Consider the following 72,089-nt stretch of genomic DNA (forward strand, 5'->3'; position numbering starts at 1 on the left):
GAGCCATCAGAACTTCCACAGAGACCAAATGCCAAGGGCTAAAGTGAAGTGAAAAATCTATGAACACACTCTCAGTCGGAAGGAACAGATGATAAAGAAATTGGCATTCAAGTCAGGAAAAGGATGTTGAAGAAGGACTCCATGTTGAAAAGAAGCTTTGGCTGTAGTCCTGTCTTCCAAATTAGTCCAAGGATTCTGGCCAACTCCAGTCTAATTACCTATGAGAACCACGAAGACTAATTATGAGAACTAACTAGAAGATCTAAGAATAACAAAACTGAAGAGAATATGTTGTATGTAGTTGTAGTAACTAATAGATTTTTGAACAGCTATCAATTGATAATCTATCCTGAACTTTGCTCCTGGGACCCCACAGTCCAAAAAAAAATAGCACTTATTTTTATTGGCCTCTGATTTCAATCAGTATTTCTCAGAAGTGTTAAAAAGATGAGAATATATCAAAAGGACATAGGAGCCAGTTTAAAGGGGCTCTTACTGGCCAAATCTAGAATAATCCCAGTATCAAAATGAATAAGAAAAGTAATAGATTATTTACCCCTTGAATAAAATAAAAATCTATGAGTACAATAATGGAGGGAGAATGAGATTGAGGGTTCTGGCTTACAGGTGATAACTGTCATCAACTGATAAATGTGGAAGGGGTGGTAGCATTGGAAACAGCCATTTTCCAAGCATCATAGTAAAGACTGGTTCAGTCAAGAATCATCAATGGGGCTTCCCTGGTGGCGCAGTGGTTGAGAGTCCACCTGCCAATGCAGGGAACACGGGTTCGTGCCCCGGTCCGGGAAGATCCCATATGCCACGGAGCGGCTGGGCCCGTGAGCCATGGCCACTGAGCCTGCGCGTCCGGAGCCTGTGCTCCACGGGCAGGAGAGGCCACAGCAGTGAGAGGCCCGCATGCCGCGAGAAAAAGAATCATCAATGGATGCTAAGTATGAGGGGAAATTTGTATGATGAGGAGGATCATTGCATGGTCTCAAAGTATCTCTCCACAGATTGCTTAATAGTTGCAAGGGGGAAATTGAAACTATACAGTGGGGAAACTGGACAAATCCTTGATCTGGTCATCAAGATGAACCTCACCAATGAAGGACACTGAGACATCATGGGCCTCCTAATGTGATTCCTTCAAAAGGACACAACTTGGTACTTACATAGTGGTCCAGCCAGAGATGCATAACCTGAATCTAGTCATGAAGCAACATTAAACAAATCACAAAATAAAGGCTTTCTAGTAAATGACTGTCCTGTATTCTTCAAAACTATTAAGGTCATGAAAGCAATGAAGAGCTGGGCCACTGTTGCAGGTGGAAGGAGTCTACAGAGACATGACAACTGAGAGTAATATGTGTTCCTGGACTGGTTTCTATTCGGGAGGGGAAATGTTTTAAGGGATACTATTAGGACAATTAAAGAAATTGGAACATGGCCTGTAGATTACATAAAAGTGTCATATCAGCGTTAAATTCCCTGCAGTTGGCAACCGTAGTTAGAAAATATCCTTGTTTTAAGAAATACATACCGAAGTATTCAGGGATAAAGAGATATCATATCTGTAAGTTACCTTCAAATGGTTCAGAAAAATAAAATAATAATATGTGTGCAAATAAACACAGAGAGAAACAGACACACACAGAGAGGATACGGAAATGTAAATGGGGGAAAATATAAAAGTTGATGAATCTGGGTAAAACATACTTGGGACTTGTCTGTACCATTCTGTAACTTTTATGAAAATTGGAAACTTAGAATTAAAATTTTTTTTAAGTTTGCTGCTCTTCTGGGACCAGACAAATTCAGTTCGAATCCTAGTAGTGCTAGATATGGAAGAGAACATGGGGTTTATTTTGCCTGATCCACAAATTTTACATGTCAGGAAACTGAGGCCTAGAGATGCTATAAGCAACTTGCTTAAGGTTACTGTCTTAGTTGGCTCGGGCTGCCATAGCAAAGTACCATAGACATTGCGAGGGTGGGGTGAGGCACGTTAACAACAGAAATCTATTTTCTCAAAGTTTGGAGGCTGGAAAGTCCAAGATCAAGGTGCCTGCAGATTAGGTTCCTCGTGAGAGTTCTCTTCCTGGCTTGCAGATGGCTGTCTTCTCACTGTGTGCTCACACGGACTTTCCTTGGTGCACACGCTTGGAGATCTTTCTCTCTTTATCCTCCTCTTCTTATAAAAATTTTTTGGTGGATTCTTTATAAAGCCACCAATCCTATCTGGTTAGATCTCTACCCTTATGACCTCCTGAACCTTAAGCTTTACCCCCTAAAAGCCCTCTCTCCAAATTCAGTCACAATGGCAGCTAGGGCTTCAACATGAAGTGGAGGAAGAACGCAATTCCATCCACACCAGTTACACAATTAATCTGGTGCAGAACGGACTACTGATCCATAAAGCATATTCTGTAACTTCCACCAAATGCTCTTAATTTTTTTAAAAGAAAGACCCCATTTCAATGAAAAATTGGCATGAGTCTAAATCTGAACCTGGAATCTGGGGTTAGGGCTCAGCTTTTCTTGTACATGCTTGCTTTTTTTTTTTTTGCGGTACGCAGGCCTCTCACTGTTGTGGCCTCTCCCGTTGCGGAGCACAGGCTCAGCGGCCATGGCTCACAGGCCTAGCCGCTCTGTGGCATATGGGCTCTTCCCGGACCGGGGCACGAACCCGTGTCCCCTGCACTGGCAGGCGGACTCTCAACCACTGTGCCACCAGGGAAGCTCTGTACATGCTTTTTTATGGGCATGTTTATGCCTTTTGAAGTTCTCTGCGTATAGAAATAATTTCTTTCTTGGCGGATAGATAGTGATTTCTCCAAAACATATATATTAAAGTTATAACTTAGGGGAGAAGTGTAAAAAAGGTAATAGATTGTAAATATCATCCGTATGCTGAATTGATCGAAAAGGAGTTAATTTATTTAAAGCCATTAAACCACAAGTCGATAAAGACTTTATTGGTTTTTGTTTTTGCTGAATCACAGACATCAATATTAAGCCTCCGGGTATACTTACAAGGCCAGAAACAATTAAGTAAATTATACTCAAGAACAACCTACAGAGCTTTTCCTATGTGCTAATCCAATCCTCCCACATCCATCATGCAAACGCCTAACCATGTGGATTTTGAACAATGCCCTAAAGGCCAGAAAACTTGAACTCTAGAGCTTGAGTTTCAGAGGCTTGGGCGTTCTTTAAATACCTGTCGGCTTAATTGCTTGTCTCTCATTTTTTGTTTTGTTTGTTTGTTTTGCGGTATGCGGGCCCCTCACCGTTGTGGCCTCTCCCGTTGTGGAGCACAGGCTCCGGATGCGCAGGCTCAGCAGCCATGGCTCACGGGCCCAGCCACTCTGTGGCACGTGGGATCTTCCCGGACCGGGGCACGAACCCATCTCCCCTGCATCGGCAGGCGGACTCTCAACCACTGAGCCACCAGGGAAGCCGTAGTTTCCCCCTCTTTGTCTTGCTGGCTTCTTATTCTACTGTCTATTCCCTTGGTTGTAGAGCTGTCCTGTGCACTGAAGGTTTAACCACTTCCTGGCCTCTCCCCTCTCCCCCAGTTATGACAACCAAAAGTGTCTCCAGACTTTGCCAGATGTCCCTTAGGGACCAAAAACACCCCCAGTTGAGCAGCACTGCCCGTGTGATGATGCTCCCATACTCCTCGGCCTCCTCGCACACGTGCCCTCTCAGTCATTCCTCTTTCCTCATCCTCGTGATGACCACGAGTGCCACGTTTCATTTCCCAGCACCTCCCTTTTTTGCCTGGGTTCTAGGATGCAGCTGCATCCCTCCTACCCACAAACGTCCTCCAGAGAAACTCCGGCCTGTGTGTGCAAGGAAGACAGGGAAGAAGGGTAGAGAAGAGCTGACTTGTCGCCAAGGGTCCCGAGTGAGGTGCGTCAGGAAGTGGCCAGTGCTGGGACACGGAGTTGGGGGTGTAAGGATACAACAAACAGGACTAGAGAAGTGGATGGAAGCAGGGGAGAGTCAAGAGTGCGAGGCACCTGGGAGGTTGGAGGGCCATAGGACCAAATAGCACAGGTGCCTCTGTGGCCTCCTTTTCTGTGGCCTCCTTTTCTGTGGCCTCCTTTTCTGGTCACTTAACACCATCTTGTGCATCTTCAGTGGGGCAGAGGAAGAGACTGATTTATTTCTTGGTTCTGGCTTTTTTTTTTAATTAACAAGGGATTTTGGGGCTTCCCTGGTGGCGCAGTGGTTGAGAGTCTGCCTGCCGATGCAGGGGACACGGGTTCATGCCCCGGTCCAGGAAGATCCCACATGCCGCGGAGTGGCTGGGCCCGTGAGCCAAGGCCACTGAGCCTGCGCGTCCGGAGCCTGTGCTCCGCAACGGGAGAGGCCACAGCAGTGAGAGGCCCGCAAAAAAAAAAAAAAAAAAAAAAAAAAACCTTGGTATTTCTCATGGCTTGCCTATGAATCATACGGCCCACCATCAACTTTGTCATTTTGTACGTTCTCTTTTGGGGGGTTTAAACCACTCTTAGGGTTCTAATTGCCATTTAACTCCAAATATGTATCTGTAGATCTCAAACCCTGCCCACCAATTTGAACATCAGATTCCTGGGTTTGTTTGCTAAATACTTCCATTTGGATATCCCACAGATCCCCAAAGCTCACCATCCCCCAAATATGACTTACCATTCTCCACTCTTTCCAATTCGATATTCAAAACCTTAAAATACCCCCCAAGAAAGTGCACCTCCCACGTATCATCAATCAACGAGTTTTTTTAATCTAGAGTTCCCACGTCTGTCGCCGATGCTACCTGTTTGCAGTGTTGTGCTTCAGGCCTTATCATCACCAGCCTGATTTACTGCAATAACTTCATAACTTGGATCCCTGCAGGAGTTCAATCTTGCCTTCCTTTAAATTTATCTTTCATACTGTTGCCAGAATGAACTATCAAACATGTAAAATTCTGCAGTCAAAAAAAATGGCAAAAGATCTCATAACATGTAAAAATGTTCCTGATATACTGCTTAGCGAAAAAGAGCAGGCTCTCAAATAGTACGTCCATTAAGATCCCATTTTGGTTATTTATTTATTTATTTGGTTGTGCCAGGTCTTAGTTGTGGCAGGCAGGCTCCTTAGTTGTGGCTCGCCAGCTCCTTAGTTGTGGCATGCAAACTCAGTTGCGGCATGCATGTGGGATCTAGTTTCCTGACCAGGGATCGAACCCGGGCCCCCTGCGTTGGGAGTACGGAGTCTTAACCACTGCACCACTAGGGAAGTCCCCCCATTTCGGTTTTTTAAAATGTTTATATATGTTTCAAGAAATGAAATGAAGAACATACATCTGAACATTAGCAGGGGTTATCTTCCAGTGGTAGACAACGGCTGGTGTGCGTTTTTTATTGATTTAATTTTCCAAGTGTTCTGTAATGAGCACGTTATTAGTTTTGAAAATAGGAATTAGATAAATCTCACAAATCTAACGATGTCGATTTCTTCCTTAAAATCCCGAGTTAACTCTTTGCTGGCAGAATGAGATCGAAGCACTTTTTTCATGGCAGACAAGGCCATCCAGGACTGGGCCACCACATTTCTCTCTGGCTTCAGCTCCCCATATTATAGAGCAGGGTTCTCAAACACTAGTGTGCATCAGAATCACTGGGCCTCTCCCCAAAGTTTCTGATTCTGTAAGTCTGGGATGGAGTCCAGGAATTTGCAGGTCTAACAACTGATAAAAATGCTGTTGGTCTAGGTACACATTTTTAAAATTATTATTATGCTAAAATATACATTAAAAAATTTACCAGGTTAACTATTTTTTTTGTTAACTATTTTTAAGTGTATAATTCTGTGGCATTAAGTGCATTCAGTGTTGTGCAACCATCACCATTATCCACTTTCAGAACGTTTTCATCATCCCAAACAGAAAGTCTGTACCCAGTAAACAATAACCCCCCACTTTCCCCCTCTCCCCCAGGCCCTGGTAAACCTCTATTATCCTTCCTGTGTCTATGAATTGGCCTACTCTAGGTACTTCATACAAGTGGAATCATACCATTCCACCGTTTGTATAGACCACATCTTATTTATCCATTCATCTGTAGATGTACATACGGGTACTTTCCACCTTCTGGCGATTGTGAATAATGCTGCAATGAACATTGGTGTACAAGTATACCTGTTTGAGATCTGGCTTTCAATTCTTTGGGATATATACTTAGGAGTAGAATTGCTGGCTTATATGGTAATTCTATGTTTAAATTTTTGAGGCCCTATCAAACTGATTTCAAACAAGATCAGCAGCTCAGAAAAGAGATCCTGGCATAGAGATAAGGAATTGAAATTGGAAAAAAAAAAAAAGATGGTAATTAAAGCGATGAGAGTAGATGACACTTCTTAGGAGGGTTTCTGAGGCTGGCAACTACAGGGATAATTCTTGCAGCGGAGGCAGAATGGAAACAGATGGCGGCAAGTTGAGTATAGAGCAGGGAGGAAAGGGCAGCTTTCAGAGGGCTCTTGGAGACCAAAAGCTTTCAACTTAGCCGATTTCTTTTCTAAGGTTGTTCTTTTTTTTTTTTTTTAAGACAATTTTTTTAGAGTTTTATCACAAAATTGAGAGGGAGGTACAGAGATTTCTCATATACTCCCTTGTCCCTACATATGCATAGTCTCCCTCATTATCAACATCATTCACCAGAATGGTGCTTTTTTTTGTTGTTGTTGTTTTTACCAAGGATGAATCCAAATTGACATACCATAATCACCCCAAGGACATAGTTTATCTTAGGGTTCACTCTTGGTGTTATATATACATTCTGTGGGTTTGGATAAATGTAAATTGACATATGGACATCATCATATTATCATACAGGGTATTTTCACTGCCTGAAAGATCACAAAAATATGTGCAAGAACAAATGACACAGAACAAGTGTTTTTATTTTGTCAGCTACCCTCAATGACCAAACTCCATCACAGACTATTTGCTCTCAGTTGGTCCCATTTTCTGCCTGTAACTTCCTACAGTTGCCTCCCTGAGATCTTACCCCTGCTCCCTTCGGCCCTCTCCCCTCTCCATTTTCTCTAGAGCTACAGGCTACCTCCAAGAAGCATTTCTTCCCTACACACCTAAGACCAGGGGACCATCATTTCAGTCGATCTCACTCAACTCTAGTCCCTGGGCCTCACACTGAGCCCAGCTCTGGCTCAACCTATTTCGACACAGCAGAATTCTGCAATTACAGTGTTCGGCCTCAGTTTGTGTTTCACTCCTGTTTGGCAAATCCCCTTACTAATTTTCAATCTGCTTACTACACTTTTCCCAGTCTCCACATGCCCCAGGCCCTTATGCTACTCCTATAGCCCTCCTTCAACCACCTCGGAGTTAATAACCTTGCTTCCTACTCCACAGAGAAAACAAGGCACCAGTCACACACTGAGGCCAGGAAGCTGGGCATAGTCTTTGACCCTTTTCCTTTCCTGAATGTAATATCCAATCAGTTACCTTTTCAAATCATCTTAAAGTCTTTAGGGAAGAGAGGAACTAAAAATACATGATAATCAAGAATTTAAAAAAATTTTTTACAGCAAAACAAAAATATACATTACTTTTAAAAAAGCCACATTATACATTAATAAAGTACTGATAAGTTTATAAATAAAATCATTTTAAACAGTAAATACATGATAAAATTTCTCTGATACAAGATTACTTACATAGTTCAATGACCAATTTTGAAAATATAAAAACTACATCCTTCTTTTAAAAAATATTTAACTTAATTGTACAAAATTATCAAATAAAAAGTGCTAGATATCCTTCCATTTGTTCCATTTTTAAAGCAATTATAGCACATCAGACCTTAAAAAGATAAATTAGGGCAAAAGGCTCATCCTACACTGCCTAAAAAACTTCAGACTGTCTAGGCAGTGGGAAAGGATGGGAAGCTGAGTTCAATGCCAGTGAAGGCTGTCATCTGCCCAGAGCTATTACCTGTCCTTGTTCTCAGAACCAGGAGATTCCTCCTTCCTGGCCCACACCTACAGAAGAGTCTTTCTATGCTTACTGGTTCCTAATTTTTAGGAGAAAAGGTTTCTGAAAGAATTCTGGTATTTAAATCCTATGCTAATACTGAACCTCTTCTAAAGACTGAGGCATTTTACATTTGACTTTTATACAAACAAGTATACAAAAGTACACAAATGGACATCGCTTGATTTCATATCATTTGTTGAGGTAGGATACGTTTCTTCTTTCTCTGCAAACTGTCCCAATTACACAAATGGTGTCTGTACTGGAAAGGGTTCTAATGCCTTTTCTGCATCCTTCCAGTTGTGAAAATTCTCTCTGTACCACTCAACTGATCAAACAAAAAGGCAAAAATAAACAACTAAACATCAGTTAGCCAATGTTTACTGAGTTCCTGCTCAGTAAGAAAAGCCTTGCCCGTCAGCTAATGTGTAGGCAAGGATTGCCTGATGATGAAAACAATTTGATTTTGAACGAACCAATGATGTTAATCAGAAGACATTTCATCACCTGAAAACGTAGATGTACAAATCAACAATTTTTTTTCTTTTTAACTTCAAAAGTCCTTCAATACTGAATTTGCTGGTACAAGTATTAAAACATTCTAATTTTAGGGAATTCAGGGGGGAAAGGGAGATAAGTCACTTGTACTGGTTTTAAAGTCATAGGAAAAAAAGTGTAGTATTTTGTTCATGTAAACATCACAAGGCTGCATGATAGGCACAGTGAGATGATGTCAACTTCCTTTTGTTAATATGTAAAATTACTTTATGTTGCTATCCTATTAATAAAGTTTTTTTAGTTGAAAAATAATAAATTATCTTTGAATTTGCTTTTTTTTTGGCTGCACTATGTGCGCAGCTTACCAAATCTTAGTTTCCTGACCGGGGCCCACAGCAGTGAAAGCATGGAGTCCTAACCACTGGACCACCAGGGAAGTCCCTGAATTTGCTTTTCAAAATTCGATACAAATATTTTGTATGTCAAGCTCTGAACTGAGACTTTTTCCTACACTTGGGTATCTTTTCTCTTGAGTACATTTCTAAACAGAATTTAACATATGCACAGACTATATACACACTTATTTTAATGACTATTTCTGCACATACTAAATTTGCTTCCTATTTGTTTGTTTCAGTATAAAAAGACTCAAGATGCTCAAAGACGGCAACTGTCTCTATTTCACCAAATCTCAGATGCCTGATCTTAAGATGGACCATTACTTTACATATTAGTAAGAAAGAAAAAGAAAGAAAAAAAGTTGAAATAGTAATTATAAGACACTAGTGATTGTAAAACACATACCTCTCAAGGATGTGAAAAAATGTGCGTCTGAGAATCAATGAAATAGGTATCTGATAAATGCTAGTAAGACAAAGGAAGCCTAATCAGAAGTTAGTCTATGAAATTCAGGATACTGAATTACTAACGTTAGAAATACATTAAATGTAAAAGTTTGAAAAGTGAAAGTGATTCACCACGACACTGTTTGTAGTGTCCTAAAATAAATTCCTGTGCCTTAAAATTTTTCTGATTCTCCCCCTCCCCCAAAGGATCAATTCATAACATACTTGTTTTCTTTATTCCTTCTTTCCAAGGCACTTTAGGTCTCCATCCTAAGCCATGTATTTTTTCTGATTTCATTGGATATCTCATGTCATTGGTAGGTCTTGGAAAACAAAACAGATTTACAATGATACTGTGGATATATATTTACAAATGTATTTATTTATTTATTTTTGGCCCTGCTGCACAGCTTGAGGGATCTTCGTTCCCAGACTAGGGATTGAACTCAGGCCCTCGGCAGTGAAAGCATGGAGTCCTAACCACTGGACCACCAGGAAATTCCCTATTTACAAATTTAAATACTAAGAGAAATCATGTGTGTCCATAATTCAAATTTTCTCTCAAAAAATTCTCCCTGATGACACACTTATATATTTGTAAAATAAAGTATATGTTAAACATCATTTATAATCCAGAAGCCTAGCCCTCACTGTGGCTTATCTTTTTCTCATTTCAACCACAATCTAGGTATGAATGCAATGTCTCATACCTAAATGTTTGATGAATGAATGAATAAATACACATAAACTTGTTAGGACTCATGTTCCATGCCCTGGGTCTGGTAGTTTATATACATTATAAATTAAATTTTAAAATACTTCCATAAGCAAGATATTATTATCCCTATTTCACACTCAAGGAAATCTCAGACTTGGAAAGGGTCAATAACTTTCTTTAAGTCACACAGCTAATAATAATGCTACAGTTTGTTGTTATGACATTTATAATCAGGAAAAAACATTTTAGCAGAAAACTCAAAAAAGATAAACTTTTCTGGGTAAGTCCATACATTTTATAATCTTATAAGTACCTAAGATTTCACAACATTTCCCCAATGTTTTAACTTGTTACTCACCTATCATTAACATAATCAACCCAGTTTTCCATTTCAGACTCTGAATTGGTCTCTTTGATCTGTCAAAATGGAGAAGACCTTCAAGTCAAATTATAAAGTGAGACCAGAGAATAAAATGGTATTCAACAACTGATTCAAAAGACAAGAAAAACAACCTCCTCCAAGTGGGGAAGACAGCTAAGATGAATAGCATTTTATTAACACTTTCCATACTTTATAACCTGAATTCCATCTGAAGCTCAGAGAGAATACACATTATATAAACTATAGGAGAAAATGATTTTTTTTGGCTTTTGGTTATTACTGTGTGATATTGCGATTTAAAATAAGAAATATATATTTGGTGTTCATCCCTGCTCCTGGCACAGAGTTCCTAAAACCTTTGGAATTTCCTGGTGATGAGAGATAAAGGTGTCTTTTGCTGTTCATAAGTTCCTTTCAACCACACCAGAGTTCAGGTTAATACGCGATTTTTGGAAAGCGCCTAAGGATGAAGACTGCTTGCCAAGGGAACCAACCATGTGATTGGAGAGATGGAGCTCAGCCTCCCTGCCCCCACCCCCAGGGAGGGGAAAGGGACCAGAAGTGGGACTAATCATCAGTGGCCATGATTCAATCAATCATGCCTACTTAATGAAGCCTCCATAAAAACCCAAGAGGAGAGCTTCCAGGCTGCTGAACACATGGAGGTGCTGGGAAGGTGGCACACCCAGAGAGGGCAGGAAGCTCCACACCCTTTCCCTCATATCTTGCCCTATGCATCTCCTCCATCCTTTGTAATAAACTGGTAATCTAGAGGGTAAACTGTTTTCCTGAGTTCTGTGAGCCCCTGTAGCAAATAACCTCAGACTTATACCTCGTTGATCAAAAGCACAGGTGACAGCCAGGTCTCGGGGTTGACATGTGAAGTGAGGGCAGTCTTGTGAGACTGAGCCCTTAACCTGTGGGATCTGACACCATCTCCAGACAGATAATGTCAGAATTGAGTTAAATTGTAGGACACCGAGCTGGTGTCTGAGAATTGCTGGGCGTGGAAAACTCACATGTTTGGAGGACAGAGTGTTCTGTGAGTAGTGTAAAAGGAAAACAAGTTTTTTCCATTCGTTCAGTCGCTCTTTTTACTGAATCCTGAGATTTATAGTCGATGCTCACTAGTAAATAAAAACACTCATAACTATTATCTATATATCAATGTTCCTTGATTCCAGGACACACAATTTAACATTCGATGTTCTGAAATTGAATATGTCTTATAATGGGTATGCACATTTAACGTTGTGGAATTTTCTTCCTGAAAAGCTGTGACTAAATGAGTGATGCAGTTTCAAATAATGACACATCTCAGCATACATATGGAATTATAAAGTTCCTTTTTTTACTGGTTCACTTTTCAAATGAGTAAACTGTAAATTGTTGATTTTGACAAAATTAGTGATTACTGTCACTAATGTAGTGCCAATTTTGAAAATACTACCCTTTAATAATATATACATACCAGTTGTATTAGTTCTTTGGCAAGCTGGAGAACTGACATTTCAAAATTGGTTCCAATGTTATAAATTTCACCTGGTTTTCCCTTTTTGAGGACAGTGAGAAATGCTTCTACTACATCAGTAGCATAAAGGAAGTTTCTTGTTTGAAGCCCTGATCCATGAATGCAGCTAAAAAGATGAAATGAAAGGGAATCATAAAGTGTAAAAAAAAAGTAAGCTCTCCCAAACCAGGGTAAGGCAATGATTGGGTACAATTCCAGAGAAGGCAATTCCCATGAAGATCCTAGACATCTCTTACTGAAAATACAAATTCTCACGACTTCCAGATTTTATCCATAATTCTTAACTGACCTCCAAACCCACTGTGGGTGCTCACTAGGAAGTGGCAAACATGTAAGTGACCCCTGCAGAAATATTTATTCATCAATTTTGTACCTTAAGTTCACTTTGAAGACTATGTACAGTTCAGTCAAATCTTTTGAAAAAGTAAAATTATATAAAGATAGATGACAAATTTTAATGCTATAACTCAAAGTTTTAGGATGGATTATTTAAGAATTAAAATTATCTTAGTAATCAAATTATAAAGATGAATTATACATTATAATTATTTTTAAGACTATTACACTGACTGTAGAAGGAATTCTTAAATTTGTTGGGACATTAAATCCTAAGGCCTCCAACTCTAACACTTTATGATTTTCAAGAAAGACTGACACTAAATACTCTAGCATACAAGAAAAACATGGGTACAAAGGTAAATAACATACCATTTCCTGTTGTGTTGAAGTAAAGATATAAATTTTGGAATAACCTAAAAGAATATTTAAATCATCATTTCAGACTTTGGAAATTCATTCATTAATATAAACCTGGACTCATCATAAGATTAAAAGATTATTATTGTTAAGAAATACACTTATGGGCAAATTCTAATTCTTATCAGGAGTTCAAGAAACACTTATTATAATTTTGATAAGTAAAAGAACTGTAAGAATCGTTTCCTATTTCACAAATACCAGTTATTTGCTAGATAAAAATGAAGATAAAATGATATAAATAGTGAAAAAGTTCAGAAAAAATCTTCCTGAACAGTTTGCTCTCACTGCAAGCTCACTTTTGTGTTGATTTCATACGAGCAGGAATCATATACTTTTTACTTTACATACAGCACCTATTCAATAAGTGCTTGTGAAATTAATAAAAAGTAATTCCAGTGCCACTGGATTCAAAGAAAATTTATGCTAAACGTGGTGAGATAAGAAATTATTAAATTTATAATAAGTGTTAAAAAATTAAGCCAAATATATATTAATATCAGCAGATCATGATATGGCCCTTTCCTTTGGGCAGAGAGATCAAGGCAACCAGCGGCTAAGAAGTGAGAAAACCCAGCTCTAAATTTCGGCAGTGAGATATACGTGTAACTGATTCACTCTGCTGTACACCTGCAACTAACACAACACTGTAAATCAACGATACTCCAATAAAAATTTTAATAAGTAAATTTAGGCAGTGAGACTAGTAGTTACTTAACGTTGGGCTTAATGATACAGAATCAACCACACACATTTTCAGCCTTTTAACTACATTTCTTTATTTGCTAAACTACTTTCTGGACGACATTCAGGCCTGCAACAATACGGAGGAGCTGGGGAACAGCTAATCGGCTGCCTTTAAGACAAGTTTATGTACAAGCTTCCTGCATCACTCTCTAGCGTCTACGTTTCTGTACAGCCTGACATATGGTCTGACTGCATACTAGGAAGGAGTCTTCACTGGTGTGACAGTAATGATGGGAGCACTCTATAGTGTTTTAGCATCCTGCAAAGTACAAGGCATTTTCACATACATCATCTCACTGGACTCTTCAAAATCCTCCCTAAGTATTATCATTACCCGTCAATTTAAAGACAATGCTCAAAGGACCTAAGGTCATCCCAGCTGGTGAGTATCAAGTTGAGACTTAGACTCAAGTTTTCAAACTCTAAACATGATGAGATTTGTATGTGGCCTATAAAGTATTTATAATTACGGTTAATTGCAACATAAATTCTTTGGACAAATAACTGAAGAGAGATTATTTTAAATAATGAGAAGTTACAATCACTAAAACACATCAGGAATTCAAAAGTAAAATGTACCTTTTCTGGATATTGATGTGGTCCATAAACATTACTGCTTCGTGTGATGACAACTGGAAACTTAAGAGAGAGTTCAACATGAAGGTAATGGAAGCGTCCAATAATAATGATTATCTAAAGATAAGCAGTTTTAACATATGGGCACTTTTGACTGCATAATTCCACACACCTTAAGGACAGAAGCAAAGGGATTTTTTTTTTCTAATGTAAGGTTCCTGAAAAGACAGGAGAGGACGGGATTCAGATAAAGGCAGAGGTTCCAAAAGGAAGAAGAGGAATAGTCTCTTCACTGGGACAAGGGAAGGATGAATACAGATGGAGGCGGGTTTCCAGGTCTGACAGCAGGAAATTAAGGACGTTTCTACCTGATTATTTCAGAGACCACCTGAGATGTTAAACTTCAAGTTGGCTTTCTCTGTTGGACCAACCCTTACAAATAAAAAGAGCGTCCGTGGAGGGAAAAGACCAATGTTACTGGAACACAAAAGGCTAGAGAAGCTGAAGCAATTCCTTGGCTTGCCTTTCTGACCCAGTCCCTAATAACTCTGGAAGATCGGTGGGAAGCCAAGTGCAGGGGTTCCAGCTGATGATTCATAGTGGGCAAGGCTCCTGCATGGACACTGACACAGCCACTGGGGTAAACCTATCTCCCTTTCACGAGGGGCCGAGAGGAGCAGCGGCTGGTAAGGGAATCTGCCCTCCCTCTCCCTTCCTTCACTCAGAGGACTCCTGGGAATCAGGACATTCCAACAGGGCTTTTCACTCTGGCTGTAACACTCTACCTATTAGTGAAGCAGAAGAAAACATATACATAAATTATTCCTTTAAATGATGAACTGGAATAGAAGAAGTAGTTCCCTGCTTTGTCCACACAATATTGGAAATCAGTTTTTAAAATTCCTTAATATATAACTTTCCTTAATCTATGTCTGCCATCCTAAAAATGAAACGTTGCTAATGCTAACTTGGAGTTTTAACACCGAAGTCCAAAGAAAAATGATTCTAGAGTTTCTGAGGTCAGTTCTTACCCTGTATCGTTCCCAGTAAGACTGTACAAAACACTCAGCAGCTGCTTTAGATGATGCGTAAGGATTTGTAGGTTGCTTGGGAGAAGATTCATCAAATTCCTAATTTTAAAAAGATATATTAAAAAAATAAGTATTATGTATACTTTCTAAGTAGAAAAATTGGAGAACATATTACAAACTTGAAATGTAAATCAGCACATTTAAAAAACATTTATCGAGGACGTCCCTGGTGGTGCAGTGGTTAAGAAACGCAGGGGACACAGGTTTGATCCCTGGTCCAGGAAGATCCCACATGTCGTGGAGCAACTAAGTCAGTGCGCCATGACTACTGGGCCTGCGCTCTAGATCCCGCAAGCCACAACTACTGATCCCACGTGCCGCAACTACTGAGACGCGCGCACCTAGAGCCCACGCTCCGCAACAAGAGAAGCCATCGCAGTGAGAAGCCCGTGTACCGCAAGGAAGAGTAGCTCCCACTCGCCGCAACTACAGAAAGCCCGCAGAGCAACAAAGACCCAATGCAGCCCCCTCACAAAAGAAAAATTTATTGAAACCCAACTATGTGCCTGGCATTTTTCAAAGCACTTTACATGTAGTGACTTCTTTAAAGTTCACAACAACCCTGTAAGGCAGGCAGACAGCACAGCAAGTGCAAAGGCCCTGAGACAGACTGTGTCCAATGGAACTACAAGGAGGCTAGTGTGAGGGAAGAGAAATATGAGATGAGGTCTGAAAGCCAGAGGCCAGAGCATGTGGAACCTTGAAGGCCACTGTCAAAACACTGATGGGTTTTGATGAGAGTAATATCATGGTCTGACTTATATTTTAAAAAGCATTCTGGCTACTGTGTCAGATCTGATGTAGGCTGACAGGAGTACAAGAAGGAAGAAGCTTACCTGATAAAAATTGCAAAGAGAGTTTGCGAATGGCTGTTCCTCAGAAGTGGGATTGGGCACTGAGGAGAAGTGGTCAGGGTCTGCTTTTTCTCATTATAAGTCTTTTCAAACTACTTGGCTTTTTTTCCACTACGTACGTGTTTTGGTAAATAAATGCATTTAAAAAATAAAACAAAACAAAATGAGGTCATTGTAAACACTGACTATGAAAAATACAGACTGGAGAATGGAGCCTCTCTTTGCATAAAAAGTATAATGTTTACAAATGATTAACAAAGGAGAACAGATTCCAGTTTCTACAACAATTTCACACTCACTCCTTGACAGTACAATATGCTTTGCTGAGCAGAAGAGAAGGGAGACAGGCCTTATGCTGCAGCGTAACTTACACATGCTTTGGCCCATGGGAATGACATTCATGATGTAAGACCGGGTGATCAGGGAAAAGCTGCTGCTCGCTTGCAAAATATGTCGGTCAAATTACATATATAAATCTGTACCAGACTAGGTTGTGGTTCCCCATCTGGGGTGGTATTATTTGATTTGAACAGAAGACACAATGGAATAATATTCTGGGGAGTCCCATAAGTGTGTATAATCAGAAGGTAAAAGAGTAGGTTTTCATAAGGCAGGTTTGTATGGTGGTGCAGGGTAAGTAGGTGAAACAGTCATTTTCTTTTTATAACATCTGTTTTATTTATTTATTTATTTTTGGCTGCGTTGGGTCTTTGTTGCTGCACGCGGGCTTTCTCTAGTTGCGGTAAGCGGGGGCTACTCTTTGTTGCGGTGCGCAGGCATCTCATTGCAGTGGCTTCTCTTGTTGTGGAGCAAGGGCTCTAGGTGCGCAGGCTTCAGTAGTTGTGGCGCAGGGTTTCCCTAGTGGCTCAGTGGTTAAGAATCCTCCTGCCAATGCAGGGGACATGGGTTCGAGCCCTGGTCTGGGAAGACCCCACATGCTGCGGAGCAACTAAGTCCATGCTCCACAGTTACTGAGCCTGTGCTCTAGAGCCCATGAGCCACAACTACTGAGCCCACGTGCTGCAACTACTGAAGCCCACGCGCCTAGAGCCCGTGCTCTGCAATGAGAAGCCACCGCAATGAGAAGCCCGCGCACTACAACAAAGAGTAGCCCCCGCTCGCCACAACTAGAGAAAGCCCGTGTGCAGCAACGAAGACCCAATGCAGCCAAAAATAAATAAATAAATATTAAAAATTATTTTTTAAAAAAAGTAGTTGTGGCGCATGGGCTCAGTAGTTGTGGCACACGGGCTTAGCTGCTCTGCAGCATGTGGGATCTTGCCAGACCAGGGCTCGAACCCGTGTCCTCTACATTGGCAGGCGGACTCCTAACCACTGCACCACCAGGGAAGTCTGAAACAGTCATTTTCTAAGCTCACCTTATCAAGACTGCCTCCATAGACCTCATCTGTGCTGACATAAATAAATTTCTCCACTCTGGCTTCATGAGCAGCACTTACCAAAACGTGAGTGCCATAAACATTAACATACGTAAACTCAAAGGCACGGACAAATGAAAGATCTAAAAAAAAGAAGAAAAAGCTAGAATTCCGCTCAAGGGACAAAGCAAATACTAAACAGTAGACTCAGGCTTAAGGAAAGCTCTATTCACTTTTCTTCATTCACCACAACTGCAACGGTGTTAAACATAACATAAGGTGCGTTGCTATTTATGATTTCTTTAAGCCCAAATTACACAGTACATGTGAATTCTTAGAACCTAGAAAATTATCAGTGCTATATTTGCAGGAAACTTTTGTTTTTAATTCAAAAAAGAAATGATACATCTAAAATTCAAAATGCTCTTAAATTTAAAAAAATTTTGGAACTAAAAGGTAGGAGGGTTTGCTTTGCTGGTATCAAGAATTATTATAAAGTTACAGTAATTACAGTGTGGTAATGGCATAAGGATAGACAAAGACCAATGGAACGGAACAGGAGCCCAGAAACAGAACCACGCATATATGGGTACTTGATCTCCAACAAAGGTGGCAATGGGGAAAGGTTGATTCTTTCAATAAATGGTGCTGGGTCAAACTGATATTCACATGGGGAAAATATCTGAATGTAGAAGGCAAAACAATAACTTTTATGAAAAGAATATAAGAGAATATCTCCACGACCTTGGAGGTAGGAAAAGAGTTCTTACACAGAACACAAAGAGCACTAACCATAAATGAAAAAGCTGATAAACTGGACTACACTGAAAGGAAGAATTTCAAATCATCAAAAGATATCATTAAGAAAGTGAAAAGGCAGGGAAATTCCTGGCAGTCTGGTGGTTAGGACTTAGCACTCTCACTGCCAAGGGCCTGGGTTCAATCCCTGGTTGGGGAACTCAGATCGCACAACATAGCTGAGGTGTGGTAAGGTGAGGTGACGTGAGTTGAGGTGGGGTGAGATGAGATGAGATAAAATAAAATAGAAAGGAAGTGAAAAGGCAAATCACAGATTGGAAAAAAGGTAGTGGAAAAGGTTTGAATTCAGAATATATAAAGGACTTATAAAAATCTGTAAGGAAAAAACTGACAACCCACTTGAAAATGGTAAACAGACTTACACAGGAACTTTCTAAAGAGATATACAAATAGGAAAGGGAGGAGGATATCCAGTAAACAAATGCAAAGGTTTTTAACATCATTAGTAATCAGGGAAAATATAATAAAACCACCAAAGATTGACAACAGGAAGTACTGGTAAGCATCTGATAAACTGTAGGAAGGAAAACCACTTTATCATTAACCAAGGGGAAGGATTTGTTCTACCAGATATGAAAACACTACATTAGTCAATATACTGTGTGATCAGCACAGGCAGAGACAGATAGACAAATGGGGAGTTGAGAAACAGATACTCATATAGATGCTTGATACATGACAGCGCAGTGGAAACTGGTGAACTTTCCCATAAGTGGTAGAGGTCCAACTGGTATTCAAATAGAAAAAAATGAAATTGGATTCTTATCTCATACTGCATATAAAAATGAGTTTCAGATGGATTACAAATATAAATGTGAAAGGCAAAACTATAAAGCTTTTCAAAGATAACACAGAAGAATATCTTCATGACCTTGGGGTAAAAGAGAATTTCTTAAGACCTAAAAAGCATTAACCATACCATAAAAGATATATAAATTCACTGAGAATTTATATAAGAACATCTGTTCATCAACACACACTAGCAAAAAGATGAAAAAATAAGCCACAGAGTGGGAGAAGATATATATAATACACATAACAAAGGACTAGTATCCAGTATGTGTGTGTGTGTGTGTGTGTGTGTATACACACACACACACACACACACATATATATATACACACACATATATATATTCCAACAAATCAATGAGAATTTATTTAAAATTTTTAAAATGGGCAAAAGAGGGGCCTCCCTGGTGGCGCAGTGGTTGAGAGTCCGCCTGCCGATGCAGGGGACACGGGTTCGTGCCCCGGTCTGGGAGGATCCCATATGCCGCGGAGCGGCTGGGCCCGTGAGCCATGGCCGCTGAGCCTGCGCATCCGGAGCCTGTGCTCCGCAACGGGAGAGGCCACAACAGTGAGAGGCCCGCGTACGGAAAAAAAAAAAAAAAATGGGCAAAAGATTTCAACAGCATTTCACAAAAGAAGAAACTGAAATTATTAATAAACATATAAAAAGTACACAGCTTCATCAGTAATCAGGGAAATACAAATTAAAACCACAATCAGATGCCACTCTACACACTACTCAGATTGACAAAAATGGAAAAGACTGACAAAACTAAGCTTTGGTGAGATCTAGAGTAACGAAGGTCTCATATACTCCTGCAGGAGAAGAAACTGGTATAACTGCTTTGGAATACAGTTGGAAATTATCTCCATGTTGAAGTGTGCAGATCTTACAATTCCAGTTATATATTGAGAGAAATGTGTATTTATGTGTACCAAGATGCATGTGTAAGAATGCTCATGGTAGTATTGTTCAAAATTGCTCCAACGTGCAAACAATCCAAATGTCCATCGACAGTAAAACAGACACAGGAATTGTGGTATATACTTAGAATGGAATAGTGTATGTCACTGACAAGGAACAAATTATACCTACACCCAACTGCATGGATGAATCTACAAGGATGAAAAAGCAAGACCAAAAACCCTCCATGTTATTTTATATACGCATTTTTATAAAATCTAAAAACAGGCAAAACTAACCTATACTGTTTAGAGATAAATACAGAGACAGTAAAACTGCAGAGAACACCAAGGGAAATTATAACTTAAAAGTCAGGTAATAAGGCAGTAGTAATACTCCTACTAAAGAGGGTTCAGCAACATTCTTTTGTTTAGGTGATGGCTACATGAGTATTCACATTATCATTATTCATTTAACCTTACTTCTAAATTCTTCTGAATATATATTACATTTCACAATATAAAATGTTAGACAAATTATTAGAAGGTATCTTAGGACAAAACAGTACAGATAATAATATAATGTTCAACTGGGTATCTACCACCCACCTTAAGAAAAACAACATAAAAATACAGCTGAAGGCCCATTTCCCCAGAAGTCATCACTATTCTGGATTTGGCTAAACTCAGTTTTAAGATAACATTCAAGGTTGCATTTTACCCTACGCTAACACAAGGGATCTGAATGGTGCCAAGTATCTAGATGACAGAGTGACTACGGGCTTTTCTGGTAAAACATGGTCTATGTTCTTTCACATACATTAAGTACCTACTTGTTCAACCCCGTTATTGGACCTTGATTTTGGCTAGTTAGCCACTGGAAAAAAACATTTGCCCATCATTAAACAACGCTTACCTACATGTGTTTGTGCAGCAAAATGTAGTACTATGTCTATTTTCTCTGTTTCAAAAAGTAGTTTCACAAAGTGAGAATCACATATGTCACCCTATATAAAAAAACAAACATGAAAAAACTAAGTTTCATTGAGCACTCCCAACCATAATAACCATTTTACTTCATGAACAAAGACATGATAAGAAAAAAAATTAATCCCCCCCCCAGGTATAAAAGAGAATATCTTGAAAATTCAACTGAGGGGTCGAATACAGTAATGAGGTATTTCTTCAGCATCCTAGGATACCAGACATTCAATTCAATTATGTTTTTGCAAATAAGTGTCTAAAACAGTATTTTTTTGAGCACCAACTACTTCTGTGGACTGTGCTAGCTTTTTTTCTTAACATTCTTGCCAACCTAAGGCAACTATGTTAGCAGGAAAAAATTTAAACATACTTTTAAAAGTTTGAGATAACCACTGTTGAAATATATTCAAAGTAAGTATAACAACTGAAATGATGGATTTCACCACAACTAAGTAAACTTATGAGTATTTTTAATGTTATATGTACATTTAGTTCTAAAAACACGTATTCTCAACAATTCTTCAGTGACTAAAGGAGACACTTTCAGATAAAAGAAAAAAATTATGAAATGTTTGCTTAGTATATTCTTTAAGATTTGTGGTTAAAAAGAGAGTTTATAGAATCACTTAAAAAACATAAATCATAAGGTAGTTTCATTTGACATTAAAATTTCCCTTTCTGAATGAGTGACCTGGCTGCTCGGTTTATACTTTGAACTACCATGGGCTTGTATCGTGGGGTTTTTGACTACTGACTGGCCTGAGTAATACCCTACTTTATACCAATCTCTTTAAATACCAGCAAGGCCTTATGAAAAAGGCTAGTGAGGACCTAAAAATCACACATCATGGAATTTCAGTCAGCTACTCACAGATCTGCCAAGGCACCAAAAATAACATGTAGCGTTATATGCAGTATCAATCTACAAGTAGTATTCTCTATAGCACATGGTACTTCTGGAAATTAAAAAGGTCTTTAATAAGCGTGCTTCCAAGCCCATATTACACAAGTTTACAAAGTAGAAAGATATAATGTCTAAATGACTAAAGAGGCACAGTATAAAATAATTATATAACTATAAGAATACTTCCATACCTGTATAAATTTGTAATTTTGTTTATTAGAAATGGTTTCAAGATTCTTCAGGCTTGCACAGTAATCCAGCTTAAAATAAGTAAGGATGGGGGAAAAACAACACAAAAAGTGATAATAGCTTTTCCTATAAAATATCAATTTACTTAAAATACTATAGATTTCTGATAACACAAAAACCCATCTTCTTAAAGTGTTTGCTCTCAGTGTTTCTAGAAGTTACTGATATCTTAAAAGTAAAAAACAAAAAATATGTAGTTTTGTTACCTTTTCAAAATACAAAAAAATTAAATTTTATAAGACCCCCCCCTTTAAAAAATTTTCCTGCCCAGATTTGCCTTCAGCCACTGGGGGCTGTAAGAGTTCACCATTCCTTACTGAAAAGGAATTAGTGATTGAATACAATTACACCTGTGTTACACATATTGTAACTCATTATGCTTTTCCCTGAGTTAACTGTTGGTAAATCAGTGTATACAGATGGAGGAAAAAATTACTGCCCATGATATTATGGCAAGCAAAAATTATTAAGACTTACAGATTATTTTTTGTCTCTATATATTTTTTACTATTATGTTTCATAAAATTAAGGTAACTATTGTATCTTGTGTTTAAAGTCAACAACACAGTGATTACCAATCATGGCTTTCAGAATCTCCAGGGAACTTCCAATTATTACAGAAAAATTCTCAAAACTAAATTAATTTATGTGCACTTTAGTTTTTAAAATAAATATATAATTTTCAGGAGGTGGCAGTTATAAAATCATATAATAAAATAATCAGAGTATCTCAATGCCAATAAAGGTTAATAATCACAAGATTACACTAAATACTGAATTCAGAGTGAAGATTTTCTTTTAGTAAAATTACTGCACTTAAAACCTTTATGTTATGGGCTATCATAACAAATTTAAAAGTTTCAAGACTTTATGTAAGATTTAAAACTGTATGAATACATGACTATATAGGCTCTTAAGCTGCTAAAATGACTAAATAAAAAACTAAAATATCAGCAGGACAGGACTCTAATACTTTTAAAAAATATAAATAAGTTTCAGCACACAGGGGTCTTTTTTTTTTAAAAAACACAGAGCTCATTTTTATAAAACTTACCTTGTCTAGATTTATGATCATATAGTTTGGATAATCTTCTACTAAGGAGACAATCACATGTGATGCACTATAGAGAAAAGCGTATCTTGTTAGCAGAAAATTTAACCTTTTCCTTAAATTCTCAAACATTATCCTAAATTGTTGAATATTAGGAAACTATTCAAAGATACCTTCAAATTGTTGCAAGATAACAGAAATGATATAATTACGCTGAATATACACACATCCACACTTTTCATTAATCTTCTCAACAGTATTGATATACAAAGTCTTACACTCCCTTTACACTATGGTGAAGAGGGAATTTACTGGTCTTGGGTATAAGAAAATAATTAACCAAATGATGCTGTCCATGCATACTTTGAGCGTGGGAGTAAAGCAGTATCATAAATACAATGGGTGGTATTCACTGCAGATGGACTTCAACGACAATGTGCCTTTTCAGAGACTGCAGGTATAACTAAAAAATTAAGCTGTTATGAGCATAGGAGTTGTCCATGTTCACAGTAGCCTACTGCAATTGCTATTTCTTAGTATAAGAATTTGGTGGTGTAAAGTGGTAAACCTAGGTTTCCAAGGCTAAGAACTGCTGAAACCATCCTGAGGTTAGTGGCACAGTGGGTTTTAAAGGACCCTGAAATGGAGCCAGAGGCATCTCTCAGTGAGATGATGCACCAGATTTTTATCATATACACCAAAACGTTGGGCTCCTAGGAACAAATCATGAATTCAGAGTTTGTACTTGACAGCCCTTTCACAGAACTTTCTAGGACGTACCTTTCCTGGGCCAGCACTGTACCACCCTTTTACGCCCATGCTCCCCTTTTCATTAAATGAAACTTGCCTGGTACCCTCCTCCAAGTCACTGTCAGATTGTTACAGGTGATCTCATATACTAATGCGGGGGGGGGGGAGCATTCTTCCAGGTGTTGAGAAAACCACAGTCTCTGCCCTCACTTGGTTTACATACTAGGGTTGGGATGCAGGCAATAAGCAAGTAAACACAAATATGCAAAACAGTTTCAGGTAGTGATAAGTGTGTTAGTTGGGAGAGGGGCTATTTTAGATAGGGTGGTCAGCTAAGGCCGGGAGGAGGTGACCTCTGCGTAAACATCTGAACTGAGTGATGCACACAGCCTAAGCAAAGGGGAAGCAAGTGCAAAGGCCTCAAAATAGGGGAAACTAGCCTCCAGGGTTCCAGGAACTGCAAGAGGCCCAGAAAAGCAAGAGGTGGAACGACAGGAGATCTGGTTTGAGCTTTGACACCTGAGAGTCTTCTAGACATGGTAAAGAGTTTGCATTTTATTCTAAGTCCAACAGGAATCTTTGGAGTGAAATTACGCACTTATTTACTTAATAAACACTGACTTGTGCGTGAGAACAGGCTTTAAGGGAACAAGAGTAGAAGCAGTGTGACCATCAGGAGGCTACAGTAGCAGTCTAGGCAAAAGCAGACATTAACAGGGGAGGAGGGTGAGAAGTGGTCTCTTTGGAAGGAGTGAGAGAAGACTTGCTGATTAAATATGGGTGTGAGAGGGAAAGAGGCTTCAAACGACTAGTGCAGGTCAAAACACCGACAGAGGATTTTTTAAAGTCTGCTGAATAAATGAAACCCTTATCATAATCCCAAAACCGGTTCATGGAGCCTATACGTCCAAGGCCTGTGTATCGTGGGCCCTGGGCTCGGGTTGGGGCAGTTGGTGCGAAGCTTACTGCAAAGGGGGCGCACTCAGAAGAGTGACAGGTACCTCTCGGGCCAGGTAGAAAGGTGGACAGTACCACAGCACTTTTGCTTCGTTTGGGAGGCGTTTAAAAGAAGTCGTTTCAAAGGAGCCACGGCACGTCTTCGCAGGCCGGGAAGTGGAGAGAAGGTGGGATGATCCTAGTCGTGCGTTAAGACCCTCCCCCTGTCAATCAGATCCCCAAAGCTGATCCCAAGTTGCCAAGGGCAAGCAGAGGCGCAGGGAAAGGTTGGGGTTTCTGGGGAGCCACTACTCTGCCAGCGGCGCCGTTACCTACATGAAACCAGCACCCCCGGTCACCAGGACCCGCTTCGCAAAGCCGTCGGGAGGACGCGAGGGCTCGGGCCGTCCCGCAGCCGACATCTCCCAGCTCAGCAGGGACTGGAACCGTAAAACGCCAGGTTTGTAGATCGTAGGGAAGTACCACCGCGACTTTTTGCGACGCGTGTCCCTCCCCCGACACGTTAACGGGGCAGGCAGCGGTCGCTTCCGGAGCTCGGGCTGACTTGTCCCCGCCCACTGACGGCTGGGCGGGGCCCCCGGGTGTGCGGGCCGCGTAGCGCCACTGAGCAGGCGCAGCTCTTCTCTGCCAACACCTCGGAGGATTGGAGTGACTAGGGTAGTTGGGAAAGCAGAGTCTTAAAGGTTCCGGGGCAAATGACACCACCGTGGATTAGGCTTTACTTAGCTACACATGTGGTCGGAGTTAGGAATGATTACCTTCTTTTCATTCTTGAACTACAGCGATCTCCACAGATTACTCACCGGTTGAGCTGAGAACTCCAGTTCTCTTAGTTCTGTTCTTGCAAACTGTGGAGATAGAAGGTTGGAATTGCAAAATGGCCTTTTACTTTCTCGTCGGCACCATTTACAGACAGTGCGGGCCGCTTGCAGTCGTGGTAAAGATGTTCCCTGGATCCTATCCTTAGATGTTTTCCTACTGTTCTCCCTCTTGCTCACCCTGCCTCAGCCTCCTTGCCCTCCTTTGGTCTTCCTTGCATTTCCCAGGCATGCTTCTTCTCTTGGGCATGGGTGCCCTTTCCTCAGATGTCTGCCTAGTTTTTACCCTCAGGTATCAGCTTGAATGCCACCCTAGTGGAGAGTCCCTCCTTGATCACTCCAGTTAAAATAGCAAGCTGTACCCGATCCCTGCCGAGCCACTTTACCCTTCTTTATTTTTCTCCATAGCCATCTTCAACATTTATGTTGAATTGCTCATTGTTACTGTTCCATGAAGGTAAGGCCTTTGTTTCGTTTCCTGCTATAATCCGAAAGCTTCAGGACCAGGCCAGGTACAGAATAAACCATCAGTAAATACTGTTTATTCAGATGAATAAATATCTTGGTTTTTTGTTTTTGTTTTCCACATAATGTGCTGGTAAAGACTAAGAAGAATGGGAATACCCAGTATATGTGGATGTGTCATTTGTTACAACCATTTTGGGGGGCCAAGTGGTAACATACATGAAAAGTTCAAATGTACACACCACTCTATGATCCCCAAATTTCATGATGTATAATATAGATAATTGCCGAAAAACATAAGTATGTTCATTGCTATAATGAAAAACTGGATACAATCTAAATGCCTACTAGTATTGTCTCACTTCTTCAATGCAATGGGCTGATATATAGCCTTTAAAAAGAATGTACCAACATGGAATGAGGACCAAAATATATTGTACTGAATGCTTACGGTTCTATCGGACCAGACTTCCCTACCCTTTATCATCTCCCCAAGTTGACCCACCCAGGCAGACCACAGGATGTGCATCTGACTCACCATAGGCTAACTGAATCCTCTTCCTGGGATTGGAATTGGACTAAGGTTTTAGCATAGTCTGGTTGCTCTTCTTGAACTCTGAGGACCTATAAAAATTTGCAACTTGTTGGTAGCTATACTCATTCAAGTGAAAGGAGGAATCAAGAAGCCTGTCTTCAGTGAGAGAGAAAAACAAAGTTGATTACGAAGAGAGGAATGAGAAGAAGAAATATTCACAGTATTCAAGGCCAATGTTCAGATTTTTTTCAGGACCAATTTTATTCCTGTCCTTGGTTTGCAAACACCACATAATTTGTAAATGCACGTCTTAAAGGATCCACCCTAAACTATTAACAAGGAGTTACCTTTGGGTATCCGTATGAGCAGGGAAAGAAGGAAATGAGGACTTCAATTTTTACTTCATCCTTTTTTTTCCCCGTACTTTTTTGACTGTGAATTTTTTTCTAAGCTGCATGAATTACTTTTATAATTAAAAATAAATAAAATATTTTAATAAATAAAAATCTCATATATTAATATCTCCAGTTTATTCCTGGTCATCCAGAGATATAGAAAACGTTGGGTATATATGAAATGTTCCCTCAAGATTCCTTTTTCTAAATGATGAGGTCTGTTGTGAGAACTTGATTATATGTAATAAAAGCTTGTTGTCAAATGAAAATAATTTATATACATTTATTCATGAAATGATTTTTGAGCTTCTACTCTCATCAAGACAGACATAGTCTCTGACCAGCTGGAGCTTACAATATAGTAAGGGATTCAGATAAATCAATAGGCATTTACAAAATAGTGTGGTAACTGCCCTGGGAGGGCAGTAAGGGATTCTGGTACCAGGGGTATCTAACACAGATTTGAGGGTTTGAGAAAGGCTTCTTACCGTGCCTTGGGAAAGTAAAGTAAGAAAAGGAGATGAAGTGGAGGCTGAATGGTAGAATATGTGAAGTATTCCAGCAGGAGGAATCTGCAAGTGTTATAGGCCCAGAGGGGAGAACTTGGAGTGTGTTTAGCAAACTGACAGTGGCTCAGTAAGGATGGACATCAACTGTTGAGAGATGCAAATTCGAGAGACTTGAAAGTCATATTCTAAAGAGTTTGGGTTATGTCCTAAGGCAACTGAGAGACTTTGAAGGAAAGGGATGCAGACATACTGCGCTTCCCAAAGCTTTCTGTGGTACTAGGCTAGAGATTGACTATGTGTAAGCACTTCGAGAAAATTGACTGTTGCCATAGGCCAAGTAAATAATGGTAAGATGGTGGCCTGCGTAGACTAGTGGCTGGCACTTCCTAACCTAACCGTCCAGAAGAGGCGCTAATAAACTTCTGTTTCATTGAATTGATTGGATGTAGAGGTATGGGGGGGGGGGGTGATGGTAAGGGGGGGGCGGTGTCTCTATAATTTCCAGCTGTCTGGCCTGTTGGATGATGGCATAGCTCAAGACGACAGGAAACCTAGGAGGAAAAAGCCGGTTGAAGGTGCCGAGAGGCCAGGCGTTAAATGGACAGGGGCAGTTAACGTGCTTTTGAGACATTAAATTGGAAACGTCCAGTACGTTACATGGGCACGTAGGGCTTTCTTTCCTGGAGTATTCCTCGCCTCACCAGAAACGTTGCTGTTGTGTGTTTCTTAGTTCTTTTCGAATCCCACACATCGCCCGTTCCGCGCTCCCGCGCATGCGCAATGGCACCACGCGCGCGGAGGAGAGGAGGGCAATAATTTTTCCGTAACCTGAAGCAACATCCTCCTGAGTCTCCATAAAAAAGGCGGGAACTAGCCAAAAGGCCGGGGAGTGATGGGACTTGCATATCTGCAGTCCCGCCCATTTCAGCCTCTGATTGGTGAGTATCCTTGGCTCATGGTGGAGGGGCCCCCTCATTGGCTGTTAGACCCCCGGGGGCGGGCCCGCGACGCCGGTCCCTCTCCCCTCACCTCCCCATCTCAAGCTGTAGACGTGGGGCCGCGGTCACAGGCGGTTAGGGGCAGGGTTGTGGGTGCCGAGCAGGAGGCGGGGATGGGGGGGCTGCGGCTGCTGGCGGTGGCCCTCACTTGCTGCTGGTGGCCGCCCGGCAGCCAGGGTAAGACGCTGCTTGGCAGCTTCAGCAGCGCCGCGGCCCGAGACGCTCAGGGCCAGAGCATCGGCCACTTCGAGTTCCACGGTAGGTGCGGGGGCGGGGAGAGGGATGAAGGCTCGTGGGCTCATCCCGCGGCCCCTCCCTCTCCGCCTCGCGTGGGGAGCCGGGAGCCGGCGGCGGCGAGGCTGGGGTCTTCACCCAGCTCACCTGAGCTTCCCGCGTGGCCGGCAGCCGCCCCCATCGCAGCTTCCCGGAATCGTGGGATGCGTTTATGGCCAGCCCCTGTGTTGCTGCTCCCCAGATCCTTGTCAGCACCTCCCCCGGTTAGTGGCTGTATTCTGCACCTAAAAGACCGTTTCCCCAATCCTCCTCGTCCTAACGAATGTGCTGATGACTCTCCTGCTGCCAGTTTCGAGATCCTTCGCTCAGAGAAGCATCCTTTGCTCGCTCCGTTCTCAGCCTGATTGTATACACTAAGGCACCGTAATTCGTGAAGTCCCAGAACTTAGATTTCCTGGATTTTGTTCTTTTTGTCTTAAGATCAGTTTGCTAAAAACTACTTGCAGCAGAGAGGTTTTGGAATCACCCACCCCTCCCCACAAAGCACCTGATAATCTGGTTGTCACAATCGCTGGGACAGTTTGGTTACCTCCCTACCGAAGGAGTAGCTTTACAGTGGACCACGAGTCCTAGAATTAACTTTACAGAAATGAGTGCAAGTGTATCCTGGAAGCTTCATAATTTGTATCCTCTGTGGCCCTTCTGAAATGAGATTGCATTCGATTCTTCCCTTCTGGTCTCCCTCAAAAATCCATAATTCTTCAATGAATGAATTTGCATTCCTTCTAATTTTTGCTTTATTTATTTGCACCCTCAAAATTTGAATGTTTTTCTTGGTATATACTACTTAATTTGACTACTACTATATCTCAGATAATTATTTGCTTTGATGAGGTTAGGATCCTTGATTCATAGAGTCTTTAGCATTAAAAGATGCAAGATCAGAATACTGTCCTAGAGAGGATTCTTAGGAAAAGATAATAAAAACAGGAAGCTAATTGGTTGAGAAAGAAATTTAAAGTATTGAATTTCAGAATTGTTGGTGTGAAGGGAAGGGAAATTTTATTATTTTTAATCTGAAGTTTTAAAAATAACTGAGAAAAGGAGATGCAGTCCATTTAACAAAATCTATTGTGGAGTAGACCTTGGGTGAAGGAAGAAGAAACTCGAGAGTTTTATTTTTTTTTTTTTTTGGTAACATTTTCAGTTACTTAATCAACTGGCTGTAACTATACTTTGACTATTGACAGTGATAGTAATGTCACTGCAATAAATGGTACAGTCTGGACAGTACCAGAAAATCTGGCATGTATGGAAGCTGTGACACAGCTTATTACTCGTGACTCCCGGACAGGTTTAGACAACCCCGATATTTCATGGTGATTACCTGATAAACATAGAGGAGAAACATGTAGTAAATCCAGATTTCTCAGGTAAGATTGAGGAATAGAGTGTTCCAAGTATATTAACATACACACTTTCTCTCTTTTGTGTGTGTGTATTTTACTATTACCAATTTCAGTGAATTCAAATTCAGGAAAATAGTAATACTAAGACCATACAGTACTGAAATATGGACTCTAATTCAGAATGTGATTTAAGATGTTAATAATAGGGCCTTAGAGTCACTTTTAAGGCTGTAGATAATTTATAACGTAATTAGTTTATATCAGAGACTTAGACAGTTTTTGATACATACTATAACTTTAAATTTATTTAAAATGTTTAGTCAAAGTGATAATAGTAAAAACAACAGAAACAGGAGAATAAAAAGATCTTCAGATGAAAAAACAGTCCTGTTTCCTTTCTCACCCAGAGTCCCTTTCCCTAGAGACAACTACTTTTTGCTATTTCTCTCCTGGGCCTTAAATGTAGTTGCTGTGTGCAACAAGGCTCATCCTATAGTTGTCTTACAACATATATTGTTCTGAAAATTCCTTTGTAAAAGTCACAGATGTCAAATTTTGTATCAGGTCTACCCCAAAACTCATTTATTTAACCTTTCTTGCTATAAGATGTTTTTGTTTTTTATATTAAAAGAATAATTAAATATTAACAGCCATGTTATATTAAAAAACAAAAGAAACTTTGGCAGGAAATTTCTATGGATAGTTTATAGGCAAGTGTTAAAGATGTGGAGTGGTTGTAAAATGAGGCAAAATTCTATCACAGTGAATGTCTACATACAGAAGTGGCTGTTTATTCAGTGAAAAACCATGAGTTATCAGCTGAAGTATAAGGAAACAGCACACATTGTTTTGGATAATTAATGTGAATAATCTCTTGACTTGTATCTGAATGGGATGGTCATTCTAATGTGACCTACCTAGCTAAAATGAGATTTAAGAAAAACTTGCTCTTTTAATTCCCATTTTGATAAATAGAGGTATTGAATTGTCTTACCGTCTCAGTTCCATACAAGACCAAACTAGTTGATAATTTTTGTTCTAATGTCCAGGTGACCATGCTCTTCTCTGTGTCAGAATCAATGACATAGCAGTAGCCATTGGAAAGGAAGCTAAACTCTACCTGTTCCAAGCTCAGGAATGGCTAAAGCTGCAGGAAAGCGGTCACGGTTATAGTTGTAGTGAAAAATTATCCAAAGCTCAGTTGACAAGTGAGTATATCCTTTTTTCTTTGATCATTATGTATATTTTTTTCTTCCTTAATGTCGGGAGTATAGTATTAACATATCTAGATGTTTCATGGCACAGCACATATCACATTCTGTTGAGTACATTTTAAGCTAAAGTTTAAGGAAACTAATCTTTTCCTTGATCAAAAGATAGAATGCCTTTTTCCCCTCTTATTCAAAATATTTGAAAAAATATCCAGATAATTTATAAAGGTGTACTTTCCTACATTCAGACTTCTCACAGGTCACATAATTCATACCAATATGGCAGATATATTTTGACCAAGTGGCAGCATGGAGTGAATGATAACATTTGTTGAATGCTTATTATCTGGTAGCACTGAGCTAAACACTAAGCTTGCATTATCTCAGTTAATTGTATAATTTAGCCCAAGTGATGCTGTTTGGCAACATGTTATTGGGACTCGGGACCGAGTCATATGTTGACACAATGTGTCATTTTAGAATATACCAGCCCCACATCATTTGTAAACCTCTAGGTTTGCCTCTGGAGAGGCTCTACTTTTATTATTCTAGTTGCCTGAATTCTTGAGCTCTTCCATTCTCATCAACACTGTCCCATGCATTAGGGTGCAGATCTTTTTAATATAGAAATGAAGAGCATATGCCATGCTACCCATTTTACCCCTTGGAAGTTAACTGGTTGTTAATTAGGAATATGAGACATCCATGAGAAAAAAATAGGAATTATCCCTCTCCCCTTTCCCCCCATATTTCCCCTGCCATGTTCTGCATAAAAATGAGTCTCTGACTCTTCTTTCAGTCTAGTCAGTAAAGCACTGCCATTTCTAAACATCCAGTCTTCTTAGTCTTAGCAGCTGTCTGGTTCCCTCATAACCTGAGTAGGTATAAGAGTACAAGTCCCCAGTCATTGCCACCCATTGTGGGGATCTTTTGTCTAGGTTTGTGAGATGACATTGACAGTATGCTGAAGAAGCCTGAATGACTGGATCCAGATATCAAAGAGACAGTTACATAAAGTTATTTACCTCAACCCTGAATTTTAGAACTTATCTCAGAAATTCATACAAATACTCATTATCAATTCTCTTTTCCTTTCTACACCAATTTAATCATCTAGGTGTCCCACATATGTATAAAAAGTTCTAGCCTTCTGTTCCCAATTCTCATGATGTCAACCACCTTGCCCGTCCAAAACTGGTCCTCTTCCAGTCTTCCCTGTGTCAGGAACTGGCACCACCATCTATCTAGGGGATAAGCTAGAAACCAAGGAGTCTTCCAACACTGCCCTCTTTGACCTCTCTATCCCCTTCTTGATTCGTAAGTTACCTCTCAGTATCTCTTGAATTCATCTGCTTTTCTTCATCTCTAACCCCACCATGTTATTCCAGGCTGCCGTAATCTCTCGCCTGCACTACTGCAGAACTCCTACCCGGCCGCTGCAGCTATGCTGGTCTCCCTCTGGAACCAGAGTGCTTTTTCTGAATGGCAGGTTTGATCATGTCACATTCACATCCTCACCATGCCCGTCAACACTTCAGTGGGTTCCTACTGCTCTGGGACAAAGACGGCCCTCCTTAATCTAATCAGCAAAGCCATCCGAGTCTGGCTGTTGCTTACCCCCGACCCCAGCTTCATCTCACAGCATGGCCCCGTTCGGCCTCATTGTATTTGTAGTGCAGGTCTTCTTTCAATGCCACCTGGGCCTTTGCACAGGCTTTTCCTCTGCTTTTTCTTCCTTCCCCTCTTCGGCTCCTCCATCCACTAAGTTAACAGTTGAGTTTTTATAGCCTGTTGTTTTCCTCCACAGCATTTATTTTAGTTGCAAGTTTACATTTTATTAATTTGCTATAAAATCAATCAGTGAGAGCAGCAGGGCTCTTTTGGTCGATTCATTCATTCATTCACAGCACTTCCAGTACTATGCTAGGCACTCGTGATAAATCAAGGGACCAAAGTACTGACACTCTCACAGTCCTTAAGGCTGCTGAGGGTGTAAATAAGTTCACTGTGAATAAATGTGAAGCAGCTATTGTGATAAGGACTATGCATGTTAGTTACATGGTACTATGAGTGAGACCTTATGATACACTAGTGCTCAGTTAAGCATTGACTAAGGATCTGTAGGATGAATTTGTCATGGAACTTAGCGCTTGAGGGGTTTTTGGTTAGTAGGTCATTTGCTTTGTGCTTCGCACCTCAAAGTCTTTTTCCTTCTCTATTAAAAGCTTATCAGGGGGCTTCCCTGGTGGCGCAGTGGTTGAGAGTCCACCTGCCAATGCAGGGGACACGGGCTCGTGCCCCGGTCCGGGAAGATCCCACGTGCCGCGGAGCGGCTGGGCCCGTGAGCCACGGCCGCTGAGCCTGTGCGTCCGGAGCCTGTGCTCTGCAACGGGAGAGGCCACAGCAGTGAGAGGCCTGCGTACCACACAAAAAATAACTTATCAGGGACTTCCCTGGTGGTCCAGTGGTAAAGAATCCACCTTCCAATGTGGGGGACGTGGGTTCGATACCTGGTCAGGGAACTAAGATCCCACATGCTGCAGGGCACCTAAGCCCGCACGCCACAACTACTGAGCCCAAGTGCCTCAACTAGAGGCTCGCATGTCTCAACTACAGAGCCCACGTGCTCTTGAGGCCGTGCACCACAACTAGATAGAAGGCTGCACACAGCAACTAAAGATCCCACATGCGTCAAGGAAGATCCCGAGTGCCGCAACTAAGACCCGGCGCAGCCAAATAAAATAAAGTGAAATTAAATGAAATAGTAACTTATCAGACAGTTTAAAGCTTTGAGCTATAGGAATCGATTTGTTTTCTTATATTACATGATCAATATTATACCATATACTATATACACTTGCAAAAACATAATTTTTTTATCAGTCAAATACCTTCAGTCACAGAACTTAACGTATGTAGAGAGACTTGCTGCGTTGCAATGACAGCTAAACTGAGAATCACTGCTAGTAACTTGTAATAAGATCTTGTTATCTTTGAGCTGCACTTTACCTATCTGTATAACAAGGAAGTTGGACTAGTTTTCTCTAAGCTTCCTAGAAGTCCTAAAATGCTGTGATTCTAATTATGACCCTTTAGGTGGAGTTGCATATGTAGAGAGCTATAATTTATAAAACCTCTTGCTGTTGTTTCTTTTTCTGTTTTCCCTTCCTCTTCCCTACTCTTAAGTGCAAGGGTATTCTTTGGAATTGTTGGAACGGAAGATCTCAGGAAACTGGAATTTTTGAGGAATGAAGATTTTTTGTTAAATTTGGAGGTCTGAAATAAATTAAGTACTAATGACATATATATCACTTTCTACATATGTAATCAGTTCTTTTTCCCTTAACAAAAGCCAAGTCTTAACAAAATCTGTATTCTCTAACTTTTATATATTATTTTCATATTTATAGTATATTGTTATTTAGAAGCTTTGATGCATTGAAACAAAAAGCATATCCTTAAATTCATGACAGTGTAGTAGTATCACGTATTTGAAAATAATTCCTTATAGAAATAATTCTCATTTCCTGACCATTAATGAGACTTTTAAGAATTAATAGCCTTTCACCTACTTGGTGATGAGCCCATTAACTATGCCTAACTCCTATGTAAAACCTTATTGCAGCTGTAAACTATGAAAAGATTAGTAGATTGGAAAAATCTCAGTGTTGAATGTTGCTTGTGATTATACATTCTCCCAAAGTAATGTTTGAGATTATTTTTCAGTCTTACTTTTTGCTTTTTTCTCTTTCAGTAATGTCATAAAACATCAGATTTTTTTAAATAATAAAAACTATTTTGTAGGTTTTTAAAGCAAACAAAGAAGATATTTAAATGCACAGAAAATGATGAGTTTATATGCAAAAAAAATTTGCTGTCAGATTATAAGAATTAAATGTAACTTTGTATATAAAACATTTTTAGTATTATCTTTTTACATCATATGCATATATTTCCTCTTGTACATTTGGTATATTGTATAAATCGCTTAAAGGTGTTAGTATTTTATTATTCTGGGTAGTTTTGTTAACAGTATTCATTTCCTTTTATAATATTATTGGGCGATTAGCCTTTCAACACCATTCTCTGCAATTCAAGTTTTGTTAATATTTGAGGTACTCATTACATCAGCATACAATAAGCGTGCTGTGCTATAGTCTTTTGTTTCAAAAACAATGAACATGCAGTTTTGTCAAGAGGCTTATTACCTAGGCATGCTGAAAAAGGCAGCAAGACAAAAACTAAGGCCAATATCACTTTATGAAGCGCACTTTTGTTTTTATTTGATGTAGATCTACATAATTTAAAATGAAACATCAAAAAGTGTATTGGTGAAAATATAATGGTTAAATTTTTATATTGTTTTATCTAAGAGAAAAAGTGCAAGTGATAAAACCTCAACACAGCAAAGCCTTTATATAAAGAAGTCCAGATTACATAATTTCGAGCTGCACATTTCAAAAGCCTTATTTCTGAGCTGCTATTGATCATATATTGAATTCTTATTAAAGATCATCAATTTAACAGAAACTAGAGAAACTAGAGTCTTTGCTACTTTTTTCTAGAAGCTGTGCAGTAAGAAAAACCCAGTATAAATGTCAGCTAAATTAAGATATCCAAAAAAACAATGCTGTGGTATTCTTAACAAAATCATCTTGTCCAGTTTAACTACTATTAATGAAATTCCCAAATGTAAAGTTTAAGTCCTCAAAATTTGAATTCTGACAAGATAAATCTGTATCTCATTTATAAAGACAACGTATAAATAATATTTCTCCAACTTTTTATTAGGAAAATTTTCAATTATACATACAAGTTGAAAGCATAGTACAACCAACATCTGTATCTCCTTGGCTTAGATTTAATAATTTTATCAATAATATTTTGTTACATTTGCTTTATGTTTGTATGTGTGTGATTTTTGTTTTTAACTGAAATGAAAGTAAGCTGTGGGTGCCTTGAGCAGTTCACCATATTTCAGCATACATCTTATAAGAGTAAGGACATTCTTCTCCATGACCATTACCATTACCATAACAATACCGTTACTGCATCTAAGAAAATGAATAATGTCATAATAACCTCTAAAATCTCTTCCATGTACAAATTTCCATGGTTATCTCAAGAAATGTACTTTATTTATTAAAAAGTTTCATTTTTTCAGTTAAGGAAAAGATCAAGACTAACTGGCATGCAGTGGGGGAATTGCACCCAACATAATCATATATTTTAAGAATACTCTACTTTATAGAAAATCAGACTCTTCACACAGGATTTTCATATACTGTCTCATTTGCTCCTCACAAGAACTCTGAGTCAGATAGGGCAAGTATCTTAAGTTTACTACTGAAGAAAGAAATTTAAAGAGGTTAAGTAATGAATATGATTAGTAAGACTTGCTTCTCTAACTCTTCCATTGTCTTTATTACACATAGTGTTTGAGACGCCACTTTCCTACAACATTCAGGGTAGTAGTGAGTTTCTCTTAGGTCAGAATCATAGTTTTAGGTCAAGAAGGGATCTTAGACATCATTTAGTGTTTCTCAAAGGGAGTGCTACTGGCATTTTGGGCAGAACAGGTCTTTGTCATGTAAGCTTGGATTGTATGAGGTTTAGCACAGCCCCGCTTCAAGTATCTTGAAGTTGAGAACAATTGCTGTGACAAAATAACTGTCCCTACACATTTTCAAATGCCCTGCAGAGGAGTAGCATTACCCTGGATTAAGAACCACTTATTGGTATAATCACCATATTTTAAAGAAAGGAAAAGGACAATTAACCTTTATTCAGCAACTACTGTATGACAGATACCATGTTAAGTGACTCATATAACTTAGTCCTTGCATCAGCTCTTTGCTGTATTATCTTCATTTTACAGATGAAGAAAGTGAGTGTCATTGCTTATGTAACTTGCCCAGAGTCATATAGAAGGTAAGTATTGGAGCCAGGATTCAAGCACTGTCTGTGTGAGGCCAACATTCTTGAGTTCACACCCCAGCCCAACACCCTATATAGATGTGACCCAGTATAACAATTCATATTCCTGTAACTTCTATTTTTCTACGTTTAGTACCATTTTAAAGAATAACCAATCAGGACGAGATTTTGGAAAATCTTTTGAAGGTGATTGTCAGTCATAGTATTTTGGTTGTTTTTTTTTTTTTTTTTTTTTGTGGTACGCAGGCCTCTCACTGTTGTGGCCTCTCCTGTTGTGGAGCACAGACTCTGGACGTGCAGGCTCAGCGGCCATGGCTCACGGGCCCAGCCTCTCCGCGGCATGTGGGATCTTCCCGGACCGGGGCACGAACCCGTGTCCCCTGCATCGGCAGGCGGACTCTTAACCACTGCGCCACCAGGGAAGCCCCTAGTCATAGTTTTTAGATACAATAATTTCCAAAGTTGAATGCTCCATTTTAAATTTAACTCAAGTAATTTTCAGAAATGTTACTGTGATGGTTACACAGCATTGTGCATATACTTAATACAGAGCTGTACACTTAAAAATGGTTAAAATGGTAACGTTTGTATTGTGTACATTTTACCACCAGAACAAAAAAATTTTTAGTGTTGCTAACTCACTTGAAAACTTTGAAAATACTTAAAATTGAAATTCAGAGTTTCAGTGAAACTATTCTAGTCATTTGTGGTATCTCATAGAACTTTTATAGTGATTCCTTTGGTTGGTTAAAATACATTATTTTTACCTGCTTTATGACTTACAGAACTTATTCCAGTACTACATCAGGGCTTGGACTACTGAGACAATAAGAACTAAACAAAAGAATTCTAATTTCAAATTGATTATGTGACTGAAACAATGAATACATTTGAGAATTTTGCTTTGAAAGTGCTATTTTTTCTCTTTAAAGTAGCCATGAATCAGACTGAACATAATCTGACAGTGTCTCAGATTCCGTATCCACAAATGTGGCTCGTGTTCTATGCAGACAAGTATACGTGCAAAGAGGACAATGAGAATTCTCAGGTGGAAGATATCCCATTTGAAATGATGTTACTAAACCCGGATGCTGAAGGGAATCCATTTGATCATTTCAGTGCTGGAGAATCTGGTAAGAATATGTATTTAAATATATGTCCTAAATACAGAAAAAGATTTATGTACAAGTATCTTCATGTTGTGTTTTTAGAATACTGAAAATTAAAAACAGCTTGTGTCCAACAGTAGACAAATGGTTAAATAAATCTTCTTATAGAATTGTAACAGCTGTACTATTAAGTTTTAAAGCAGAACTGGAAATTTTGTATTGTATGGTTTCAAGTGTGTTAAAAAATACAGAGAATAAACAGAAAGAAGTACAAGAATGTTAACAGATTGTTTCCATATTTTGGGTGGTAGAATTATGGATAGTTTTTAGTTTCTACATTCTAAATCTTTTTGTTTTTATGATAAGCTAGCTTTATTTTTAGAAACAGAAAAATGTTAAGAAACTGAGCAGTCTAAACTAGTAACCCAATGATTAAGTGAGATAGAAACTCCACTACTTTTCATAGCTGTCCTTCACTAGGTTGTTTGAACATATTTAGGGGTTGCCTTCATTGGAGATTGCAGCCATTTTTGAAATGACAAAATTGATAAAACTTTCCAAAATCAAATCTACTCCCATAAAATATTTCATCAAAATTTTAGGTTGACAGAATTTTATGTTCTGCCCTACTGAAGTGAATTCCTAGCCCAAACAGAAATGAATGACTTCTTGTGATTAATGGTGGACATGCTATAAAGTATTATGGATTTGTAAATTAACATGTCAGAATGAAAACTAGAATCTCTAGGCCATCTGTCAAAGAAAAGCGTTAGGTGTTTACCTCTTTATGAGTTCATTACCCACTTGGAAGAGTCAATCTGCTTAGAGAAAAATTCAATCCCATTGCCTTACATTTGCCATCAAGTTGGGTGGGTGGAGGTAGGCCAGGAGTTGAGGCCACATTAGACTAAACCAGTTGTTAAGCTCAAAGTGTAAATTGCCACAGCTAGAAAAGCAACTCAAGGAGCTTGTGTTATAAACAATAAGTCACAAGTAACTTAATGTATGAAGAAAGAAACTTTTTAAAAAATATCCTTCAGTTTGAGAAAATACTTACATAGTGACAGAATGGGGTCCTAAACATTTAAAAATAATTCATTCTCAAAGTCTTTTCTGTGAAGGAAATGACATAATTGTTTTTGAATGCAAATGAATGTAAAGGTTAAATTTCACTTGATACTCTTTTGGATCAATGTAGGCCATTATTGAAAGTTAATTCTGTCCTACCATTTCTTTGATCTTAGTAAGAGATATTGACATTTATTTTTCAGTTTGGAAAGGCATTGATGAAACCCAGGTCTAGTGATAGCATTGGATGGGTGGTTGGATTAACTTGCTTTTAAGGTTTCTTTTAACTATAAGGCTTCATTATTTCATATGACACTTATCTTTAGGACTGGTCAGGCTTCAGCAGGAAGTAATGCTCTTCTGTAGTCACTGTACATGCAAACCCTACAGCCTCTAGTGGAGTCCCCATCTAGTAGCCCTTCCCCCTCCTGCCTTCAGGCAGGAGGGTGGAGGCTCCAGAGGTTGTTTTATTTATTGTATGGATCCATGAGACTCACTGGATCCTGATATTCTTTTTCTTGCCTCCTTATCTAGGCTCTCATTTCTGGACTCTTTCCTCTTTCCCAGTTTGATATCTGAACTTTGACCGTAGGCCATAAAGTAATGACATTTGTGCCCTGTGCCGTGCTTGGACTACTGAATGTCAGTCATCCTTACCCTTGCTCATCCTGAAGCTTGCCCATATCTTCTAGTGTTTCTTTCAACACCCTGAATTATGGCTAGCTTTTTCTTTAGGGTTCCCACTAACCATTCTGACTCAGTTCTTAGTCCTGACTCCTTTTGACCTGTCTTCTCCTGTGACTGATTTTGATTTGATACTTATAGTATGTCTAAAATCTGTCTTCCTTGTACTAGAATGGGGAGAGTTACTTTGGTCATGTCACCAAGAGTATTTAAATGAGGGAAAAAATTTCACTATAATATGGATTTTCATTAAGCATGGGATTCTGTGTAAGGCTAATCTGTAGGGATTGATTATTAAAAAGTGCCATAAGTACTCAAAAGTATTCATTGCTAGATGTCTGGCATAATTTCCAAGGATCACATCATTTTATTATTTAAATGCCTTAAAATATGATTAATTCTACCTTGAAGTCTAAATCGGTGGTTCTCAACCCATCACTGTGTATGCATATGGAGAGCTTTGGAAAAAATACAGATGTCCACCCCCAGAAAATGAGAGATAGACTTGGTTTTGGAGTGGAAGCCAGGCATTTGTAGTTGGTCAAAGCTCTGAAGTTGATTCTAATGTGCAGAACCACTTAGCTAAAAGTCCATATTCCACATTGTTTTGGTAATGTGTTGGTTTCAACGTAGAGCCTTAAGAGGGATTCTTCCTATTCTGTAGCCTCAGGTATAGAATTTGTTTCCAGGGAATAATTCCTAGTTAGTTCATTTTAGAAACTTTTCCTCATTTGACTAATTTTCTGCCCTGAGTAGAGAAAATTGATTTGCTATGCTTTTTACTGAGAATTGACTGCTAAAACATGTATCTTAGAGGTTTGAATTAGAATAACCTGGTGCAAAAAGCTACAATTAATGTTATATGCTACTCTGGTTAAATCTTACAGTTTGTTTTCTTTCAAACCAACTATGTATTTTATATCTACGAGACTTTAGTTAGTCCTGTATTTTACAGACTTAGGTTTTTTTGTTTTGGGGTTTTTTTTTCTAATGTAGACTAAGGCAAGTTTGATGCTACTTGACAAAATACTACATAGGAATATCATGCTTCAAGGTAGAATAAAATAAAACTGCCTCTTAAAAAAATTAGAATCCTTGTTAACTGTGTTTGTGATTGGTAGAGACCAAAAGAAGAAGTACTCAGAATCCTGAGAATTAAAGCATTATTGTCTAAAGTAGACTGGTTTTCATTGGAATGGTATTACAGGCTCTGTCACACCTGCCATCTCACTGTTCTGAAGATTCCAGATATGTTTATTATTTTCTCTTGTTCCCTTTTCTCCTCCGTTATCCTGCAAGATAATGGGTTGGATCTTACCTTTGGCTCTGTAACTTAAAGTAACAGAAAACTCTAATGCAAGTGGTATAGACAATAAGGAAATTAATTCTCTTACATAACAATAATTTCTGAGGCTTCTTCAGGGTAGTTTATTCAACATTATCCTACCCTGTTATCCTCTGTCAGCTTTGTCAGTTCCCTCATATTCAAAGTTAACTGTAGCAGTCTGGGCGTACATCTAGGCAATGGCAAAGTTCAATGTCTCTCTTTTAAGAGCAAGGAAACCTTTCCCAGAAGCTCCCTTATCTCATTTCATTGGCCAGAACGCGACACATGACCTTGTTGTCTAACATCATAAGAGAAATGTAAGTGAAGGTATCAGAAAGGTGATAAGGGTAAACCAACATGTCGAAGTAAAGGGTTAGGTTTACCTCTTTGGGAAGGGGGGATATTGGAATTTCTCTAATTGGTTTATACTAATCAGGATTTATCTTGAGACCCTTGAGGATGGGATGGACATTGGGGTTCTGAGACAGCAAGCATCACAGGTAGGCGAGAGTGTTCCAGGGGCTGCCCCATGACCCATTGACTCTCTCCTTTCCTTACGCTCTTTTCTCCCATCTCCCATCTCCCATCATTTAGCCGGAGCTGAATTTTTTTAAAGCTGTCCTGGAAGTTTTCTTCCTACTGAATTTTGCCAGTGCCTCTTCCAGTTAAGTTTGCCTTAAAATCTACTCATTCCCTTATAACATAAGTGTTTGTCACCTATTGCATGCTCATTTAAGAGTGTTTTTCTTCTTTTGTGTATAGGCAAGTTTTAATACCTAGTATCCACCTGTTTTAAAATTAGATTTTAATTTCAAGGCGAACATAGATTACTTTCCTGTGAAGGATGGTGGCAGAACAAAAGTAAAGTTGATTGAAGAGAAAAAAAAAACAGACTTTTTTTCCTAGAAGTGGTTTATTTAAAAGAACACTTGAGAGCAGACCCAGAGTTTTATCTTTAAAGTATCAGGGTCAAGGTAGGAAAAATTTATGCAAAATGCAATGAGCAAAGTGTAGGACAAATGTCCTAGTTCAAGTTATTTAATATATTATCTCAATGAAATAATTTTTTGGTTACCGTGTTAGCTTTTTATGGAAGATACATTTAATCTTGAATAATCCTATAACATTTTTTGCTAGTGACATGTGTCTTATTTTCAAAAGTCCCTTCCTCCTGTATTATTCTGGTTCTCAATAAATAGTCTGGGATTTTCTTTTCATGGTGCATTTCTAACCTAATAGAGTCTGAAACCTTATCTTGTAATGAATATTTTGTGAAGTATTATAAATAAATAAAATTTTAAATAGAATGCCATATTTAATTCTTTATACTAAGAAGAAAAGGTAAAAACAGATTCAGAACACAGGATAGCATACTTTTACTGACACACAGTTATAATGTGTTTAGCTTATTTTCTGCCTAGTTCCATTAGTATAACAGTCCCAGGTTTATTGTCCCATTATTTCTAAAGCTAGAATACGTCTCTATATCAGGAATTTTAAAAGAAAATATGCCCATTCTGTTATTTGATATTCTCTTCCTGAAGTCTAAACATACTTTCTCACCTAGACTAGAGAAGTGGACAATCAGCGTTTATGTACGTAGAGCAAGAGAGACACCCAGTGGCTGAAATACTTCTCTCTCTCTCTCTCTCTCTCTCTCTCTCTTTTTCTCCTAACAATGCCAAAAACATGATTGAGATTGAACTGTTTATTGAGTATTTTTCCTACTGTTTGTATCTTCTGGATTACTTTTCTAGAATTATTTTCCATACAATGTAAATATTCCCTTCTCTGCCTGTTGTTTGGAGTTTATCCCACATGGGAAGCCAGAGCAGGTTCAGGGGTCACAGTTGGAATGTAAATGAGTACAGTTTAGACTGTTCATCCACAGATTCATTGGAGACAGCTATAGCCACTGTCACGATATCCAGTGTTATTTAGATAGAATATAAAAGCCCTAGTATTAGGGACTAGGTTTAGATGTTACCAAGTAAATGTAAGCCATTAAACTCAAAGCTGGCCCCTGGTTTGTTATAAAATTTTCTGAAATTTCTGAAAAATTAAGACACAGTCAAAAGATTCCAGGTAACACAGAAAAAGGGGTGTTTATCTTGAGGATGTATGAAGACTACTGAAAAGCTGCTGGTAGACACTGGAGGCTGCTTAATGACTGGGACCATTTTTAATATAAAACCTGCACATTCCTATGCTCTGTTCTTGTCTCTACCAGCCAGCTTCCTCTGCTCATTCAAAATTTCTGCGTGCCCAGAATTTTGATTTCATCATGGCCTGGTTTGACTCCTTTGGCCCGCTCCATCATCAACTCTTTTCAACTCCAGTTTCTATTGCCTCATCCTTTCTATGTTTTGTGGTTTGATGTCCCAAGAGAACGTGACTGGCTTTGTATCTTTGAGAACCAAGTGATGCTGCTGGCCAGTGACTAGTGTTTGGATTGGTAGCCACTTGGTCAGGTGTTTCAGTTTCAGTCACCTGTGGAGTGGAGTCCCATGGTCTCCATAGGTTTTCCTCTTTGACAGAGCTGAATGCCATTTACTTCAGAAGGAGGCCTGGTCGTGACAGGTATTTTGACGCTTTGTCCAAATGGGAATTTAAGGTTATGATACATTCCAGAGCTCGGTTCTTAGGCTTTAGCTGTAGCAGAATCACTGAAGGACTTATTAAAACCAGAATTCTGGGTCCCACTCCCAGAATCTCTGATTCAGTAGATAAGGGTTGAGTCCCAAGAGTCTGCCTTTCTAACTACTTCCCTACGGATGGTGCTGCTGGCACAGGGCTCACACTTTGAGAATCATTGTCAGGGTATATAAAACTCTTATTGACTGACGAAATCTATTTTTAAATGTCTTGTAAAAGAAATCCACTTTGGGGGGTAAAAAAGCATATCTAACTGAATGCTGAAATCATTGTTTTAATTTACTGTTTCGACCAAAACTATGATCTTGTGGTTAGTCTTTGGGCTTATTCCCTGACCAATATGATTTCTTATAGATTGACTTCAGTTTAATCTGCGTTCTTATAGTTAAGACTGTATCCTAAAGTAGAAAATTATTTGTTTCAACAGTCTTCTTTTTTTTTCTCTTACAAAAGTAAATGCTATGACTTCAGTTAAAAAACAAGTTCTGGAAATATACTGATGGGAAGGTTTGAAAGCCACCCAACACTATAACTGGCTTGTTCCTTTCTTCTCTTCACAGGGTTACATGAGTTCTTTTTCCTCCTAGTCCTAGTGTACTTTGTGATTGCTTGCATCTATGCGCAATCATTGTGGCAGGCTATTAAGAAAGGAGGACCCATGCACGTGGTTTTAAAGGTTCTGACAACTGCCTTGCTGTTACAAGCTGGTTCAGCTTTCACTAATTACATTCATTTCTCCAGGTAACTCAAAACCATTAAAACTGTGTTCATCATTACGTCTAATTAATCCTAATCAGTCCACCAAAATTATGCTTGCTTTGATTATGATTGATTTTTTTCCACATTTGTAATTGATGCTAATATTCTCCTCTTCAATTCTTCAGTTACTCCAAAGATGGAATAGGGGTACCTTTTATGGGAAGTTTGGCAGAATGTGAGTATCTTACTGAACATTTTTTTAAAACATAAACTTGCTATCTGCTTCTTGTATGTTTTCCTTTTTTGTCAATTATTTTTTGTCATAATACAGTTTTTTTATCCAAGGTTGGTTAGATTCAGCTCAACTGGAAACAAGATTATACATTTAGTTTCCACATATCCTATTTAGTTTCTTCTTAGTAATAGGTAATGGATATAGCTCCTCATTGTCTTTAGAGCATATTTATATGCATTCTCTCTTTTTTTTTTTTCATGTGGACCATGTTTAAAGTCTTTATTGAATTTGTCACGATATTGCTTCTGTTTTACGTTTTGGTTTTTCGGCTGCAAAGCATGCGGGATCCTAGCTCCCCGACCAGGGATCAAACCCGCACCCCCTGCATTGGAAGGCCAAGTCTTAATCACTGGACCACCAGGAGATTCCCACATTCTCTCATTTTTATCCTCAATAAAAACTCAGTGAAGTAGATATGCTTATCCCTATTTTGCAGATAAAGAATCTGGGCTCAGTGACAGGAAGTACATTCCCAAATGTCAGTCAGCTAGTGAATGGTAGAGCCAAGATTTAGACCCAAATTTTCTGAACACAAAGCTAAAGGGTTTTTTTTCCCTTTTTCGTCCCTTTTGTGACTCTTTTGTCTGTATTTCTAACCCAGAGCTATAGAGTATACCTATAATTGAGCTGACCTCTCAGCTTTGTTCTTTAATTTATAAGAGGAACTTTTGTGAAGTAGTTTTTCAATTAAACATGATGGTGAAAAACTATAAGTTCCTATAATCATGACTTTTTAAAGGGAACTTTAGAGAGGGACATCAGGTCATATGCCATTCTCAATCCTGAAAAACAAGATTTGCTCTAAAAAAGCAGATTCTGAATACGAAGACATTCTAGGATTTACTTTCCTTATATTTCCATATTTCTCTTCTAGTCTCCTCACTCTTTAATAGGGTATCTTATGGTAATCTCTATAATCATCTCAGGACCCACTTATCCTGATCTTGCTGCCTATTTTAAGATTCTAAAACTTCTAGAACCTTTCCTTTTCCTTGTGAAGAGGATGGATACTGTTTACCTCTTGGGCATGAACAAGAGTTGCTTCTCCTTTTTTGACATTACTGGAACCCTGGTTTCAACCCCTGTTTTCTCTTAGATGACTCAGGATGTTTAAGAGAATCCTAGAGTTTTAAAGCTGGACAGAGCATAGAAATAATTTAGCTTATGCATTTTAGATGAAGAAATTGTGGTCCAAAGAGGCAAAGCACACAGAGACCCATCAGTAGCAAAGCTGTTACTAAAATCAAGGACTTTTGAAGTTTTATGAGTGTCTACTGTATACAAAACAGTGTTTTAGGCTGTCTGGCATCTTCATGGTAAGTTAAAAGCAAAAGTCTTTTTTAAAAAACTGCAATAAATCAATGTTGATCATTTTTGGTAGTTCTGACAACAGGCTTGGTTAATGAAGATTTTTAATCAAATTCCACAGAATGGGGTTTTTGTGTCATCTGTGTATTTTATCTACATTAGTTATTTTTCAAGATCAGATAAGCAGTGTCTACCTACCCTCACAGTTATGGTATTATATCAATATGTGCATTACTTAGTATGTAAAGAAATGAGCCAGAAAATCAACCTTCCCTCCTCCCCAGTATTTGTTTTTGCTAATTAGCAACTTATGTAGGGTTATTCCTTTGGCTAACTTCTTTAAGTAACTGAATATGTATTTGTGAAATGTTTAATAAACATAATTAGCATCACAATCATTTAAAATCTATGGTGTAAGAAAATTGTGCTTGTTCTGAAAGGCCATGACACTTTATATCATTAAAGTGTAGTGACAGTTCAGTATTAGAATTCGCTATTACAAGTATATAAGCATAAATGTAAAGTATCCGGTTTTAATTTGGGTGGCAAAGCTGGAGAAAAATATGGCAAAATAAAGCTGAAAAGGCCTGTTATTAATAGGTTTTTGGCTTGTAACTTTTAATATAAGTTTGATACTACAGCTAGTTTTATCTGTTTCTCTAAATATCTTTATATAAAAGAAATAAAAGTTGTAGACATCAGAGGTATAAATGGCAATTTGAAGAAAGTTTTATTTTGTTGAATTGTGATCACACATTTATTCCAAAATCCACATCAAAATACACACTGATGAAAAAGTAATAATTTTTTAAAAGATCAATAAATAGAACTTCTAAAGTGAATACACATGGCATTTGAAGTATTATTGCTTGTTATTTTCTTGTAGCACTGAACTGGGTGCAGGCGGTTTCGTTGCGTCTTTTCTACCGCAGCCAGCTTCCCCTGCAGTGTAAGTGATGGCCACTGGGTGGCACATCACACTAATGCATGGAGCGCTTCATTCGCCTTCAGGACTCTGACACTAGGGCCAACATAATTGGATGTTACAGCAGCTCTGCGTTTTATTGTCATGCTATTTCTTATTAATAGGTTTAGAAAATACTCTTCATATTATAGGTCAGCCACCAAAAAAAATTAACAACCCAGAAGTATTCTCCACATTGCAGAAGTTATATTTAAAATTTCTTTTCATAAGCAGTGAGTTATCGATTGTAATTAGAAAAACTAAGAAGAATAAGAAACACAAAGAGATTTAAAGTTGGCCTTAATAAAGATATGATATGGACACATATATTTTTAAAAATAGGAGTATTGCCATTGTTTTAACTATTTTCAGAAATGTTTACAAATTTAATGGCAAAATTTTAATTCTTTAGAATTATTATACATGAATATCTCATTGAATTTCATCAGTTTCTTTTTTTAAATGCCTGTCTTTTGTGGTTAATAAAATAATTATATTCTCAATGCAAAAAGGATAAAATTTGGGAATTCCATGGTGGTTCAGTGGTTAGGACTCCATGCTTTTACTGCTGAGGACACAGGTTCAATCCCTGGTCGGGGAACTAAGTTCCTGCAAGCTGCGCAGTGTGACCAAAAAAAAAAAAAAAAAGATAAAATTCTTTGTATTGTGAAAACTCAGTTGACTTTGGCTTTCATTTCCCATTAGTTTTTGACATCGCTTCCCAAATTCAAATGTTATACTTACTTCTGAGTCTATGCATGGGTTGGACAATAGTCAGAATGAAGAAGTCTCAGAGCAGACCTCTCCAGTGGGATTCTACTCCTGCATCCACTGGCATTGCTGTATTCATTGTCATAACACAGGTTAGTAGTGATACTAAATGTTTCTGCTTTGCAATATTGAGAAATGCAAATTTGAACATACCTCATGTCAAGAAACCTAGGACCCATGAGGAATTTGTGTCATTTTAAAGTACGAATTTAAAGAGTGATAGATCATATATGAAGTAAGTGAGAAAGAGAAAGACAAATACCATATGATATCAGTTATATGTAGAATCTAAAATATGACACAAATGAATTTAGCTACAAAACAGAAACACACTCTCAGACATAGAAAACAAATTTATGGTTACCAAAGGGGAAAGAGGGAGAGGGAGGGATAAATTAGGAGTTTGGGATTAGCAGATGCACACTACTATATACAAAATAGATAAACAGGGTCCTACGGTATAGCACTGGGAACTATATTCAATATCCTGTAATAAACCATAATGGAAATGAATCTGAAAAAGAATATATATATGTGTAACTGAATTACTTTATTGTACATCAGAAACTAACACAACATTGTAAATCACCTATACTGCAATTTTTTTAAAATGGGGAAAAAAAGAGTGATAGATAAATAACCTGTTAATTTTCTGAGTGCTGGTATATGTATATTGTAGAATTTCATTGTAATTTACCTGAATCTGAGCTTCCTATCAGATTAGTTCAGTGCAGTATATTTAGTATTCAGTTAGATTCTCATTTCCTAATTAAGAGCTTTCTTTCATATTTTCTAACACTTAGTAAGTCCTCAATATTAAATGAGTTGGTTAATGAATTTGAGATTCATTCATTGGCCAGAATCTACTTTATACATAAAAGAATTCAAGTGAATATCAGATTAAAGAAAAAACAAAATGTAGAATAAAAATGAATAGGATCTTGTTTTTGAAAACAAATGCAAAAACAAACTTGGTCTTTTAGAAGAGTCCTCTATGCCTTTTTTTTGTTTTTCTCTGTAGTGACCTATAGACATTATTCTAGGATCTCCATATGCCTATGTACAATGGATTTATTAAACTTAAAAAGAAAGACATAAACATAAAAATTTGTATTGAGTTTGTGACCATAATTAGCTGTAGATGAAAATGAAATATACATCTGGACTCTGTAAAGGACATCATAATCTAAGTTTTAATGCATTAAATAAATTGAAAAACTCACTAGTGAAGGGTAAGGCCTGTGCTCATCTACCTCCAGTACTTATTTTAGTACCTTAGGTGCTGAGTGAAGGTTTATTGAATTTACATGATTGATTTAGAAAGAGACCATATCACAGATATTGATATTTTAAAAGGAGATAATGCCAGGAAGGGAGGGCTAGTGAGAAAGAACTGAATTAGAGGTGATTAAAATAAGGGTAAGTTCTACCAACTTAATGTTTTTGATCCAGGATTTATGGAGAGTAGTGTTAATATCAAGTTAAATTCTCATTTTTCAATAACTGTTCTAAAAATTGAAAAATTGTTTTTTCATTATTTCATTGCAATTTAAATTCATTATCATCAACAAATACAAATTGAGATTATAACACTACCCTAGAGTTTATGTGAGCATTTGTGAAGAATGTATTAGACACGGCCCTGACTCTCAACAGCAGCCAGACTAGGTGGACGAGACAGGCAACAAGAGATCATGTAAATGTGTACAGTGTATTCCACAGGTCATGCATTAGCATACGTATGTGAAAATATGGGAGTATGAATATGTAAAAATGTGAATCATGGGAAATAGTAGTTTGTTTTTTTTTGCTTTATTGGGTTATAATTGAAAAATAGAAATTGTATAGGTTTAAGGTATACAACTTGATGTTTTGATATATTTATACATTAGGAAATGATCACCACAATCAAGCCAGTTAACATATCTATTACCTCACATAGCAGGAAATGATAGTTCTATAATAGCACTTCTTTGTTGTAAAGAGTTAAGTTTAGAAATGCAAGTTAAGGAGTCAGACGGGTATAATTTGGCGTAGAGGAATGAATTTCTGTAATAAAGATCAAATTTTTGTTTCAAGAAGGAAATTTATGTGTGCAAGATGAGAAAAGAGTTCACCTAGCAAGAATGGTAGCTGGAGTAAAATTAGGGTGGAAGATTTGAGAATGAGGGAAGGAAGTGGTTGCTGGTAAACCCCATAAAGCCTAAAATTGGATTTAATAATGGAGTTTTGACCTAAATTCTTTGGAAGCCACTGAAGACCCAATTCTGAAGGCTGGGTTGGCCAATGAAGGGAGCACAGAGGGCTACTGACATGTGTGATGGTGAAAATTATCGTAATTTAAGTGATTGTTGTTTGGTAAAGGTGGAGGGAATGTGGGCACTGATTTCTACTGAATAGCAGTAAACAGAACAGCTTAATGAGGAACTTGCGAGCTTTACACTGGGATAGTAACAATATGGTAAAAAAGGTGAACAAACAACTAAGGATAAGTAACTGTGCCCTGGATGCTATGGTGGATATTGAAAATCTACTCTCCTTTACCCAGGGAGGTTACCGTGGGAAAAGAATGAGGTATGAAATCAACAATTCTGACTTGTTAATTTCTGGATTACAAAAGATACTGAGATATTTGAAAGTTGATCCTGAGATAATGGGCTTGAATGCAGAACGGTTTGATTCCTAATAAGGTGTTGAAGTAAGAAAGAGATAGATTTAGTAGAAAGTTTTATGTTTATTCTCTTCATCTTTTTGACTTATTTTCATCATTAGAGACGTCTTACTTGAATCATGGTAACAGTAGCATTTTTTATCTCTTGTATGTGGTCTCATTTGATTACAATCCCTCTTCTCCAGCTGAGGGTATCAGTGAAGGAAAAACTGCCTGTGCTTTATTAATCAACACCTTATATAGTCTGATAAATCTTAGAGCCTCTTAGGAATGTTTATATACTGGTTAAGGGGATATAGAAAAGAGTTGAAAAAAGTACTTTATTGTAAGTAGACATGACTTTTTTCTCTAAATATAATATCATTTTTTTACAGAGTATTTTGCTACTTTGGGAACAGTTTGAAGATACCAGTCCTCACAGCCACCATTCACACCACAACTTAGCAGGGATCCTTCTAATTGTTTTAAGAATTTGCCTAGCATTGTCATTAGGCTGTGGACTCTACCAGATCATCACAGTGGAAAGAAGCACACTCAAAAGGGAGTTCTATATCACTTTTGCCAAAGTATGGGTTTGTTTAGAAAATGACTTCTTCACATTATTATTATACATAAGTTATTATTATAACTTCATTTTGCTTTACTTGGGAAGTTAAGGAGCAACCATATGCTAATATTTAATAGTAAGCTTTTATTACGTGCCAGGTACTTTATGTGCTTCAAATCATTTAATCGTCACAACTTACGGGATATAGATGATATTATCCCCATTTTGCAGAACTCATGAAACAGTAGTTTCCATGTAATCTTTGGCAGGTCAGTTTTGCCTGTATTATAATTTCTTTATCAATAGGGATTTTACATTTTTTCTGTAGTATCAGAATTTTTTAAATAAAAAAATTAGGATACAGTTTGCATGTCTCAAAAAACAGTCATTAATGGACTATGAACTGTTACTCCCAGAATTATGCAATGTTTTATAACAAACTATGAAGAGCCATCCTTCAGCATAAGCAGAGGCAGCCAGGAGGCTGAATACATACTATGTTCCAGCCATTTCATGGCATCCATATGAGATCATGTTTACTTCATTCCCCCTTGCTATGTCCTTCTTATGCTAGTGAGATCTAAAGGCAATTGGATTTTTTTTCTGTACCCGTTTAATAAAAGAAAAGATCAGGAGACAGGTTGAGTCAGTAACGTTACAGAAGCCTCCCTTCCTAGAAAGTTATATTTTTTTGGTCAGATTGAGAGAATCCGTAACCCATCATCTTGGCAACTCAAAGCAGCATTCTGATATGCTGTTTGGTCAGCCCACCCTAGTTGACAGTCTCAGCAGAACGAGGCTGAGACGGAGGAGGGCCAAATTCCTTTTTTATTCCAGACGGAGGGCCAAATTCCTTCTTTATTCCAGATGTGGAGCATTTTAAAGCTGCTGCTGCAGCCCTGGGAACCTATGTCAGGCCTCTGAGTACCAAACAGACAAGGATATGCCACTTCACTTTGGAATTCTTCCCAGAGACAGTAGTGCTTATTGTTTCAAAAGTTAGTATATACTTCAGGTATTTAAAAACTAAATCTTTTCTTCTATGTTTAAAACAGTACAAAAATTTTTTCTTAAACTTTAATTTTTATTTTTATATGTTTTAATATAACTATTTGAATAGGTTCAAACATCTAAAAGAATTTAAAAAGCAGCAAATGTGTTTCTTACTTCTCTCCCATCTATGCAGTTATCACCTCCTCATATAATCACTGCTACTAATTCCTAATTTATTTTTTAGAGAATTTAAAATATATATTACTATATACACTAATATGTATAAAATGGATAACTAATAAGAACCTGCTGTATAAAAAAATAAAATTCAAAAATTCAAAAAATATATATATATATTACTTTATATTTCCCTTCACTTTTATACAAATAGCATATTGAACACATTTTTCTATATCTTGGTTTTTTTCTTATAACCTCAATATACCAAGCATTTCAACAGCTACTAGTATTAACTTATTATTTTATTTTAAACTTAATTTTGGAAAAGGATATGTTGCCATGTTCTAGGAAAAATAGAACATATATATTTGAAAAGTATAGTGTTAAAAAGTTTCCCATTCCTACTCGCCTAATTCTGTGTCTTTTGTACTAAATCTCAAACAGGTAACTGCTGCTAATCAGTTTTTTGTGTATTCTTACAGAATTTCTTTGTGTATCTATATGCAAATATGAATGTATATTCTTATTTGTTTTTTATAGAAATATTACACATTTGTACCTTGTTTTTCTCAATTATTGATTTGTTACTTATATATCAAAACCTCAAAATATATGTATGAGGAAGATGTAAGATTGTAAATACTCCAAAAACACCCATTTGATTAGAAACAGAATATCATCGTCACAACAATAGCAAATATATTTCTACATTTTATTGCAAGTTCTACTGTACAGGCCAATTGAGATCAATCAAGACCTCCTAAATATGCTAGTAATGTTATTTATCTGGTACATTCTGAAAACAAAGACTTAGCTGAGCTTATTTGACTTATTTTTCATTTGTTTCAGGGCTGTATCTTGTGGTTTTTGTGCCATCCAGGTCTTGCATGCATTTCTATCATTTTTAATGACTACCAAAGAGATAAGGTAAATAGTATACATGATCAAAATAGTTTTTTGTAGTCTTTATTGGGAAATTATTAAAGTAGGAAAGGCCTGTTTATCCATTCAGTGGTTTCTTGGATTCTTTAAAATAAAACTTTGAAACAAAATATTGAACCAGTGAGTATTTAAATTTAGTTTATAAGCAAAATGATGGAAAATAGCTTTTGTTATTCTTATTTTAGCCTATTTCATAATACTGTTTTATAAATTATAAAATTTATAACACATCTTTGTAGTTAAGAAAAAATGATTAAAATTTTTTGCTACATAATGTTAAAAGTCAAGACAGCTTTCTAAAAGTCAGTCTAGTTGCTTTAACAGCCTGCAGACTGGAATGCCGTGCTCAAGTATGCCACATTTTGGTTGTATTGATACCTACCTTCTTAGGTGAATTACTCCATCATTTCGAAGTGGAGTTCTGCCAGGAGCCCTTTACAAGCAATGCAGTGTGCGGTTGAACACACAAATGTTTCTTGAACCTGAGGTATTTACAAAGGGTAAATAGATAGGAAGGTAGTCTGCAAAAATAGAGAAGTGACTTGAGAATTTTGGAAAGGGCTTTTAGAGCACTCTTCAGGATTCAGGTAGGGGCATGCTTTATTCCTATTACTAGATTAGCCAGGAGTCTGATTTTTCCTATTAGTTTCTTTAGTGCATGCACCCTGAGAAGATGGTTTAGCAAATTATTCTTTTGTGTCTTATTTTGACATCTATAAACTAACTGTTAAAGGAATTTTACTTTTGAACAATTATAGTTGAACATTAGTCTCATTTTCCTATTGAAAATTTCTTTTACAAAATGTACCCCCAGTAAAGATGGGACGGATACAGTTTTTAATTTATATATATTTATATAATGTATATATGTTTATATATGTATAAAATATTTATAGGTCCATGATAAATTAATATAATTTCTGTTTTTGCATGCAGTAAAGCATTCTCTTTCTTTTCTTTTCAGGTCATTACAGTAGGCGTTATCCTTTGCCAGTCTGTTTCCATGGTGATTCTCTACAGACTCTTTCTATCCCACAGTCTATACTGGGAAGTTTCTTCACTTTCCTCAGTAACACTGCCACTGACCATATCATCTGGACACAAAAGTCGGCCTCACTTCTGATACCTGATTTTCTTTAGAGGAAAAGTAAATTTATTTACCAGAGTGCAATAAGGATCCAAATACAGTGACTTTTTTTTCATACTTTTGGTATGAAAAATTGAACAGAGAAAGCAGAGCATGTTATTTATACAACTGCATTTAAGCAGTACCAAACTGAAAAAAAGGTAATAAATGTTTTGAAATATACTTAATAAACTTTCAAGAAAGAGTGTTGTTATAAGGTCATTTATGCAATTTCCATATGGAAATAAAGATGAAAAGAATTACATGATATTTTGGTAAGAGATTCACCACTTATAATGCCTCATCTTATATCAATAATTAACTCAGGTTTGATAGTCTAATAAAAAGTAATCAGTTAAATGATTACTTGCTTATACATGTCTAAACCAAGTCCAGTTATGAAATCAGTGTAATACACTGGTTAAAAACTGCTTCTTTTTATGCTTTAAGGAAAATGCATTTTGTATTGGAGTGTAAAGAAATTGAAAATGAAGTTACTTCAGAAAATCAATATAAAATATATTCATAGTTAAGTGAATAAGCTTTTGTTTATTTGTGGGTGGGGTTATTCTCCATTTTCTTCTATTACTTTTAGCTCTAGTTAGGTTTTAGCTTGATTAGCAAAGCGTTTTTGACAGATAGTTTATGAAAAACTTAAGATACATTGCATTGGTTTTACAAAGGGTTTTAAAATCTGAGCACTTAGGTGAAGGAACAAGCTGGTTTACATGTTGAAAAAGAAAGAAGGAGAAAGTACTCTGTGATATGGTACTAAAGTTTTAATCCTGATATAATTCATTTCTCTTACACTGAATCCCCAATCATAATTAAGCTGTATACACAGATTAAATTAACAGAAGCATTTCACATAAATGCTGGTTTCAGTCATCAACTACCCATGAATTCCTGCCCAAGGATACTTAATCAGGATTAAATTTTCTATGAATAATTGAAAAACAAAATACTCACTGGATTTGTTATAATCCATGTTGGCACTGGATTCTAAGTAGTTGCCATCTTGAATCCTTTGTAATAAAGCCATATTTTTGTGTATGATGCCCCAGTATTGAGTATACACTGTATCAAGTGCCTGTTTAAAAAATTGCTAAATCATTGTTGTTACTTGCTGTAAAAAATGACTATGCCCATTAATAGTCACTGATCAGAAATTATTCTGTTTTTCAAGTCTGTTTTTCAGGCCTTTACATTTTTACTTCTGACTTATTTTAAAGATTTTTTAATCTACTTGCAAAGGTATTATGTTTTTAAGCAAGAGGTGGTGCATGATCTGGTAATTAACCTTTTTAAAATTAAACAGTTAAAGCAACATAGCACAACTTAAAAATCTCTATGATTTTGTCTTTGTTTTTCCCTTATGTCTAGTCTCATTGGAAATGAATAGTATTCTGCTTCATTTTAAAGGGAAAATACGTGTGTTCATGACTAGCAAAATGGCAGAATGACAGAATTCAGCCTGCTCATTAAATCCTCAACAGTTCTTTGTAAATTATTTAATAAATGAGAGCTACAGGTTGAGGCTAGAAAATCTGAGGTATATCTTAGGTTTACGTGTTCTTCTGAGTGGTCGTGACCTTTTCTTTTACCACATCTCACTAATAACCCCAGTTATTGTCTGTTGTGTTCAACTGAAGTACAGTTAACTGAGCTGGAAACAAAAAGAGTGAAGCCTTTTCATAAATTTTGTGAATTTGCAACAGTGGGAAGAGAATAATCTTTGTGTTATTTACACAAAGAACATGGAAACTGTAATCAACATATGTGAAATATATTGCTGTGCTTGCATTTATGAGGCTTGAACAGGTTTTTTTTTTACTCTTTTTAAAGTTATGGTTAAACTTGTTGATAATTTATTTTGTTATTTAAGAGCCACTGTTAAATGAAGAAAAACAGTTAATAAATGTATAAGGCAGTTGTGAATAAAGGTTAGTAATCCGAGCTCAAAATTCATAGATCGTAAGTCATGACACAGTGTCCCCTCTTTTTTCTGAATGTTTACATGGAGATTTGTCACCACAGATTACGGAAAGATAAGTGTATACTGCAAGTGCTAATTAGAGATCAAAAGTTTTCTACTTTTCTTTCTCTGTCAGATAATGCGTTTTTTAAAATCTATTGATGTTTTTACATTTTTTCTTAAAGAAGGTGAGTGGTCTCTCGAGAGCTTTTTTTTTTTTTTTCCAGAAGCATCTTGTTGCTTCTTTTAGGAAGGTATATATATAGTGGTGTTTATTTTTATTGACATGTATAATAATATTAGCCCCTATTTAATTGAGTGCTTACTGTGCATCAGGCCCTTTATGCTCACCCCTAAGCTCTAGTGCTGTAACCACACTCCCCTTTAACTGAGTATAAGAGAGAGGATAAATGATTCCCCATAATCACCTGACTTTCCTTCACTTTTCTACTTTACCTTCATGATTTAATTAGCACCTATTAGATGTTGTGTTAAATTTTAGTGAGAATGAATGGCTATCCATAGTTAATTTTAGCTGTTGATTTTTAACATTAAACCTGGAATTGTGCTGAAAATCAGAAATGAGCTTGAATATCTGTACCCTTGATATTTGAACACTTGGCTTTCAGCCAGACGGTATTGCTAGCAGGGAGAGATAATCCAGGCAGAAGAGCTTCCTTTAGGAAAAATTTTCATGATCTCAAGTAAAATAAACCATGTCTGATGAAAATGGGAGATATACAAGTCTAAGACCAATTCTAACACAAGGAGGCTAGAATCTATACATCAGCATAAACATTGGCCCCTTCACCACGTTTCCTTTAGGCAGCTATGCATATTCTCTGGAAATTCTTTGGAAATCTGGAATTATTTGTGACACGTTCACTTTAAGTAGCTTCAGTGGTGTCAAATCTTTAAGGTTCTTTGTTTGTGAGAAGTGATTTGATATAGCCAATAAATTTGAGACTAGATCTGAAGAGGTAATACCAATTTTTGTTCCAACATGTATTTATGAATTGAGACTAAAATAATGAGATTGGTTTTCCAATGAGATCTGAAAACTGAACTTGTGCAGTAGTTCTGTAATATTGCCGCTTCCACACTTGGGTGCCTTCTCTGCACAACTCTAAGGGCATCATGCACATTGTACTCTAGGAGTAACAGTTACATAGAAGAGCAAGAAGCTTGGAGTTGTGGAAGGGGTGGTCCTGCCCGCTACAGCCCAGTCCACAAAGCAAAGGGAAATCACCCGGATGATGGAGTTCTTTGTGCTAACCTGATGCCTTTTATATTTGAAATTATTTTAAAATAGTTTAGAAATATAAATCAGATCAAACTACTGCTGTCTTATTAAAAACTCTCCATTTGCTTCTCGTTGCACTTAGAAAAAAGTGACTCATCCTCATTAACATGTTCTACAAGGCCCCACATGATCTGCTCCCTCCCTCTATCTCTGATCTCATTTCATACCACTGTCCCTCTCACTATGCCCCAGTCTCATCATCCAAAAATACCTCATTTATATCACTGTCTCAGAGCCTTTGCACTAGCTATTTCTTCTGCCTGGAATATTCTCTTCCAAATCTTGATGTGGTTGTATGGTTGAATCCTCCTCCTTCAAGTTGTCAGCTCAGATATCTTTCAGAGACCTCTGACCATCGGTGGTGGATTTATATGAGGCCAATGTAGCTTAGCTGGAGATATGTTTCTCAGAATTACCTCTGCATAATTCCAGAGAAGAGTGGGTCAAGGAGATGTTTGGAGTAAGATTTGGTGGGCTGAAGTAAAGTAGCCAGATCCAGATGTTTTTAAAATTGAAAGGTCCAAGCAAGGCATGCAATGTTGCTGCTCACCCAGGTTATTGCTTATCTGCTGGTTCACCTTCTTGGTCTATGGGCCAGCAGCCAGGTCCACAGAACACCAGCTCCTACTGGGTCACCTCCTTCAGCTTCTCTGACTCCTGGACCAGATGTGTGTATTACTCTATGACAAAGGGTGCTGGGTTGTGCAGGACAACCCCACTATCGAGGTTGGAGACTTGCAGTCCATTCTCATGAGTTCCACCCAATTCCCATGGGTTTTGCTCATCCTGGCAGGTCCCTGTGCGTCTTTGCTTTCCCCACTTCACATTCATCTTCCCTCTCACTTGCCAGACACAAAAAGAATAGCCCCCTAGAATTCCTATAATAAATCCCTTATTTTATATATTAAAAATGGAGTGTGTGTGTGTGTGTGTGTGAGAGAGAGAGAGAGAGAGAGAGAGAGAGAGAGAGAGAGAGATCCTAGTGGTTTTCCTTTTCTGAACAGACCCTACAGATACACCATCCTGTCTAATGCTGCTCCCCCATCCTAATCACTCTATTACAGTATTTTCTTTTCTCTTTATAGTACCACTTTATCTTTGCCTGTTGCCTCTCTCCCCAACTAGAATGTAAATTCTGAGGGAGTTTGGCCATTGTCTGTATTGTTCATTGCTGTATCCCTAGCACCTAGAACATTCTCTGGTGCACACTAGATGCTCAAAAATACTTTTGAATGAATGGATAAAAGCAATTCTGAAAAATTTTCAGACATGTATTTAGCAATACCTCCTATATAGTGACTTCAATAATGCCTTGCTGTTCTTTATTAAGTTATATGGAACTGAGAATGTGTAAAAATCTTGAGTGGTCAAGTAGTTGTTAAATAAAGTCTAACCTCTAAAACTCATCAATTTTAAGAGGATTCCTCAAGTTATCAAAGAGCCAGTTTCCCTTTGTTTTAAATAGACTGTATTGGGACCATGTGACTGGCATTTTAGCCTACCGCACTAAAAGCACCCATTTAAAAGACGTATAAGTTAGCTAGAGGAAGGAATGTTGACAGTAGTCAGAAGCAGCTGGGGGAAAGAAAAACTAAAAATGACCCTAACACTCAAATCACAGCAGCCTGGGGTCACTTAGTGTGGGTGAAAACAGCCCTGTGTGCCTTGATAGACACTTAGAGCTTTATTGTTCAATATAGCTCATGACAATAGCCCTTAGTATTCAAAGATTAAATTATAAATTATGTTCTGTACCCTCATAGAAATGTTCAAATACATTGTTAATGTTTTATTCTTGTTAAATAGGTAATATATGTACATTGATTGTACAAAAATTAGAAGGTTGAAAAGGGTAAAAAAGTAAGTCCTTGCAGCCACTTATTTCCCTCCCCTGAATTCAACCTCTGTTACCAGTTTCTTGTATATTTTTCTAGAGATGGCCCCATGTATATATAAACATATGTGAAACACAGATTGGAGCATCCCATACAGGTTGTTTTGCACATTCAGCAGTTTATTTTGTATCCCTGCCTACTGAGTTGCCCCATCTTTTCATCGATTGCTTAGAATTCCATTATATGTATGAACCTTAATTTTTTAAATCAGTCCTCTGTTACTAGACTTGGTTTCCAGCCTTTTGCTATTACAGGTAGCCTCTTAACTCTTGGAATAAAAAATTTGCCCGGCCTACTTCCCCTACTCCCAGACTGTCCTGCTCCCCACCCCATCCCACTTTCTAGGATCTAAATCTTTGGAATTTCCAGAGTGCTAGAAGTGTCTTTGTTATTCATGGTGGAAACTGATAGTTTATGCTAATGAGATGACTCAGTATGAAAGCTGACCACACCAGAAAGACCAAACATATGATTAGAGGGTTGGGGCTTTGAATCAGTGATATCAGCCTGACCTCTGGGGAGGGAAAAGGGGATGGGGATTAAGTTCAACCCTGTGGTCAGTGAGAGACTCTATCATGCCCATGTAGTGAAACCCCAACAAAGACTCTGCACACTGAAGCTCAGTTGAGCTTATAGATTTTTAAAATACAGGTAGAATTAAAAGTTTTTTTTTAATGACCACTGCGTTTTACCTGTGTCATAGGTAGAAAAGCCTTACCTCTTGGAGATTATGTTTAAACCCCTCATATTTTCTTCTAACAGGCTTTTTTTTTTAATATATTTAAAGTTTTGATCCACCTGGAATTAACTTTGCTGTAAAATGTGAACTAGGGATACAACTTAATTTTTTTGAGATGGTTGCCCCCTTATTGCAACATCATATATTGTATAATCCACCTTTTATTTATTGATTTGTAGCTAATCTATTTGGGGACTTTTAAGCTTTTTCAATAAACTGTTGATTCATGGTCTAATACCACACTTTTAATTATTGTAGCTTTAAAATATGCCTTACTGTCTGATAGGGATAATTTCCTGTTAATACTCTACTTTTTCATATTTTTTTATTATTCTTGCCAATTTTTTCATATGAGCTTTAGAATCCTTTTTTTCTGATTTTTTCCAAAAGAAAAAACAAATCCTGTTTACTGTTTTTAGTGGGATGTATTAAATTTCCATATCAACTTAGGGGTTTGACTTCCTTAACATGTTGGATGTTAATTTCACAGATGGTAGCTTGTCCTTTTGGCTCCTTAGCCAAGCATGTCATCAACTGTCTGAATGTGGTTGCTTCCATAGTGATTCATGAAACTGGTATGAAATACCTTTCTATTTTTTTAATATGAGTGTGTGTTTGTCAATCACTTTTTAAAGACTTCTTTATATAGAACTTATACATTTCTTGATAATGCCTAGATATTTTAATGTTTTCTTTCATTATATGTTGTATATGGCTATTGTTTTACATGTGAAGACTGTTGGTTTCTGTATTTTAATTTTGCTTTCAGTCACCCAACTGAAATCTCCTAACAGTTGTAATAACTTTCTAGTTGGTTCTTTTGTACTTTCTAGATAGACAATCATGTCATCTGCAAATAACGATCATTTAACTTCTCTTCTTCCCTTTTATACCTCTCATTTTTACTCCTTATTGCTAGTATCTCCAGAACAAGGTTAATTAGTTTTGGTAACATGATGGTAAGAGTTCTACATTCCACATGAAGTGGTTCCAAGTAGACTTTGAAAAGTTAAATATTTATACTGTAATCCCTAGAATAAGAACTAAGAAAAAAACAAACTATACATTTTTTTTCGAAAATGCAACAGGAAAATTAAAATGGAATAATAAAAAATGTTCAAAAAAGAAAAGAAAAAGAGGAAAGGGGAAACGAAGGAATTAAAAACAGAAAAATAGAAAAGCAGAAAACAACAAAATGATAGACCTATATCCAAACACATCAATAATTACGTTAACTGTGTGTTTTAAATCACCAGTTAAAAGACAGAGATTGTCAGAATAGATTTTTTTTGAATGTCCCAACTATATGCTATCTGGAAGAAGCTCACTTCAAATATAATGATATAAGTAAGTTGAAATAAAATAATGGGAAAGATATACACATGCAGACAATAATCAACTAAAAGCTGGAATGACTATATTAAGATCAAAGTAGACTTCAGAGTAATGAAAATTACCATGGATAAAGAAAGGATTAAAAGATAAAAGGAACAATTCACTAAGACAACATTGCAATCCTAAATGTATACATCAAACAATAGATCTTCAAAATACATACATCAAAAACTGACAGAACTGAAAGAAGAAATAGACAAACTCATAATTATAGTTGGAGACCTGAGTACTCTTCTCTTAGTGATCAACAGAACTAGTAAAAAATCAGCTAGAATATAGAATTGAACACCACCACCAATCAACCAGATCTAGTTGATATTTACAGATCACTCAACCCAACAGCAGAAAAATATACATTCTTTTCAGGTGCACATGGACCATTCATTAAGATAGACTATATCCTGGGTCATAAACCATAATAAATCTAAAAGAATTGAATTTATACAAAATATGCTCTCTGATCGTAATCAGGAGCAGAAAGATAACTGGGAAACCTACAAACACTTGAAAACCAAACACTTTTTAAATGAACCATGGCTTACCAAATATATTTTGAATTGACAGAAAATGAAAATACAGCATATGGAAATTTGTGGGAGGAAGCAAAGGTATTTCTTAGAAGGAAGTTTATAGCACCAAATGCTTGTATAGGGACTTCCCTGGTGGTGCAGTGGTTAAGAATCCGCCTTCCAGTGCAGGGGACGTGGGTTCAATCCCTGGTCAGGGAACTAGATCCCACATGCATGCCACGACTAAGAGTTCACATGCCACAACTAAGGAGCACATATGCCACAACTAAGGAGCATATATGCCACAACTAAGGAGCCTGTGAGCCACAACTAAGGAGCCCACCTCCCACAACTAAGACCCAGCGCAACCAAAATAAATAATTAAATAAATAAAATTAAATTAAAAATTAAAAAAGAAATGAGCTATCAAGCATGAAAAGACATAAAGAAAACTTAAAAATAATGCTTGTATAGAAAAGAAGAAAAGTCTTAAATTAATAATCTCAGCTTCCAACTGAAGAAAACAAAGAAGTGAAAAATAACCCCAAAGCTATCAGAAGGAAGGAAATAATATGATAAGAACAGATATCAATGAACTTGATCACCAAAAAACCATGAAGAAAATAAAACCAAAACTGCTTCTTTGAAAAAAATCAGTAAAATTGGTAAACTGCTAATAAAATTGACAAAGAAAATAAGAAGAGACACAAATTACTGTTATCAGGAAAAAAAGAGGAGATATCAGACTCGGCAGACATTTACAGACTAAAAAAGAAATACTGCAAAACAAAACCAAAAACAAAACCTCTGCTAACATTACTATGACAATTTAGTTTAAATAATCATTTCCTGAAAACCATATGTAAAGAACTATGAAGGGTCTGAGATTTTACCCTACTTACTACCTAAGTAGTTAACCTGTTACTGCTTCATGGAGGCTGCAGAACACATGAGACTCCTAGGTCAGAGACAAAGGACTTTATTACTCAGAACACAGTAAGCATCGTGAGCTTCAGGCTGTTTTGCATTGGTTACACATACCTCTAAGTCCATGGGGGCAATACTGGTAAAACTAGATGGATGTTACACATGCAGTGGATTTGTGTAGCCCCCAGGGAGCTCTGAACTTGGGGAATTTCTCTCTTTTGTAACTGGCTTTGTGTTGAGAGGGAGAAGTTACCTCACCTTGCTCACCGCAAACACAATCCTGAGAAAGACCCAGACAGAGAGTGTTTGGAGCCTTGCATTCTTGACATACCCAGCAAAGGCATATGCAGGGATTCATAGGACTCATGATGGATTACCTCTTCCAATACCACAAACCACCAAAACCTACTCAAGATGAACTAAATACCCAAAATTGTCCTATAATGACTAAGGAATTCTTGTTTAAAAGGTTTAAAAGCCTTCTGAAATAGAAATCTCAAGGCCCAGATGGTTTTACTAGTGAATTCTACCATGCATTTAAAGAAGAAATAATACCAGATTCTACACAGTCCCTTCCAGAGAAATATAAGAGGAAAGAGAGAAAGATGCAAAGGCAATTCAGTGGAGAAATGAATGTCTTTCCAACAAACAGTGTTGGAACTATCGGACATCCATATGCAAAATAAATGAACCTCAACATAAACCCCACACCTTATACAAAAATGAACTCAAAATGAATCATTGATTTAAATGTAACACTACAAAACTGTAAAACTTTTATAGAATACATAGCATGAAATCTTTGTGACTTAAAGTTAGTCAAAGAGTTCTGACATACCGAAAGCACAATCTACAAAAGAAAATATTGATAAATTTGACTTCATTAGAATTGAAAACTTTTGCTCTGCAAAAGACACAGTTAAGAGAATGAATAGACAAGTTACAGTCTGGGAGAAAATATTTTAAATCACTTATGCAATAAAGTGCTCTATATTAAAAAATGTGTAAAGAGCTCTTAAAACCCTACAGTGTGAAGACAACCCAATTAAAAAATGGACCAGGGAATTCCCTGGTGGTCCAGTGGTTAGGACTCAGCACTTCAATGCAGAGGGCCCAGGTCTAATGGTTGGGGAACTAAGATTGTGCAAGCTGCACATGCAGCCAAAAAAAAAAAAAGGACCAAAATCTTGAACAGGCACTTCATCAAGAGAGAATATATAGATGACAAATTAGCACATGAAAAGATGTTCAACATAATTAGTCATTAGGGAAATGTTAATTAAAATCATGGTGAGATACCCCCTATTAGAATGCTAAAATAAAAATACTGAAAATACCAAGTCCTACCAGGGGTGTGGAGCATCTGGAACTCCCCTATATTGCTGGTGGGAATGCAAAATGGCACAGCCATTCTAGAAAAACTGTTTTGCAGTTGCTTATAATGTTAAATAAATTACCATATGACACAGCAATCCTAGCTGTAGATAATAACCCTAGAGAAGTGAAAACTTATGTTCACACAAAAATCTGTACACAAATGTTTATAGCAGCTCTATTCACAACCATAAAAAACTGGGAACAACCCACATGTCCTGAATTTATGAAGTATGATATATCCATGCAAAGGAATAGTGTCAGTAATAAAAAGAAACAAACTTAATTCACACAACTTGGATGAGTCTCAAAGGCATTATGCTGAATAAAAAAGTCAGTCTTAAAAGATTATATACCACATGATTCCATTTAGATGGCATGTTCAAATAAACAAAAATTATAGTCATGGAGAAAAGATCAGTGGTTGCCAGGAATTACAGGTGGGAGAAGGGTAAGACTATGAAGGGGTAACACCAAGGAGTTTTTTGGAGGTGTTGGCACTTTTCTGTATCTTGACTGTTGTGGTTACATCAATCTATCCGTGTGTTGAAAGTCAAAAAGCTGCACACTAAGAAAATCAATTTTGTGTCATAATTTAGAGAATAAAATAATTTTTAAAAAATGGATGTTGGATGTTGTCTAATGCCTTCCAGCATCCAAGAATATGATGATAGGATTTTTCTCTATTGTTGTATTAAGTAGTGAGTAGTATTATCAGATTTCCTGATGAAGAACCATACATTTTCGAAAGTTTTACCATCCCAAACTAATGAGATTTTTAAAAACTGGGATAGTTAGTAGGGTATAAACTTTAGCAGTTTAGAGGATGAAAACTTTCAGGTTCTCTCATTCTTTGAGAATGTCTTTTCTTATTTTTTTTAACATCTTTATTGGAGTATAATTGCTTTACAATAGTGTGTTAGTTTCTGCTGTATAACAAAGTGAATCAGCTATGCATATACATATATCCCCATATCTCCTCCTTATTGCATCTCCCATCCTCCCTATCCCACCCCTCTAGGTGGTCACAAAGCACCGAGCTGATCTCCCTGTGCTATGTGGCTGCTTCCCACTAGTTATCTATTTTACATTTGGTAGTGTAGATATGTCCATGCCATTCTCTCACTTCGTCCCAGCTTACCCTTCCCCCTCCCCGTGTCCTCAAGTCCATTCTCTACGTCTGCATCTTTATTTCTGTCCTGCCCCTAGGTTCTTCAGAACCTTTTTTTTTTTAAGATTCCATATATATGTGCTAGCATATGGTATTTGTTCTTCTCTTTCTGACTTACTTCACTCTGTATGACACTCTCTACGTCCATCCACCTCACTACAAATAACTCAATTTCGTTTCTTTTTATGGCTGAGTAATATTCCATTGTATATATGTGCCACATCTTCTTTATCCATCATCTGTTGATGGACACTTAGGTTGCTTCCATGTCCTGGCTATTGTAAATGTCTTTGAAAGACAAGAGTCGTGTGTTCTGAAAAGTGCATTTAAAATCAGTTGTATTATTTTGAATTTTTGCTTTATGCATCACATATTTCAGGGTTTTTGTCACTAGATGCCTTAGAGTATAGCTGGTTAGTTGTAAAAGGTGCCAAAATCTTTCATATTTAGAAGGTAGTATTACCTACTAGAAGGAACAGGGACTTTTTAACAAGGCAGACTGATTTCAATCCTGGCTCTGCCATTTTTCAGTCATTTTCTCATGTGTAATCTGGTTTTGGAGCAAACAGTGATTCCTTTAGCATGGAGAAGGGGTCTTACTGAATAGAGTAAGGAGTGTCCAAAAGTGAGAGATGTGTTCTAATATTACTAACTCATAGGATTGTTGTAAAGATTATGTATGGTGCTTGTGCCTACTCAGTGCGATGTTCTTTATTTGTAGACCTGAAGGTTGTGTGCAAAACTTTCAGCAAACCTGAGGTTCTTCCTAATCTATTCATTCATAGAGATAATATTTAAATGTCCATGAGATGAAAGTGTTTGCTTTAAATAATTGTACATATGTGGTTAGAACAGAAAGTAGGTGTGATTGGAATATAGTCAAGATTCTATCTAATTCACACGTGACTACATTCCAACATACACCCACACAAAATAAACTTTAAAATCTCTTGCCTAGCCTGTGAGCCTCATAGATCTTTCAGAAGATTAGCTTTTAAAACTTATCCAGAAGTTAGAGTGTTTGTAAAAGATTTTTTTGGGGGGAGGGGGGTGTTAAAGTAGAAAGTGGTTTCTTCTCAGATACACCAATTTCTATGACCAAAGTTCCTTATCAAATTAGTAAACTATAATATTCTTTTCTTCCTTTTGTAAAGATATCAGGGTCTGTAGAAATAAATGACATTCAATAGTTATTAAAATTTACTATTTCCAAACTAACAATCCTTTTAAGCCCCTGTAAATTCTATCTTTGATTGTTCCTAAAAGCATATAGAGTGGTTCATAAGCTTAATTTGAGAATTCTAGATGGAAAGCATTCTAAATGTAGTAAAGTCAGGCTTTAAGAACAATATCAAAAATCACAAATTATGGCTCTTGTCTAGATTTCAAGGTCAGAGACCTCTCACCTTTTTAAATATAAATTCCTTTCCAGAGAACAACAATTCACTGCCTGCTCTTCAGCTTCCAGGAACCCATCTCTCTCACTCTCTCCAGTAGGACCCCTTCACTGTGTTGAAAGAATCACTGTGCTCCGAACCAGGTGTCTTCCCCCAGGGCTCTGCTTTAAGTCGGTAAGGCAATATTTCCTGCCCTTTGTCTCCTTATTTTTCATACTCTTTACCATAATGTTATTTTGCTGTTTCTAGTTCTTGATGATACACCACTGTCAGCTCAGGCTCACGCTATGACTTTCAACAGCTATGACATGTCTAAACCGCATTATCTTGAAAGCGTTGGCACTAGTGAAAAATAGAAAGGAGCCAAATTAATAAAACAAAACATTTCAAAGGGTTCCTATGGATACACCCTGAAACCAGGAAGTACACTTTGGGTTGAGTTGACTCATTCGCCTATAATCACCTCTCCTATCCTTGCTGCATCATTTATGTACACACCATATAATACGGGCTTGAGGAGAATCAGAGTATCTGATGATTGCGATCACATCACCAAAGGTGTGCCTTTCAGCCTATAAAATCCATTCTTAAATGGGTTATTGTATTTGAAGTGATTTATTACAATCTTTAGAGATAAAATATGAATACTGTACAAGGGGTGTGGAAACCGAGGTACAAAAATGGCATGTTTTATGTAGAGGAGCAATCAGAAACTAATGAGTATGCATTCTAATAAGGGTAAAGGCACTGCAGCAGATTGAAAAGACTTCCTTTGATTGAGAGTTGAACCTGTGCAGAGCTGGACTCAGTAATAAAGCAGTTTTATGTTCCTTTGCATCTGATTTTATGAGAACTTTATGTGTCAGTGTGACTCTCCTCTTTATGTATTCGTATTTTAGTTTTAATATATTTGCTTGGAGTTTGATTTTCTTTAATGAGGTAAAGCTTCAGGGTATAAATGTAAACGCTACTGTATAGCCCCTGAGTTATGAGTGGCAGGCGAGGAGTCAGGAAAGGAGGAATATAGTCTGAAGTGAAGGTCAGCTTTTTTTTCATTTAAAGAGGAAATGCTTTTTTATCTCCATATATGTAGTGACTTTTTTTTTCTTGGGTGATTTACCTATACCTGACCTTTTCTATTTAGTTCTTCACCTTTTCCTTTATACCTTCTAAGAGCTTTACCTATAATGCATATTGGAAATATTTTTACTAGTTTGTGATTTGCTTCTCCGTTTTGTTTGTGATTTTTTTTGGCATTCAGAAATGTAAAGTTTTCACGTAGCTAAATATATGAATATTTTCCTTTGATGTTTCTTCCTTTAGTGTTCTTTAGTACCCTAAGATTATATATACAGTTACATTTTTATTCACTAATTCCATGGTTTCTTTTTTTCACAATTTTTAATTTACTTGGAGTTTATCTAGATGTAAAACAATAGTTCTCATCCAGGGCTATGCATTAGAATTACATGAGAAAAAAATTTGTGTGTCTAGATGCCATCCCAGACTAATTAATTCATTTAGACTTTCTGAGGGTGGGGTCTGGACATTGTATTTTTCTTAGAATTTCTGCAAATGATTGACGATGTGCAAACAGAGTCAACAATCACTGTTTAAAGAGTCAGGTATGAATCCAATGTTTTGTTTTTCCAAATTGTTCCAATCCACCTTACCAAGATGTTTTTGAAGAATATTTACTAATATGAAAATGATCATGATAAAATAAGCATAAGTGAAAAAAATTGACATAAACTTTACACATGTGTGGCATATATACCAATACCCTCTGATTCCAACTTTACACTAATGTATATAGCACTATACAAAAGACTGAAAAAATACATTCAAATCTTAGTGATGATTATCTCAGAGTGGTGGAATTCAAATTTTCTAATTTATTCTTTTCTGCATTTTCCAAATTCTCTACAAGGAGCATGTATTACCCTTTATAATAAGAAAAACTAAAAAGATTAATTTCTAGTCTTATTTAATTTTTTAAAAGATTTTTTAAAAGATTAATTTCTAGTCTTAATTATTTTTTAAACAGTACGTAGAATAATAGGAGAAATGTTTCAACTGTGACAATTTTCATTAGATTAGGTCTGTGGCTTGGGAAGGTGGCTTGTAAGATGAGGACATTGCACTTGCATACATAAGTTTTACTGTTTGCTGCTTATAAGGTGTACAGCATAATAATTTGACTTACATATATTGTTAAATGGTTACCATTACCATAGTAAGTTTAGTTAACAGGCATCATCTCATATAGATACAAAAAATAAAAAAGAAATAAAGAAAATGAAAAGGAAAAATTTATTTTTTCCTTGTGATGGGAACTCATAGGAGGTACTCTTTTAACAATTTTCAAATATAGCACATAGCAGTGCTAACAATGGTCATCATGTTGTACATTACATCCTCAGTACTTGCATATCTTAAAACTGGAAGTTTGTACCTCTTGATATCCAATTCCCCCTCTCCCCACCCCCTGCCTCTGGTAACCACAAAGTGATCTCTTTTTCTATGAGTTTGGTTTTGTTGTCATGTTGTTGCTTTAGATTCCACATATAAATGAAATCATACAGTATTTGTCTTTGTCTGACTTATTTCACTTAGCATAATGCCCTCAAGGTCCATCCATGTTTTTGCAAATAGCAGGATTTCCTTCTTTTTTATGGCTGAATACTCTAAGTATATATATATGAAATCTCCATTCATCTACTGATGAACACTCAGGTTGTTTCTGGTCTTGGCTATTGTAAATAATGCTGCTGTGAACACGGGAGTGCAGAAATCTCTCCTTGAATGATTTTATGTACACATGTCAACATAAGATATAAGACTGCTAATCTATTTAAACAGACTTGTCAAGACCCTCACAGCAAAGAGGGACTGTGTTGGCTATTGTTTTCTTGGCCAAAAGATACATTTTGAAATGTTTTATTTAAAAAAACTGACTTTTTTTCAAAAATTATATTTATTAGTATTAAACAGTATATAATTTTAAAGATGTAATCAAAATATTCTTGAAAAATGAGAACAAAATTGGATTCACATGAGTTGATTTTAAGACCTACTATAAAGTTACAATAATCAAGATGATATGGTTTTGGTGTAAAGAGAGACAGATCAGTGGAACAGAATATAGAGTCCAGAACTGACCCACACTTACATAATCAAATGCTTTACAACAAACATGTCAAGGCATTTAAATGAGGAAAGGAAAGTCTTTGCAACAGATGGTACTGAAATGACTGGATAGATGTATGTAAATAATAGTGAACTAATGAACCTTGAACCCCCTACCTCATACCACACCCAAAAAATTAATTTGAGAGGAATACTAGGACTAAGATATAAAAACTAAAATTACAAAACTTCTAGAAGAAAACTTTGTGACTTTAAGGTTGGCAAAAAATTTCTTCAGACACAAAAAGCACTAAGCTTTTTGTGAAGCTTAGAGAAAGTTGAGAGTGTCTTCATCAAAATCAAAACTTTTGCTTTTCAAAAGATATCATGAAAAAATGAATGGTAAGACACAGACTGGTAGAAAATATTCACAATGCATATATCCAAAAAAGGACTTTATTCAGACTAAAGAAGCCCTATAATCAAATAAGAAAAACACAACCTAATTTGTAAAAATGGGCAAAAATCTTGAACACAAAAAAGATATATGAATGATTAATAAGCACATGGAAATATGTTCAACATCATTATCATCAGAGAAATACAAATCAAAGCCGAATACCACTTCACACCCAGTAGAATGGCTGAAATTAATAAGGCTGTTTCCAAATAGTAAGACTGTAGAGCAGCTCAAACTCATATACATTGCTGTTGGGAGTGTAAACTGATACACCCACATTGGAAAATTTATTGGCAGTTTCTTATTTATTTATTTATTTTGGCCACTCAACGTGGCTTGTGAGATCTCAGTTCCCCAACCAGCGATTGAACCTGTGCCCTCGGCAGTGAAATCACAGAATCCTAACCACTGGACCACCAGGGAATTCCCTATTGGCTGTTTCCTATATGGTTAAATGAGCATTGATCCTAGGACCCAGCAATTCCACTCCTAGGTCGTTATCTTGAAGGAAAAAACATATGTCCACAAGTCATTTGACTTAAATAAGAATGTTCAGAATGGCCAAATCCTGGGAACAACCCAAATATCTGTAAACAGGGGAATGAATTAAAAAATAGTGCTATATTCATGTAATAGAATATTACTCAGCAATAAAAAGGAATGAATTATGATATATGCAACAACATAAGTGAATCACAAAAACATTATGTTAAACAAAAAAAGCCATACATGAAGGAGTATGCTCACATTCAAATGAAGTTTTAGAGCAGGCAAAACTAATCTGTGGTGATAGAAACATGAACAGTGAGAAATGACTAGAAGAGGACAAAGAGAACTTTATGGCATACTAGACATATGACTTATTTCACTTAGCGTAATGCCCTCAAGGTCCATCCATGTTTTTGCAAATAGCAGGATTTCCTTCTTTTCCTTCTTTTCCAATCTTGATTGGATGTTTGTTACATGGATGTACACACATCAAAATTCACCAAATTGTACACTTAAGATCTATGCATTCTACTCTATATAAATTTTACCTAAAAAATATTTTTAAAAGATGCCATTGTATTCATAGCTATGAAGGTAGCTAACAAAATTGTTTCACATAAAATGGGGGTATAACTAAGTAACACAGGGTAGGGGCTTCCCTGGTG

General features: G+C 37.3%; 2 protein-coding genes across 7 annotated transcripts; one reads left to right on the forward strand and one right to left on the reverse strand.

Moving 5' to 3' along the window:
• Positions 1-6,912: 6,912 nt before the first annotated feature.
• On the reverse strand, positions 6,913-25,335 carry TGDS (TDP-glucose 4,6-dehydratase). Of its 3 annotated transcripts, XM_082602173.1 has the most exons (13): positions 25,127-25,204; positions 24,856-25,014; positions 23,108-23,174; positions 21,996-22,064; positions 20,833-20,923; positions 17,404-17,546; positions 15,111-15,209; positions 14,083-14,142; positions 12,709-12,752; positions 11,941-12,106; positions 10,446-10,504; positions 9,595-9,692; positions 6,913-8,354 (listed from the first exon to the last, which is right to left on the reverse strand). In XM_082602173.1, the coding sequence occupies exons 3-13, from the start codon at positions 23,126-23,128 to the stop codon at positions 8,269-8,271; spliced, it is 936 nt and encodes a 311-aa protein (XP_082458299.1). In that variant the 5' UTR covers positions 23,129-23,174; positions 24,856-25,014; positions 25,127-25,204; the 3' UTR covers positions 6,913-8,268. The 3 variants fall into 3 exon arrangements, with proteins under 3 accessions (XP_082458299.1, XP_082458300.1, XP_082458298.1); XM_082602174.1 differs by lacking the exon at positions 24,856-25,014 and having other exon boundaries at positions 25,127-25,335; XM_082602172.1 differs by lacking the exons at positions 21,996-22,064; positions 24,856-25,014 and having other exon boundaries at positions 25,127-25,333.
• Positions 25,336-28,573: 3,238 nt separating this feature from the next.
• Positions 28,574-57,227, forward strand: GPR180 (G protein-coupled receptor 180). 4 transcript variants are annotated; one of them, XM_082602086.1, is made up of 9 exons: positions 28,574-28,789; positions 31,224-31,382; positions 38,255-38,455; positions 44,726-44,906; positions 45,050-45,099; positions 48,137-48,294; positions 51,248-51,439; positions 53,443-53,520; positions 53,926-54,325. In XM_082602086.1, the coding sequence occupies exons 1-9, from the start codon at positions 28,645-28,647 to the stop codon at positions 54,013-54,015; spliced, it is 1,254 nt and encodes a 417-aa protein (XP_082458212.1). In that variant the 5' UTR covers positions 28,574-28,644; the 3' UTR covers positions 54,016-54,325. The 4 variants fall into 4 exon arrangements, with proteins under 4 accessions (XP_082458212.1, XP_082458213.1, XP_082458211.1 ...); XM_082602087.1 differs by lacking the exon at positions 53,926-54,325 and adding an exon at positions 54,500-57,227 and having other exon boundaries at positions 28,576-28,789; positions 38,333-38,455; XM_082602085.1 differs by lacking the exon at positions 53,926-54,325 and adding an exon at positions 54,500-57,227 and having other exon boundaries at positions 28,577-28,789; positions 38,258-38,455.
• Positions 57,228-72,089: the final 14,862 nt, after the last annotated feature.

This window comes from Mesoplodon mirus (genome assembly GCF_964341445.2).
Source record: "Mesoplodon mirus genome assembly, chromosome: 17".
Classification (NCBI taxonomy): domain Eukaryota; kingdom Metazoa; phylum Chordata; class Mammalia; order Artiodactyla; family Ziphiidae; genus Mesoplodon; species Mesoplodon mirus.

Bases quoted from the DNA above. Each gene is read 5' to 3' on its own strand.
- GPR180 (XM_082602088.1), top strand. From the start codon at position 28,645: ATGGGGGGGCTGCGGCTGCTGGCGGTGGCCCTCACTTGCTGCTGGTGG. The intron at 28,790-31,223 runs GTAGGTGCGGGG...TCTAATGTCCAG, and splicing joins CGGCCACTTCGAGTTCCACG to GTGACCATGCTCTTCTCTGT. The intron at 38,456-44,725 runs GTAAGAATATGT...TTCTCTTCACAG, and splicing joins TTTCAGTGCTGGAGAATCTG to GGTTACATGAGTTCTTTTTC.
- TGDS (XM_082602174.1), bottom strand. From the start codon at position 25,212: ATGTCGGCTGCGGGACGGCCCGAGCCCTCGCGTCCTCCCGACGGCTTT. The intron at 23,175-25,126 runs GTAGGTAACGGC...TTTTCTCTATAG, and splicing joins ACCGGGGGTGCTGGTTTCAT to TGCATCACATGTGATTGTCT. The intron at 14,143-15,110 runs GTAAGAACTGAC...CTCTCTCTTAAG, and splicing joins CTTACTGGGAACGATACAGG to TTTCCAGTTGTCATCACACG.